The 70,181-nt window shown below is 36.8% G+C and overlaps 6 protein-coding genes and 1 long non-coding RNA gene across 24 annotated transcripts in view; 2 read left to right on the top strand and 5 right to left on the bottom strand.

The window, feature by feature from the left end:
- The window catches only part of LOC125467916 (calcium-transporting ATPase 12, plasma membrane-type-like), a 7,001-nt gene extending 6,072 nt beyond the window's left edge, over positions 1-929 (top strand). Inside the window, exon 3 of the mRNA XM_048585821.1 lies at positions 1-929. This exon is cut by the window's left edge and continues 2,697 nt beyond it. Within this exon, the coding sequence (XP_048441778.1) occupies positions 1-436 (436 nt within the window). The 3' untranslated portion in view covers positions 437-929.
- Positions 1-2,102, bottom strand: part of LOC103960083 — a 4,549-nt gene extending 2,447 nt beyond the window's left edge. Inside the window, exons 1-2 of the long non-coding RNA XR_669194.2 lie at positions 1,880-2,102; positions 1,269-1,460 (exon numbers count right to left, since the gene is read on the bottom strand). This is a non-coding gene — a long non-coding RNA (uncharacterized LOC103960083). The remainder of the gene's footprint in view (positions 1-1,268; positions 1,461-1,879) is intronic.
- A 17,529-nt stretch (positions 2,103-19,631) lies between these two features.
- On the bottom strand, positions 19,632-37,003 carry LOC103960138 (protein SPIRRIG). Of its 2 annotated transcripts, XM_018650595.2 has the most exons (19): positions 36,426-37,003; positions 35,214-35,283; positions 34,678-34,763; positions 33,881-34,016; positions 33,744-33,800; positions 33,443-33,619; positions 32,809-33,000; positions 32,603-32,668; positions 32,213-32,327; positions 30,927-32,083; positions 29,956-30,655; positions 29,771-29,873; positions 28,451-29,556; positions 26,637-28,287; positions 23,477-26,524; positions 22,834-23,142; positions 22,323-22,629; positions 21,878-22,024; positions 19,632-21,393 (listed from the first exon to the last, which is right to left on the bottom strand). In XM_018650595.2, the coding sequence occupies exons 1-19, from the start codon at positions 36,620-36,622 to the stop codon at positions 20,218-20,220; spliced, it is 10,800 nt and encodes a 3,599-aa protein (XP_018506111.2). In that variant the 5' UTR covers positions 36,623-37,003; the 3' UTR covers positions 19,632-20,217. The 2 variants fall into 2 exon arrangements, with proteins under 2 accessions (XP_018506111.2, XP_048441539.1); XM_048585582.1 differs by lacking the exons at positions 33,744-33,800; positions 33,881-34,016; positions 34,678-34,763; positions 35,214-35,283; positions 36,426-37,003 and having other exon boundaries at positions 33,426-33,557.
- Positions 37,004-42,127: 5,124 nt separating this feature from the next.
- On the bottom strand, positions 42,128-43,557 carry LOC103960087 (transmembrane emp24 domain-containing protein p24beta3-like). The gene is made up of 4 exons (XM_009372478.3): positions 43,268-43,557; positions 42,889-43,075; positions 42,578-42,685; positions 42,128-42,423 (listed from the first exon to the last, which is right to left on the bottom strand). Exons 1-4 carry the CDS (start codon positions 43,493-43,495, stop codon positions 42,290-42,292), a joined length of 657 nt encoding a protein of 218 aa, XP_009370753.1. The 5' UTR covers positions 43,496-43,557; the 3' UTR covers positions 42,128-42,289.
- Positions 43,558-44,243: 686 nt separating this feature from the next.
- LOC103960089 lies at positions 44,244-50,160 on the top strand. 7 transcript variants are annotated; one of them, XR_669195.2, is made up of 15 exons: positions 44,244-44,404; positions 44,518-44,595; positions 45,019-45,102; positions 45,205-45,369; positions 45,543-45,611; positions 45,711-45,837; positions 46,182-46,254; positions 46,418-46,534; positions 46,643-46,762; positions 46,874-46,892; positions 47,183-47,267; positions 47,397-47,725; positions 48,045-48,104; positions 48,405-48,520; positions 48,610-48,636. XR_669195.2 is itself a non-coding variant. In XM_009372481.2 (15 exons), the coding sequence occupies exons 1-15, from the start codon at positions 44,315-44,317 to the stop codon at positions 49,760-49,762; spliced, it is 1,617 nt and encodes a 538-aa protein (XP_009370756.1). In that variant the 5' UTR covers positions 44,244-44,314; the 3' UTR covers positions 49,763-50,160. The 7 variants fall into 7 exon arrangements, 6 of the variants coding, with proteins under 6 accessions (XP_009370756.1, XP_018506112.1, XP_009370755.1 ...); XM_009372481.2 differs by lacking the exon at positions 48,045-48,104 and adding an exon at positions 49,685-50,160 and having other exon boundaries at positions 47,183-47,240; positions 48,610-48,703; XM_018650596.2 differs by lacking the exon at positions 48,045-48,104 and adding an exon at positions 49,685-50,160 and having other exon boundaries at positions 47,183-47,263; positions 47,402-47,725; positions 48,610-48,703.
- A 3,628-nt stretch (positions 50,161-53,788) lies between these two features.
- On the bottom strand, positions 53,789-57,470 carry LOC103960088 (protein indeterminate-domain 12). Its single transcript, XM_009372479.3, has 3 exons — positions 57,184-57,470; positions 56,524-56,923; positions 53,789-54,886 (listed from the first exon to the last, which is right to left on the bottom strand). The coding sequence occupies exons 1-3, from the start codon at positions 57,356-57,358 to the stop codon at positions 54,064-54,066; spliced, it is 1,398 nt and encodes a 465-aa protein (XP_009370754.1). The 5' UTR covers positions 57,359-57,470; the 3' UTR covers positions 53,789-54,063.
- Positions 57,471-64,994: 7,524 nt separating this feature from the next.
- On the bottom strand, positions 64,995-68,889 carry LOC103960090 (heat stress transcription factor A-6b). Of its 11 annotated transcripts, none has more exons than XR_007258780.1 (6): positions 68,479-68,889; positions 67,994-68,289; positions 65,822-66,988; positions 65,607-65,715; positions 65,436-65,507; positions 64,995-65,371 (listed from the first exon to the last, which is right to left on the bottom strand). XR_007258780.1 is itself a non-coding variant. In XM_018650597.2 (3 exons), exons 1-3 carry the CDS (start codon positions 68,525-68,527, stop codon positions 66,233-66,235), a joined length of 1,101 nt encoding a protein of 366 aa, XP_018506113.2. In that variant the 5' UTR covers positions 68,528-68,889; the 3' UTR covers positions 65,241-66,232. The 11 variants fall into 11 exon arrangements, 1 of the variants encoding a protein (XP_018506113.2); XR_007258779.1 differs by having other exon boundaries at positions 65,618-65,715; XR_007258774.1 differs by having other exon boundaries at positions 64,995-65,507.
- Between the last annotated feature and the right edge of the window lie 1,292 nt (positions 68,890-70,181).

The raw sequence follows: 70,181 nt of genomic DNA, 5'->3' as shown, positions 1-70,181 counted from the left end.
TATGTGGAGAAACCTTTTATGTCAAGCTCTATATCAAATAGCCATCCTCTTAACCTTGCAGTTCAGTGGCGAGTCCATCTTCAATGTCACTGCTGTGGTGAATGATACTTTGATTTTCAACACGTTCGTACTCTGTCAAATTTTCAACGAGTTCAACTCGAGGAGCATGGAGAAGCAGAATGTATTCAAAGGAATTCACAGGAACAAATTGTTTATTGGAATTGTGGGGATAACTATCGTTCTTCAAGTTGTGATGGTGGAGTTCCTGAAGAAGTTTGCAAGCACAGAGAGGTTGACTTTGAGGCAATGGGCAACTTGTGTCGCAATTGCAGCTGTTTCATGGCCAATTGGTTGGATCGTGAAGTGCATACCAGTTCCAGATGAACCGTTCTTCGAAACTATCAAGAGGTTACTCACAATCAAAAGAAATGTGTGAGCATCTTGGACTCCAAGTCTTGGATTTGGCTCGAGAACCAAGGTCCAGGTTCCAGAGTTCAGGGGCCGGGACAAGATGTCGGATACCTGAGCTCAAAGCTCAAAGGCGTGAGCTCAGGGCTCAAGGTCCAAAGTGGAGCTCTAGGTTTGGGACTCAGCACTCGGGGTTCATTCTCAGGGTTCATGTCCTACATCCCTAGCTTGGGGTCTAGGTTTGAGTATTTGATGCTCGGAGTCAATGCCTACGGCTTGGAGTCTTAGGCTCGAGTGAATTTGTAAATTTGGAATGCTCATTCCCAAACTATATATGCGAACCAAAACAACGGAATGACCATTCCATAAGGATGCATAAACCCTAATAATCCAAACGTTACCTGAGATACGGATTATTATGGTGTAAAATAATAAGTTCCAAGATAAGATTCCTTGTATCTGAACTTGTAAGTGTGATGTTTGAAGGAGATGTACAAGAGTGCGTAAGCCGAATTTAATCATTTTCTAACTTAGATAAGATTAATTCATTGTTTATAAAGCACAGAAGCAAGACGGAGATTAGATAATATCAGTTATACATGTTTACATTCAAGAATAGGCTAAAACAAAAGACTCGAAAGAGCAGAAACCGAAAGGATGTAGTATATGAACTCTAATCCCGACTTCTGCATCATTTCAGTGAATAACATGTAAAACAATCTGAAAGTGACATTTCTTTTGATTATTGTAAGAGCTATTGAAGATTGCTAAACCCTAATCATGGTTTAAGACTCTTTAATTACAAAGACAAACATCAGCAAGTATGAACTGAGCAGGAATAGTAATTGGAGATTACTTACATAAACCAACTACTGGCGGAACATGGCAACAATCCCTTTCACAGGAGAGATTTGACCGTGTGACCGTTGTAATGTCTCTCCCTCCCTCTATCTTTTTCATCACCTCACGATAGAGAGTTGGGGGGACATTACGACGGTTACACCCAAGATCTTGCCCTTTCACAGCCTTCCCCTCACATTATTACCTGCAGGCTGCAGCAAAATTTCCAGTTAATATCTGAGATTAAACAAAATCAAGCCGCTTCCTTTAAGACAACCCATTTAATCATTTTCAACAAACTTTTAGGGAAAAAAAAAAATACCAATTACACACAGAAACTCCAGAAAATTCCAATTGAGAAGATAAATCAATCAATCAATCACCCCCATCACCTGTTACAATTAAGTGAAGGAGTAAAGGAACACCCTTTTAATTTGCATGCTTTCTTCATTTTGCAGATACAGAAAACCCATCATCATCCTCTAAAATCTAATTCTCTCATCGAATTCACATGGAAAAAAGTTCAAATTTACTGATTTTTTGAATCAGATTAATTACCAAACTGAACAGTAAGAAAAGGAAAGGCAAAGGCAAAAACAGAGAGTAAAGTATAAGTTTTTTGAAAACTCACTGGTACTGCACAGTTACATGTTGCTTGCGAACTGCCAAGTATTCTTCTTCGGTACAGCAGAGAGAGAGATTAGGCGCGCCAAATGAACAGATTGTATCTGTAAATTTGCAGGATGCTCTTTGGTCTTGAGAAATTGAGTGATTTGAAAGCAAACAGAACACAAAAGGCCAATAACGTCCTTTCATTTTTAATCATGATGTAGGCAGAAGCGACATTGTCTATTTTGCATTCGTCACAAATTGGCCGCGCAGTTTTTTTCAATTGTTTTTTAAGGGACCATCTTGTGCCAAAGTCACGCCAGTTTAATTTTTTGGAAGTTGAAAAAACTCATAGAAGCGTTTCAACCATTTTTGGGCACTCACATGTGATCACCAACGCAATGAATGGAACCCACAAGTTTCACTTGTATCGTATCGTTCAATTCAGAAGCAAATTTTCACAAATATCGTTCATCTAAATATTTCAACATAATATCGTTCACCTAAATATATCAACATCACAATGGACCTAGTGGTTGAACTTAATTGGACACCTTCTTTAGTTTTTGTAGGGCCTTAACTCCATTAAGATATCAAGGGTATATGAAAAAAAAATTAAAAACTAAATAAAAATAAATAAATAAAACCATCTTAAGAGAGAGAAGAATCGAACTCGTGATCTTATAAGAGAGAAAAATCAAACACAAGATCTTACATACGTAGATAAATTTACAAGTCCTAGAAACTGCAAGCCCTACTATATTATTATGGGTGTAGAGATTTTCGCTACACTTTCAACATTGTAAATGAAACATTGTGATCGAATAATGACTGCCAATATGAAAAATTGCATAAAAACGAATTGACCTTACAATAGTGAACCTCATACTTTACAATAAACTTGATTTCTCAAATTCAATAGCAGAAATTTCACAAGTACTTTCATTAGTTGCAAATCAGTCCACATATGAATGAACAAAAAATGGACGAACAACGTAATATGAAAGTAAAAATATTATTAAAATAAATAAAAATACCGAAACGGTTACAAAATTTATACAAGTACATCGAGATTAACTTGACGAAAATAAACGAATAAAGACTCGTACATATGGCAAACTAGCAAACTCTAAACCTAAACGGACTTAGGCCCAAGAAATCAAACACTAAAAAACTAAATACGACTATTTTTCCAACAATTCCAACGTTTAAACAATGATATCCAAAGAGGTTTAATTAATTAACAATATACAGGATAGAACGGTTAAAAGCTTATATAATACTACTGCAGGCTGTGCAGCCATGCACAAAGATTCAAGTGCTTTCCCCCCTTGTTAATGCATTCTTTTACGACATATGTCACCATTAAATTGTTCTTTAACAAAACCAACATATTAAACAACATCTAAAAGGGATTAGTGCAATATAATCAAAGGCTTAATTTAAGTATAAGGGTTAATTGATAAGATGGAATCTCAAAAGCACCAAACATTTTTGGACTGGAGAAATTCTGTCACTCAAAACCCTAACAGTAGTATGAATATTACCCCAAGCAGCTAAGATTCCGGAATACCATATGAACATTTTTAGCGCAATGTTACTCTCATTGGCCAAGTCATGGCCTTCTTTTGCAAAATAAAGTTCTGCAAATGGACCACCATGTGTATACTGGATTACATATGATAAAAAGGGCAATCCCAAGGCAATAAGGTTCTCTTCTTTGCAAGGGTCGGAGAGGGAGGGGAAACGTAATCGTAAGCAGTCTTACCCTTACTTTGCAAAGAGATTGTTTCACAACTCGAACCCATGACCTTTTGATAAAACATGAGTAACCTTTCTATTGCGCGAAGGCTTGCCCTTATTGAATTAAATATCATAAATCATGAAATTTCATATTAGCACTCTAAAAAAGTCTCCATGCTCTTTTACCTTCTTTATTTCATTAGCTAAGAGTGCAGGATGACCTTTTTTAAAGCGCCAAATGCATCTCCAAACAATGAAATGTCAGACGGCATACGATCAGCTATGTTGTAGTGCTTGATAAAAACCAAATCCATCACAAAGTTAAAGAGACTCCAAAGTTAAATCCTAGAAGTGGAACCACAAAAAGAATTTAGAAACCAAACAAAAACGAGAGGAAAAAAGGACAAGTGTAAGGGAAAAAACGATGAAACAGTACCCTATATGGCACAGAAATGAAAGAAAATTGTAGCCAAATTAATGATTCCCCAAATGAGAAAATCACATAAAGAAGCTATCCAGATGGTGTAGGGCTAGAATCGTGATAGTAGGGAGTGTTCTTTTTCGTGATCCCCATCAACAGGTGAAGCTACCACATGATCTGATCTTTCCTTGACCAAGAGGGAAGTTTAGATCATGCTGGCAGCTTCAACTGCTATTGGTCCACGACATCCAAAGCAAAACCCTAATCCATATGTGAGAGATAGAGAGAGATATCTACTTTTCTTTAGCTGTGGGATGTGTTTGGAGAAGAGGAGAAGAGGGCGATATAAATAGAAGCCAAAGAGTGCCTTCCTATCTCAGACTCTTCTGTGTGTTAGTAGTCCCTGTGGTGGTGAATTTGTTATAATTAAGGGCTAATTAAAGGTTAGAAATAGTATATTAGTGATCAATTAGTTGTGGAGAGAACAGGTGGCAGTGGTCCAAAGTAAGACAAATTGAATATTATCAGGCTCTTATGCCACCACCATGCAGACATGGTAGTGACCTCTTCTATAATTTGCCCTGAGCTTTAATCAACTTTAAGTGGAACTTTCTTCCACACCATACATGAACCAAAAAAGAGTTCAAAACACAATGAGTTTGTTGGGGACCATTGGCACGCTTCTTAGCAAATTTAGGAGAAAAGGAAAGGGGAAGCATCTCAACCAAAACAAATGCATGTGACAATCTTCCTGTTAGAAATATATTCTCATTAAAATGAAACTGGGTTACATTGGATGTATTTATACACAGCAACTAATAACATTAGTTAACTACTAATGTAACTAATTAAGCTTAATCTATGAATTAGTTACAATAGAAAACTTAAGGACTAAGCAATGGATTTTAGCACTGTTGACTGTTAGGTTGACTGAGAAGAATAATGTGTGTCTTTACACCCCCTCAAGCTGAACGGAGGGGAACCAAGTGAAAGCTTGGAACGAAGAAACTGAAATCGACCCTTGGACAGGGACTTGGTGTGAATATCTGCAATTTGATGGAGACTAGGAACAAACTGAACTTTCAGTAGAGAAGCCAAAACCAGTTCCCGAATATAATGGTAGTCGATTTCGACATGCTTCGTTCGAGCATGAAAAACTGGATTGGAAGCAAGAGAAATCGCAGAAACATTATCACACCAGAGAAGAGGAACCCGGGACAGAGGAAAACCAATATCCTTGAAAAGTTTGCAGATCCAGGTTATCTCAGCAGAAGTGTGAGCCAAAGAACGGTATTCAGCTTCAGTGGAGGAGCGAGCAACTGTGGGCTGCTTCTTGGCACACCAACTGATTAAGTTGCAACCAAGATACACACAGTAACCACTGGTAGAGCGGCGATCAAATACACAGCCAGCCCAATCAGCATCTGAGAAGGCAGTAAGAGTGAGAGAGCCTTTTTTGAACCAGATGCCATCATTCACAGTGCCTTTAAGAAAACGTAAGACACGTTTGACAGATTGAAAGTGTGTATCTCTCGGACAATGGAGAAATTGACAGAGTTGATTGACAGCAAAAGAGAGATCAGGACGGGTCCAGGTCAAATACTGTAATGCCCCAACAATAGACCTATATTCATGGGGATTAGAGAGAAGTGTACCACTGTGGTCTAACTTCTGAGTACCAAGAAGAGTGGAACAGGGTTTGCTGCCATCCATGTTAGTCTTGAGAAGAAGATCCATGGCATACTTATGTTGACTGAGAAAGATGCCAGCAGAGGTGCGATGAACTTCTAACCCCAAGAAGTAGTGCAACGGACCTAAGTCTTTGACAGGAAAGAGCTGACTGAGTTTGTGAATAAAATCATTGCAGTCATGAGCACTAGGTCTAGTAACTAGTATATCATCAACATATACGAGGACAATGACAAGAGAGGGCTTGAAATTCACAAACAGTGAGCAATCAGATTGAGAGTTTTGGAACCCCAGAGACAGCAAAGATTGAAACAATTTATCATACCAAGCCCGTGGGGCTTGCTTAAGACCATACAAGGACTTAGAAAGCTTGCAGACATGAGATGGCAGGGAAGGATCAATGAATCCAGGGGGTTGTTGCATAAACACCTCCTCCTTGAGCGTCCCATGTAAGAAAGCATTGCTTATATCCAACTGGTTTAAAAACCAATCAAATTGTACTGCCAATGTCAAGAGAATGCGAATCGTGACAGGTTTGGCAACCGGGCTAAATGTTTCCTGGAAGTCAATGCCTTCCTGTTGATGGAACCCCTTGGCGACTAAACGGGCTTTGTATCTGTCTACACTACCATCAGGGTTTCGTTTGATGCGAAACACCCATTTGCAGCCTACAATATTTTGGTTGGGTGTAGAAGGGACAAGGGACCAAGTTCCAGTGGACTGCAAGGCTTGAAACTCCTCAGTCATGGCTTGCAACCAGTGGTCATGTTTGGAGGCTTGAAGGAAAGTGGTAGGAACAAACTCTAAGGAATTAATAGGATGTTTAGTAGCTGCGAAGGCTTTGGGTTTAAAAATCCCGGCTTTGGATCGAGTAATCATGGAATGAGTGTTGACAGAGAGGGGAGGTGAAGGTGGGAGTGGAGAAGGGGGCACGGGGGAAGAAACCTGCAGTGTGGGAGAAGAGGATAAAGGTTGGATAGGAGAAGTGGAGACAGGGGGAGAATTGGGGACAGGGGGAATAGAGGAGGAAGTGGAAGGAAGTACAGAAGGTGAGGGAGGATGGGAAAAAGGAAAAGGAAGAGTGAAGGTGGGAGATGGGGAAGAGGGATTGGGTGGCACTAGAGAAGACGTGAGGGATGTATGGAAAGGAAAATGAGATTCATTAAAAAGGACATGGCGAGAGATGTAAACTCGAGAGGTAAGAGGATCTAGGCAACGATAGCCTTTGTGGTGCAAACTGTAGCCAAGAAAAACACAGTGAATACTCTTCCCATCAAGCTTAGAAGTGGAATAAGGTTTAAGCCATGGATAGCAACTACTGCCCAAAAACCTTGAGCTTGGAATAATCCGGAGACTTATGAAAAAGTAATTCCCAGGGAGATTTATCAAGGTTAGAGAGGGGTAGCCTGTTGATCAGATACAAGGCAGTAGAAAATGCCTCAACCCAAAACTTATGAGGGACCTTGGATGCAGTGAGAAGAGTTCGAGCAGTCTCAACCAGGTGCCTATGTTTTCGTTCAACACAACCATTCTGTTCCGGTGTATGAGGGCAGGAATATTGATGCAAAATGCCATGTTGCAGAAGAAACGAATGAAAACAAGAACTGGTGAACTCACCCCCAGAATCTGATCGAAGAACTTTGATTTTATTACCAACCAAGTTTTCTACATAAGCCTTGAAATGGACAAATACTGAGAACACCTCAGACTTGAGCTTTAAAGGAAACAACCAACTGTACTTGGTGAATTCATCAACAAACAACACATAGTACTTATAACCAGTAACAGACAAAGTAGGGGCAGGTCCCCAAACATCACAATGAACAAGTTCCAGAGGCACAGAGACAGAACTGAGACTTGCAGTGAAAGGCAATTTGTGATTCTTACCAATTGCACAATCAGAACAGAAGAAAGAAGTGAACTTTTTACCACTGTAAACTATAGAACCATTATGTAAAGCCTTGCGAAAAATAGCAGAGGAGGGGTGGCCGAGTCGATTGTGCCAAACTGGTAAAGAAGCCTTGCTACTGACAAGAGCAAATGAAGAATTAGATGCTGGAGGAAGACCTTGAAAGGGATAGAACCCATCTTTAACGGGCCCTCGGAAAAGCATCCTCCCCGACATACGATCCTTGATTGTAGAACCATCAGAATCAAGAGTTAAGTTGCAGTGATTGTCTCGTAAGAATTGATACGCAGAAAGGAGATTATGTTTCATGGCAGGAACATGTAAAACATTATTCAGACGAAAAGTTGCAGCAGGAGTAGTGAGAAAAGAATTACCAGTATGGTGGATGGGCATACCTTGACCATCACCAATATAAACTTTGTCCTGACCATTATACGACGCTGGAGAATGAAGAGTAGAGATATCATTGGTGATATGAGATGTGGCACCGGAGTCCATGAGCCAAGTGGGAGCAGAAGAGGGGTTATGAGTCTGAGCACACATAGCAGCCAATTTTGCAGGAGGAATTTTACCAGCAAAGGCATGATTCATGCGTTCGAAGCAATCCAGAGCATCATGATCAGGGGAATGACAGATTTGGCAGGAAGCACGATGACCATGAGAGTAACTAGAAGATCGAGGATAACTACCAGAATTGCCAGAATTGCTGCCAGAATTACTGCGATAGTTGTTGCCTCGAAAGTTGTTGCTACGATAGTTATTGCCCCTATAGTTGGTGCCACGAGAAGTATTGACGCGATAAGATCCTTTGCCACGATGAAATTGCCTTGGAGCAGAATAGCCCTGTGGTGTGGGAAGAAGAGGCGGCTGAGATTGGGGAGATTGAGCCGCATAGGCCTGAAAGGGTTTAGAAACAACAGGTTTCTTCTTGCGCTGCATGAACAATTCCTTGTTAATCAGTAGACCATGGAGTTCATCCAAGGAGGTAGAAGAGATGCGAAGCAGAATTGAGTCAACAAATGACTCATAGTCATCAGAAAGGCCATTAAGAGTGACGGCAATTAAATCACTTTCAGAGATCGGAGCACCGGCAGCCATGAGTGCATCAGAAATTGATTTGATGAGCTGAATGTATTCAGAAATCGCAAGATCCCCTTGCTGAACAGTATGCAGGCGAGAACGAAGCTGGTGAATGTGAGCAGCAGAAACGCCGCCGAATCTTTGTTCAAGATTTAACCACAGCTCGCGAGAGGAAGTAACACCAACGGTGAACGGAATGAGATCCTCCGAAAGAGTAGAATTGAGCCAGATAAGGATATTTTGATCCTTTTCATACCATAGATCGAAATTTGGATTTGGAGTAGCAGTGAGCTTGCCAGAATCATCAAGTAAGAAAGGAGAGGGACAAAGTTCAGATCCATCAACAATCCCGGTAAGCTTATAGCGACGAAAAATTGGAGCAAACAACGCCTTCCAAACAAGATAATTGTCCCGTTTAAGCTTGGTAGGAACCATACAGCTGATATTCTGGATCGAAATCGAAGAAATTGAGGGAGAAGACGGAACCGGAGGAAAATTAGGGTTCATCGGGGACGAATTTGGGGCAAGAACATCAGGATTCATGGGAGATGAACTCGACGAAGGCATCGAAAAACAAATCAGAGAGGAGAAAAGAAGGAGATATCGATCAAGATCCACAAGAAAGTGAAGAGAGGGGATCAAAGATCGAAGAAATCAGAGAACACAGGGAGCGACGAAGAAAAAGAGGATCGGAGGAAAAGCGGTGAAGCGAAAAAGGGATGATACCATGTTAGAAATATATTCTCATTAAAATGAAACTGGGTTACATTGGATGTATTTATACACAGCAACTAATAACATTAGTTAACTACTAATGTAACTAATTAAGCTTAATCTATGAATTAGTTACAATAGAAAACTTAAGGACTAAGCAATGGACTTTAGCACTGTTGACTGTTAGGTTGACTGAGAAGAATAATGTGTGTCTTTACTTCCCTCCATCTCCTTCTTGGTTTCCTGCATTATCAATGATCTCTCCCTTTGTTATTTTGTTAGGGAGAAAATAGGCATTCTCAATCCTCACGAATAGTTCGACGATGAAATGTGGACCAGCAATAAACATCAAATTTGGATGCTCTGAGTTCTGAAGTTCATGAGCATTACAAAATCATATATGTATAAATGACACGGTATAGATGATTACATGTAACTTACTGATGATTACATGAATTAATTATTGATGGTAAAGTAGATTGCAAATTTCTCCAATTTAGAGAAAAAAAAAATAGAAAGTGTGTCATTCGTTGAAATGCTTGATCGTAGAGAACCCTATTGTGTTTTATAAGAACAATACACTTTAAAGTTTAAACCCCACAAATTGTTTAATGATAGTTAAAGTGAGCATTAGACCAGCAACAAAAATATGTATTCAGATGTTTAGATTTTAAAGTTCTAGAAGCACAAATTCATTCACCTCATACATGCTGTGACTTTCTAGAAAATTACACGTGAAATATTGCGAGTAGTTAACATGTATTAATTGTGATATTGCCCTCAATACCTAAAAACTAAAAGAAAATGAACCTTCCTTTATGAAACAGAATGTGATTTGTGGAATGCTTGATCCGTGAGAACCTAATTGGTGTCGGCTGCACAATAAAAGCAATCTAAAAACGAATTTTTGGGAGTCCAATGTGTAAAGTGAACAATCTGATACAATCAAATAGGAAAATGATTTGTAATATATTCTGATAAAGTCGATCGGTTTTGATATTGAGATTCTGTTGGCTTTGAATTTGTTTCGATCCCTTTGGTAGGTTAAAGGGCAGATGGAACCAATAGATGGATGCAGAGTCATCCCGGTGAGAAAGCTTCGAAAAGTGGAAAACAAAATATTCTAAATAAAAGTTTCCAAACATATTGGCTTGATTCGGATACAAAACTCATGATTTTTAATTTAACTACCATTTTATTTTATTTTTTTTAATAAAAGTGATTTTTTATATTAAATTATTTAAATTATCAGGATAAAAATTCGAATTTGAGTGCACAGATGCCACAATGTTGCGATAGGCAAAAATTGCTTGTGCGAGCATGAGAAATTGAGGAAAACTTATTTCACCCAAATTCACCAACTTTACTTTCATCTCAACAATTCCTTCTTCAATCATTAAACACCACCAACAAGCTTTTAATCAATTACCCACCAAAGGAAAAATTTATGAATCCACCACTAGGTGCATATGAGAGAACATATGTTCTATTAAATTTGACTAAGCCCAACATATTTTTAACTATATTTTGAAGATGCAGTGGAAAGCAATCATGTTATGCACTATAATGCATGTCCGATCTCCACTAATTTCTTTCCCTCTAGTTGTTTATTTAACTCTCTAAAACTATTGCTCTATTTGAAAACCAACATTTTAAATATAAAAATGTCTCATTTGCTAAGAAGCTGCTTTCATTGGCCTTGAATTTATAAATAAAAAATATTACTTGCTTGTTCAAAAGAGCAACTGGAAATTAATAAACTCTACTGCAAATAAAGCTAAGTTGGACGTTGCAGTCAGTACAAGGATCTTTCTTGTTGTGATAAATTTATACAAGGCACTTTCATTTTATTGTATTTTTCGTTTTATACTAAAAAAACAAGTGTGGACACATGAATAAGACATTGCCAATCTTATATTGCATTATTGCTCACTCTATCTGTCACTCATTGTTTAATAACATGTTTCATCCTTTAATTTTCTTACTCTTTTTTTTTCCAATGGACGAAGATTGATCTGCCTTATGTCATAGATCGTAGAAAGCGGAGAGATACATTGTATTGTGAAAGATACAAAATCTGCCCTATCTTATTGAAGGCTAGAAAAGCAACCAATGCACCAAATTGGCACCCACGTTGTGGCCTGGGGCAAAAACTTAAGTGCAAGTGCATACACTTTTTGCCTCTTTCTCATCTATATATAAAAAGAACGGTGAGTAGTATTTTTGGTGTCACCAAACTTCAACAAAAATATTTGGATAAAAAAACCTCCAAAACAAAAACCTTCAAAAACATCCTAAAATAATGTATCAAATAAAGTATGAATATTTTTTTCATTTTAACAATGTTTTTTTAATAATTAATTTTTTTGCGTTGTTTTTTTATTAGTACATCACAATAGACTAGCAATAATATGATTCAACTTCTTTATTTCTAAACACGTTCAAAACATCTTAAGAATCGTATAATGTCGATTATAAAAAAAATCTTTCACATAATAATGTGAATAAATTAGTTGTCAAATAATTTTTTTTTTTTTAACATACGATATTATTTATACTAAGAAAGAGGAATGTGAACTTAACCTCACAATAGACTAGTAATAATGTAAATCAATCAGTTGTTCATTTAATATTATTTTCTATATTTTTAAACACGATTAAAACATCTTAAAAGATGTTTAACGCCAGTTATAAAAAAAGATCTTTCGCACGCGAATAATAATATAATTAAATTAATTGTCAAATGATTTTTTTTATTTAACAAACGATATTATTTACATTAAAAAAGAAACATTTAGCCTCACAATGAATATACAATAATATAATTCAATCAATTGTTTAGTAAATATTATTTTCTCTATTCTTATTGTTTTATAAAGATCAATTTTATTATGTGAATTCAACTGCTTTAATTGGTTTACGAAGGATTTTTCTAACATGATCTAAAATTATTCATTCACTTCAAATATTTAACTTTCTTTTTGTCAATTTAAGCATATACATTTAAAACGTATAAATCACCCGTAGCACGCAGTGATTCAAAAAAACCTTATGCATGTGGGTAAGCATGTGCATGAAGGCTAATGAGATAATTGAGAAGTTCAATTTAAATGCAACTAGATCATATTTTTGTGATTATTTCTCTACTCAAATAACATTTCATGTGGGTAGAGAAATAAGCAAAAAGTTGTGCCTAAAATAATCACATCATCGCTTAGTCAGTTGTTAATTAATCCTACGGTTAGTTCAGGCTAGAATTGATGCTAAATAGCTCATCCTATCTATCTTAGGCCAGTCAATCAGTTGTTAATTAAGCCTATGTTTAGTTCAGATTAGAATCGGTGTTAAATAACTCATCCAATCTTAGTCCAGACTGTCAAGTCAATCAAACACTCCCCATAAGTTTGTAGTCTCAAACCTTTATAACGAAAATTTAGTCAGCACAAAAACGCTTCTCTTCAAGTTCCAGTTGGTACAAGAGTGGTTTATATGCACTACAAGTTTTTTTTTGGGAATATATACTACAAGCTATTTATATTCATATATTCTGTGGCCTAGCTTCACACCATTTTCTGCATAAATTTATCTGGCTGAGCATTTTTATTTCCATATTAACTTGGTCTTGAATTCTCTAAATCCCAATTCAAAAATACATGTTGAAAATGACAAGCATATGATTTCTAGCTCTTGGTGTAATACCAAACTTTATCAAATCGAAAAACCTACAATCCTCTATAGGACAGTTGTATTGGATCTAAGGGAACTAAGTGACGAAGTATTGTGTATTGGATCCAGGGAACTAGGTGACGAAGTATTGAACTCTCCGAATATTGTAGCTTCAACCGAAAATTTTCAAGTTCGAATCTCCCATTGACACAAATAAAAGTACATGTATAGTAAATACCTGGTAGAGTTGGGATTCTTACTACGCACCAGTTTAATCAAAAGAAAACTAATAAAAAAGAGTTGAAAACTTTAAGTTATAAAAAATTTGTGAAAAATAAAAGGTAAAAGTAAATAGTATTAAGATTGGATGTAAAAATAATATTTTTCATTAAAGTAAACAACATCGAAAGTTTTTTGTTAAAGTTTTCTTTATTAAAATCTTAAACACACCAATTCTGTATAGATACATAATCAGCATCAGGAATATTAAGACAAGAGAAAATTATATTTACATATATATATATATATATATACACACATCACCAAGGTGTGTCAATCTTACATTGTTAGATTAGATCACTGAGCAGCTTATAAATTATTAAAAAGTAAGACCAAAGAAAAGCTGCGAGCAAAAAGAGATAGAATCTAGAACGCATGCTAGGAATGACAAATAAATCTAAGACCAGAGGAATATACTATGATATACTTACAGTGATCTCTCATAACTTTCTGCTGCTTTTCTTGTTCCAAAGGCTGAGAGAACGGTTGGCTTTCTGTGTGTTTTGGGTCCCAAAACAGGAAGGAGTGAGGCTGTCAGAGCATGACCTAGCTAGGGTTAATAGAACTAATACCCACATATGTGTGATTGTATATATCTTTAGCCAAAGCTAGATCATGCTGGCAGCTTCACTTTTTCCCTTGTGAACTTTCTTTCCTTACGCAGAGACTAGGTCTACTAGCTCTCATGATTGTGTGGATGAACAAAAGGAGAACGATGAAATCTACAACAAATTCGGGTTACTGGAGCACAGAATGAAAATACCGTAATAAAAAAAAAGAAGACCAAAGTTTAGGAAAATGACCCGAAGTTAAATATATAAAGCTGAATCATATATACAAGAAAAAATAATAAGTGTATGAAATTATTGCATAAACTTCAATATATAAAGAAAATATAATTTTAAACGAAAGTATTGACCAAGGAAAAACTAAATCTAGAGCAGATCTTTGATAAAAGGTATTCTTTCTCCATTAACTAACTAGAAAAAGAGGGGTTTTTTTCTATCGGAAAGAAAGAAGATGATTTAAAAAGAAAAAGAAAAAAAAAATATATATATATATATGGGAAAGCTCAAGGAGAAATAAGGAAGCTGCGTGTATAAAAGATAATAGACTGGAGAAGAAGAACACCAGAGATACAGAAACCCAAGGGCATGTGTTAACATTTATATAGGGGAAACTGAGACAGATGTTGCATTTGCATTGGCTGAAATGAGACACATGTTAAAGAGGTAGATAAAGAGGTTCATAAAAGCCCTAACCCCCTCCCCTTCACTCTGTGAAGCAGTGAATTAAAGAGGCATCATCGTGTGGACAAGGCCAAGAGTTAAAAGGACTGGACATATATAACAGCTAAGAAAGCAAAGAAATTGCAGCTATAAATCTGTATAGGTAACAGCTAGCTGTGCTAAAACAGTGTTTGGGTGTCACAGGTGGAAGATATATAGGGCGGCTTTGCACTGGCCAAAACCCTGAGTCTCTCTCTTTCTAAAAACCCTAAACAAAATTAAGAAAATTGTTTGACTGTGGACTGGAGAATGGATGAAGATACGATAGGATTTGTTCTAAAACGTACATAACAAAAATTCAGAATCACTGTTGCTACAGAGCAGAAAGGCCACGATACCTAAATTATTGGGTTGTCAAAAAATTTGATTTTAGTAAAAGTAAGGGGGTATTACCGACCATCTCGGATGGATTTTTTTTATTTTACGTTCTTGGCTCTTTCTTCTTGTTTTGTAAGATTTCGTAAAGGTTGAAACGGTATATTTTTTTAGTTTGTTTACTTGTGGATAACTGTTAGATAGCTAACCTTTTCAAATTTGATTGATTTTAACTAAATTGAATTTTAAAGAGTGGCTTAAAAATAGTAGTTTCAGATTTTCTTACAAGAATTGAATAATGAGAAAGAAAGCAAAGAAAATAGAAGAAGAATGTTATACCTATTTGGGATTTTCTTATGGCTGAAAGAGCATCAAAATTATATAAAGATGTCTCTTCGTTCGATCACAGTAAGTAGTCAGTTTTGCTGCATAGCATGATAACTGAGCAGCAAATGCTATGAAAATTACGTTATTACAGAATACTGTTCTGTTTTTGGAGGAGTTTCAAAACTGAAACACATGAATAGAAGCTCAACACCTTAACACTATGATATTGCATCACACACAATGTTGAAAATTGAAATGCACTTCTCTAAAAGTTGAAAATTGAAATGCATGAAACATAAGTTTGTAATGTTGAAAATTGAAATGTATGAGTTTGTTTTTATAGGCACCACCCTTTTGAAATCACTCCTCCTTGAAGAGTCCTTAAACCTTAATTCTTATAAACAAAACGAATCAAGATCGAGTTAACCATGTCAATATTGAAAAGAAAAAAAAAAAAGAGGTTACATTTTGTTGGATTTATCAAGATATACTAACAAAGTAACAAAATTAACAACGGAACGATAACTTTAGCAGTAAAACATTTAACCGTTACGACTCATATCGTGAAGATCATACCTCCATGGTCAGTGAATCGGACGGTGGATAAAAATGAAGCTGTGAGACGAGACTGCCCTAGATTATTAGTAGAGTACAGCTGTGCTGTGACATTGGTCTAATTTTGGTGGAGGGAGGTGGTGGAAGTGAGGAGGGCAGAAAATAAATGGGGAGAATTAAAGGCATGGGATCTGATCTGATGGATGAGTGCGTGTTTCGATGGAGATGAAGATCACAGTTGATCCTCTTTGCTTCCATCCATGCCCTGCGTCTGCGAGCCTTCTCATTGCAGACGGTTCGTTTTTTTACGCCCTAGCTAGCTAGCTAGCTACCTGTGAAAGTCTATCAAGGCCATATGGCCCTTCAAAGTATAATTTGGGAAGAAAATTGTAGCAATAATCTTTATTTTAAATTGAATTTAAGCAATAGCTTTTTAACTAAAAATTTGTAATTATTGATCTTCTAACTCTTTAAAACATGCAATTATGGTTTTTTTCTTCAACATCGTCAGAACATTTGTCAAACTAAGTCATGTTTCAAGGACCATTGCTACAAATAAGTTGAAGTTAAGGGACCATTGCTCGAATTGAGTTAAAATTGAGGGACAATTTCTCCAATTAGGTTAAAGTTGAGAGAGCATTGTTACAATTTTTCTCATTTGGCTTTCCAGATTTGCTCTTTATTCAGCCTCACGTGAGTGACACATGACTCATTTTGAAGAAAATTCTAATGAAGTTGATGAAAAGGTTTACAGTTGCATATTTTGATGAGTTAAGGGACCAATAATCACAAATTTTTAATTAAGAGACTATTGCTTCAATTGGGTTAAAATTAAAAGATAATTACTACAATTTCCTCTCATTTGGAATTCTCTAATGGAGAAGTTTATGCTTTAAATTGAAAAGTTTGAAATGGACTAGATTTTTCTTTCTATTCACTAATAAACTTAAAATTTGGTTGAAATAATTAATCTACAAATTTTAATTATCGGAAGAGTTTTTATCACATATAATCTAGAAATCGACTCATCCTATTAAAATAGTTTTTGAAATAAGAAGTAAATGCATGAGTTGGCCTGTAAAAGGGTGCAGTCTCTGATCTGTTGCTAATGCTATAGGGGGAAGAGGATCCTCTCTTATTCACTTCTTAGAGATCGTAGAAATCTTCATATCCTAACTGCTCTTTTATTCAGCCTCACGTGAGTGACACATGACTCATTTTGACGAAAATTTTAACGAAGTTGATGAAAAGGTTTATAGTTGCATATTTAGATGAGTTAAGGAACCAATAATCACAAATTTTTAATTAAGAGACTATTACTTCAATTAAGTTAAAATTAAAAGATCATTACTACAATTTCCTCTCATTTGGATTTCTCTAATGGAGAAGTTTATGCTTTAAATTGAAAAGTTTGAAATGGACTAGATTTTTCTTTCCATTCACTAATAAACTTAAAAATTGGTTGAAATAATTAATCTACAAATTTTAATTATCGAAAGAGTTTTTATCACATATAATCTTGAAATTGACTCATCATATTAAAATAGTTTTTGAAATAAGAAGTAAATGCATGAGTTGGGCTGTAAAAGGGTGCAGTCTCTGATCTGTTTCTATAGGGGGAAGAGGATCCTCTCTTATTCACTTCTTAGGGATCGTAGAAATCTTCATATCCTAATTGCTCTTTTATTCAACTTCACGTGAGTGACACATGACTCATTTTGACGAAAATTCTAACGAAGTTGATGAAAAGGTTTACAGTTGCATATTTTGATGAGTTAAGGAACCAATAATTACAAATTTTTAACTTAGAGACTATTTCTTCAATTAAGTTAAAATTAAAAGATCATTACTACAATTTCCTCTCATTTGGATTTCTCTAATGGAGAAGTTTATGCTTTAAATTGAAAAGTTTGAAATGGACTAGATTTTTCTTTCCATTCACTAATAAACTTAAAAATTGGTTGAAATAATTAATCTACAAATTTTAATTATCGAAAGAGTTTTTATCACATATAATCTAGAAATCGACTCATCCTATTAAAATAGTTTTTGAAATAAGAAGTAAATGCATGAGTTGGGCTGTAAAAGGGTGCAGTCTCTGATCTGTTGCTATAGGGGGAAGAGGTCCTCTCTTATTCACTTCCTAGGGATAGTAGAAATCTTCATATCATAACTGTTCATTGTATATAGTTTTCGTCAAGTACTATTTGTGTTTAATTTTAAATTAAAAAAAAGTTAAATAATTTTTTATTACACAATGCACGATAAATGATTAAAATGTGAGGATCCTTAAAATCTTCATAATTTGAATCCGAATAAGATCCAAATCCGCTATAGAGTAGGGCGGTCCCATATATTTCCCTGTTAACCTGCAGCATATTTACTAACCTTTTCATTTCTCTAGGTATGCTAACATTACATTTATTTGACTGCACAAGATATATGCCGTCATTTAGCCACAGCCAATCGGGTTAGTTAGGAAATTGGTTTCTCATCTCTCTCTTTTTTATTATGCAACTTGTCACATGATAACAGATACAAATATATCGTACTGGAGGCTTTATACAACCGATAGTACACTAAGGAGTGCTATGGCATCAGGCTCAACATTTGTTTCTTTCATAAAGTGGCATAGTTCAAGAACCTAGTTTGCAAACCCATTGCGAACACAACAAGAGATCATGCTCGTCCAAGACACAATATCCTTCGAGTCAATCAATTCGAACATCCGCTTTGCATATTTCACGTATCCACGCTCACAATAAAGGTTAACAACTGCATTTTGTAACACCAGATTGAATATTCAAATATTTCTTCTTAGAACGTATTGATTTGACCTCAGAAGTGGGACCATTACCCCATAGTATGTTGCTGCCAAAAGCTCGTATTTATTCAAGAGAATCTTCTAAGTGTTCTTGAACAACTAAAAAGAGATTCTTTAATCATAATAATTTAGTTCAAATGTAAGATACTTATTCAAAAGTTTTCGTAACTCAGTCGTATATAATAGAACCATCAAAGAATTGACCCTTTCGAACTTTGTCCAAAGAAACGCATGTCAACGCACCAAAAGCCGCTAAAATGCTTTCTACCATCATTGCAAGCTGCAAATCAGAATCGAATCCATTTGGATGTGTGAGCAAAGTGCCCAGTGAGTGAAAAGCTTCCGAGTCTTCCTCTGTCGCAAACCTCCTCCAGGTAAGGGAATTTAATGGCGTTTTGAGGGTGTTTAGAGAAGTGGAGAGACGGGTTTGGCAGAGTTTTCTTCGACATTGGTTGCAGTGCACGGCGGAGGAAGTGGAGGAGCGGTAGTGTCGGGCTGGAGTAGCCATTACATTAGCAGAGTACGTGAGCGCTGCGCGGGATTATATCGTTAGCACATATTACAAGTGGAATGCATGCATTTTTATATCGTAAGCTAATAGACGGGGGATGGAGATTCGAACTCAAACACTATACTATTGGACAACTTGACCTAACCAATATCAGCTTAAATTTTGTTTCCAAAGATGTAAACTGCTTATATTTTGTTTTGTTGTTATGATTCCATAAAATGATATGTTTAATTAAAACGAGAAAAGTACTATCAAGCTTTTGATTTATTATTCAACACTAAACACAACGAAGTAAAGAACCAAAATAATTCTAATACGAGTTTTAGTAAATGCTCGAGAAGTTATGAATAATCGACCAAGTTATGAATTAGAGTAATTCAACTACCCAATTGTGTGTAAGAAAACATACACAACCTTTTGTTAGAGAGAGAGAGAGAGAGAGAGAGAGAGTCTTACAAAATGAAATGGGCAATAATAAGTGCCCAAATGCACTATTTCAAAAAGAATCGTAGCCAAAAAATGCCCACAATTGACCAAATTAAGCGTTCCACCATCACACTGGAACCATCATTTTTTCACCCAAACGTCTCCATTCCTGGCACACTACTCTGCTATACAACTTCCATCACACTGTTAGTCCAACTATTTACATAAAAAATAACAAACAAAAAAAACTGTAAGACTTGGATGCTCCTCGTCCGAAATGGAGAGCATCCTCCTATCCATCCCAAAAGCATTGAGTATCGCCTTCCCAATCAGATGCTCAACCCAGATTAGCAAAGATCCCGGTGGGCAGCACGCTTGCGTGGGTTTCAACATTTAACAATTGGTTTATGAGTGGATTCATCTTTCCTGTCAATCCTGTATAGTTTTGCCTTGTTCCGGTCCAGGCCAGCCCTGCTGTTGGAATTGTCCCTGCTTTTACCATGTAGTACTAGCACCACGTCCGTTCTTTTCATGATGAGGGTCCAGGTCTTAGAACCGAAAGCTACCACCATTTGCTGAAGTTATTATACCTGAATCAAAACTTTAGGATCATCACCCCTGATTCATTGAAGCTCTCAAGCTCTCATCTGGCACTGTCCATGACAGCAAATGCCCGCCAGAATCCCCGCTTAGTAACTGCTTGAGGTCATTTGTAAGGAGAAGGGCAGTAATGGGATGCTTATGAAACTTGAGCACCTTGTGAAGGACCAACCCGTACTCTGGTGCTTTATCATTGAGATTTAAACCCCCCAATCCATTGCTCGTTGACTTCTGTTGGGAACTCTCGAGGTTGGTGTGGTGAACCATTTGCCAAACCTTAACAGCCCCACTCTGATGACCGGTTACAAACCAGTTCGTATCCAGCCAATCAGAAAATGAACTACTTGTCACAGAAAGAATTGAATCAGAAGGCAGTTGAGACGTGTTAACCATTGCAAGACAGTCCCCATTAACGCTCCAAACTGCAAGTAAAATTCCAGCTGCCGTCACAATTTCCCCTGTCAAGTCATTCACATAAATTGCAGAAATCGGCGCTGGAAACTCAGGGAGCTGCCTAACAAAAACCAAGGAGCTGAGATCCCATACAACAACAGTGCAGTCATCTGATCCACTCACAATCAGCATGTAAGGCTGGCTTACATGAAGACATGTAATTTTGGATGTGTGGGCACAAAGTGCCTTCTCCAACTGCAATCGTCTCAAAACACGAGGACTGTAATTACTGATTCTCCAAACAGAAACTAAGCCATCATCAGCCCCAGTGACCAGAATCTGACCATCATGGCTAACGCCAGTACACTGAATCTGGTTGCCCCCATGAAGATTCTCGTGTGTGGATAGGAGTCGATCTTGATCATAGTTCATAAATCTTAAGCTACGATCTGGAAAACCCCATGCAACATACTTGGTATACGTTCTTGGCTTAAGCAAACAATTTGTTCCTGCCACTAGGATTTTCTCGTTGACAGTAACAATCTGAGTTATAGAAGACGATGTCTTGCGTATCTCATGCTGAACAAGATGGTTTGAGTACTTGAGTGGATGAGGAACCCTTCTGTTGACCTGCCTTTCCACATGGGGTTTGAGAAATAACTGTTTGGGTGTCTGCCCAAAATGATTAATTTGTGCTAGAATTGAGGCTTTCATTGCAGGATCTGTCACTGAGTCTATGTCTACACTCCCCTCGTACGTGTAGTGATAGAAAACATTCACAGCTTCCTCAGCTGCCTGTCAATTTCAAGGAAATTTATAATGAAAAGCAGATCAAAATGGACAGAGTAAAGTAGAACACAAAGTCAGGACTAGAAGTAAGTGCAATTAACACAAGTGTTTGGCCCAATGAGATCCAGAATAAAAAATAGTCGGGTAGTATTATATCTCAGCAAATTTTCAACCAACAATTTCTTTATTAAATTGAGCATGTAGTACGGTACCGAGAAAAATTGAGCATGTAATATCTGTTTGGTTGCAAAAATAAGCACACGCAAAGATGACTTCACTATTCACCAGTTCAAGTTAGGTTTGGGTATATCTCATGCAATCACATATGCGTGGGCAATGTGTCTCTAGATGAGTAAATATTGAGCTGAAAGATGAAACTAAAATGATGCCACAAATTTCATTGAAGAACTTCCAGGTGCACAACTTTATGAGGCCTATTAAAAGCTTATGAATGAGTTGCAGTGTGCCAAAAATGAATCTCAATACGAACCTTTCCTCTCTGTTTATATCCAAAAATGAGATCTATCCAATGTTGCAAATTTTTTGAAACGTAATCAGATTCCAGGGCCTCCCTGTGCTTCCTGATGAATTCTCTAGCACTGCCTTTAGCCCATGGTGGTAAGCCAACATCACCAACCTAATGATAGAAATTAAAGAGAGAATGTTTCAGTTCTCAAATAGTAGGAAAAAATAAAATAAAAAAATAAGGAAGATTCAAATAGCATTGGACCAGAGCACAGAACGCATTTCCTCTAACTAAACTATTACAACAGAAGAAAACCTTTGTTTGCATATCTAATTTCTTTTATTAGAAAGCAAAATTAAAAGCTGTACACGTCTACGAGAATGGTATATGCACTTTGGGCCCTCAAGAATGGTTAATGGCTTGAACGTCAAATTTTTTTTTTCTTAGGAAAGGGATTAAGATGTTTCACCTTCTCTCCTGATTGTTTCTCACCCAAATCAAGATTGAAACGATTTTCCAGGAATTCTGGCATGTAGAAAAATTCGGGAATCAACTCCTTCACATCTGATGTGTTGCCCTTTCCAGCTGCACTGAACCAAGTATCTCTAATACTATTAAAAAGACGATCAGCATGGTCAAATTGCCCTCCTTGTAGCTTTTGATTCTCTGCACTGAAAGGTGGTAGGCGTAGAAGATAGAAGAGGACAATCCCAGCACTGGAATAATGAGAACCATAATGGAATTTTGGGACCTCTGGATCATCCCAGCTCTCGTACCTGAGTAGAGAATGAAAGATAAGATGAATAAAGAAACAGTACTGATAACATACATCCAAAAATGTATTTCTGCATATAGAAAACCATGATAGAGAAAGTGCTTCATGTGGTTAAAACAACTATATAGAACTGAAACAAGAAAAACTTCAATCAAAGACACAACTTAAAAGTGAAATAACAATAAAACAGTGGAATTCATATTACCTTTTCCTGAATTCTTCTTCGCCCTCTAACATTTGACAACCCATCGGCTTGTCAAGTCCACGAAATGTTTTTGGATCTAACAAGTCCAGGTTTTCACTCTCGTAATCTGCAAGAACCCATGGAAAAACTGGATATTGGGTAAGATCACTGTACCCCCGTCCTGCCAACGTGTTGAGATGCATGAGGTACTGGAAATTGCTTATTTCTCCATTTTGCCATCTCTTTGAAAAGGACTTGGCCATTGACTTAAATAGTCGGCTACCCTCATTGACTTCTTGTTTTGCTGATCCTGATATGGTTGTGTCCAACCTAATATGAATAGAATTATGAATTAAATAATTACTAGCAAAAATCGGAAAGGTGATGCAAAAGATATTAGGCAGGAAACCATCAATACACAAGTAAAACAATAATATCGGTAAATCTGCAGTTCATATCTTAGATGCTATGTTCCCCGATATACACTTGCATAGTTTCAACATCCTGAGTCCCTAACAAAGGCACACAAACACGGAAACACACACACACACACACACACTCTGGCAGTCCAAAAAAATCACGCATAAATATATAAATACAACAATTATAACGCAAAAAGGACTACTGGAAAAAAAATTGAGGAAATTGGGAATTGATTGCTTACATGCTATTTCTAGGAAGATTCATGGCTACTAGATTTCTGAAAACTTCTTCCCTTTCTTTTTTGTGGAACACCAGGAGATCATTACATCCATCCATGCTAAAAATTTCAACAGCAACAGGACGCAGCTGGTAATCACGCTTCAAAAGCTCATGAACACTGTTAAGTTTCCACATGTTCCAAGGGTGAGGTAGACTTCCACTAGTACAGACTTTCTCCTTTCCCCATGCACCACCATTATAGGCCCACGCTCTTCCCCCAACTCCTGACTTTTCTGTTGCTCCCCAAGATGAAGTTGACTTTGACTGGAAATCCAAATTAACATCCTTCTTTACACCAAGAGCCTGATCAATGATAGAGAGTTCATCTTCGCATTCCTTTTCACAAATACACCCAGAGTCATCGATATAGAAATTTTCAATCACATACAGAGAAAGCTCGCCGATTAAAAATATACCATCATGCTTGTCCAGACCCATAACTCGTTCACAATTGTACCGAAATCGTATCTTTTCAAAAGGTTCCAGATAAGGTCTGATCAGGTATTCACCATTATCATGAAGTTCCTTATCTGATTTATCATCTGTGACTTTGATGTCATCAATTCTTGCAGAAGAAGATTGCCATGGAGACCCTAGGTCAGATCTTTCTTGTAGACTGTCATCTATGGGGACAGATGCTGAACTAGATTTGCCACCAAACTCAAGTGCAGAGTGCAAACTTGCTTTATTGAGACTACTAGCTCTATCATCATTCCATTCAGTCCTAACAGAAGCAACATCTTTGGCATTATCTGGTTTTTTAAAAAATGATCCATCATACAGCTCACCATCAAGGCCATTCTGTTTGGCACTATCAGTCAAAAGTTGAAAGAATGGTTCAGAATCGTTATCAGAAGCATTCAGATCATTCTCATTTTTCTCTTTGGACAGCTCTGCTTTCCCTACTTCAAATTGTCCATCAAGAACATTTTGGATGGTATCAAGTTTCAATCTGCAGCGCTCAAGTTTTTTGCGCATCCTGTATGGACCTTCAATTGGCCAAAGCTGCCAATCAGGATCCTGTTTAACAGAGGATTTTCGCATTGGGAATATTCCCCGCTCATGGACAAGTTGTTGAAGATGGGTTTGCCACTTGCTCTCAGCATGCAGAACCCATCCATACTTGTCTTGACGCACAACTCTTAGCTCAGTGGACATTGCATCGCGCACCAATTCTAGTGCATATCTCCGTTCATTCACCTGCTCCCAGTGCTTTAGATCTAACTTTGATGTATCCCTTGATTTTCTCCCCATTTCTCTCTTGCGACGACCCTCCATAGCTTTAATTCTCACTCCTGGGAATTTTGCTGATCCAGTAATATACTGTACCCACATAATGGAAGCACACTGCTCTAGTACTTTATTCACCATCACTTCAGAACTTTGAAGCCATTCAAAGAAAGCAGATAAATTTTCAGTCAATAACTTGTCAAATCCCCCATGTAGCACATCCAGTTGGTGTCCTTGGTTTGGCTTTGAGACCAGCAGATCTTCTAGAGCCACCCGACGATGCACCAGGAGATACTTGACAATATCAACAGCCAAGTTCTGCACATTCTGTCGTTGGTCACGGAGCAGAGAGATTAAATTGACACAAAGACAACAATTTATATCTGTATCCATATTGCTGGGACAGAATATAATTCGCCTGTGAGCAACTAATAACTGTAAGACTGTGCAGATATCAATTCCTGAATTATCAAGTGAAGAGTTGGAGGAAACTCTCTTCTTTGATTCAACTAGCAAACCTAAGCACAAAAGCAGATCATCTTCTCCTACTGAAGACAAGAATGATGGCAGAAAACAATACAGTATCATACGATTTGTATTTTTAAGAATTGAATGTATATAAGCATCAAGTTGTCTGCTCCCTCTTCCAATAGATAATAGGCTCTTCCCACTAGGAGTAGCTTCTTCAATTTGACCATCTTTATTTGCCAATTGTAGCATAGATAATAAGAACTCGAGTGTCTTTAGTATTCCAGAGGGTTGAGGAAAAGCACCCATATATGCACGATCCACTATCATCCAGCATAATGAATCTAAATTTGAGGACCAACGATATTTATCTAGCTTTTTCTCATTTTCTTCATCATCGCGCAAGAGACGCCTTTCCAGAAAGTTCATCAGTCTACTAAGGCACAATCCCTGGAATACCAACATGGAATCTGCATCAACATATAATGGAACACTTTCTAAGATTCCCTCTATAATTTGTGATACTTTAATTTGCTCAGTCACAAACTCAGACAGAACTTCTGCAATAAAATCTAAAACAGCAGTGGCTCCAGCAGAACAAGGACCACCTCCATAGCCACATTCATCCATTTCAAGAAGTAGCTTTGGACTAGCTGAAAAAAAGGTACTTGCAGTAGAAGGCTCAGGAGACTTCAGGTCTGAGGATGGATCAAATTCAGTTGTAGTCACAGAAGAATCAATGGAAGGAGTGGCAACTGAGGGAGATTTGGATTCATTATAGCCTGTACTTCCCAGCCAAGATGTCAATGCTAAAACAGGAGAAGGAGAGAGTGTAAGTGGGAGTCTAGAATTAGACTTCTCTGATAAATTGGGAGAATCAAGCATGGTAAACGATGTGGAACTTTGAGAATCCACTGGTTTAATGGGCTCCAGGGTGACCTTCTTATGGAAATTATAATCATTTGTGCTGGAGGTGGCAGAAACCTGGTCAACATTAACACTTTCTAAGCTCTGAACAGCTTGTTCATCGTCTTGCACTGATTTGTGTAATTCCTGCTGGGCTGTAGTAGCCTTGGTCTCTGCTTTATCATCAGTCCCCGAATTTGGGGGAACAGCCGTGTCTTCAGAACTTGAACTCACCTGACCAGGAGGGAAGCTTCCAACACTAATGGAGGTTTTGGCAGACTGATCCTGTTCATGAGGTAGGCTAGAAAATGTGTTATGGGAACTACAGGAATCGTCACAATCATTCAAGTTCTTCTCTTCTGCCTTTACAGATAGCTCCTTTGCCATCTTCACAGCATGGGCCGCTCTGTAAGAAACCAGATAGTGAGTTGAGTAAAAAGAAAAGTTCCAAAATAAAACCAGTAAAATTTAGATCAAGTAAATAGTATCAACGTCAGAAATACTGTCCCATGACAAACCTGACACAAGAAAAATATAGGTCAATGCAGCTTTCAAGAAACTCTGCTCTTTTGCAGACACCAGTGAAAGGGGAACACATTTTTGCCAAATCAACCATAAATCTCAAAACCGAAGTAGCAGCAAAAGGGGCCGATGCCTCCCCACCCATTAAGCGTGCCGCATATGTTTTATGCATCAATGCTTCACCTTGCAGCTCCCCAGCCATATCTGCATTTCCATTCACAAGTTCTGCCACAAGGCCAGCACCAACCTGGGAAAGATTACCAGATTGGTAAGCAAGCACTGACTGAACGCTCAGCCTATCAAATGTAGATTTTGCCATGGCAATAACAGCTTCCAACAATTCTACGAATTTCAGTTCCACAAAGCTTCCATCATTTGGCATAAGCGCATGAAAGTCTAGCATACGAACTTCCGGCAATCTAGGATAGGCAGACTTTCCAAATATCAGACAGAACAAAATGTAATATATGTCTGGGGAATCATAGAAGCTTGGAAGCACCCGGGTCAAGCCTTGATAACCTCCACTGGTGCGAAATTTTAGTGCAAATGTAGGGGATGAAGTAAGACAAACTCCAAGAAGAGTCATGATCCATCTCATACTTGTTGGGTGAACAGATTCATCTAGAAAATATGTAATCAATTTAGAAGACACAATCTTATGCCACTGCTCAAGCACCTCTTCGGATTTAATGGTTACTTGCAGATCAATAAGCATCTCCAGCAGCATGTTTCTCACGATTACATGCTTTCCCATGGCCTCACGCATTATTGGATGTCGGGGTGTCAAGTCAGGTGGATCAAATGTCATAATCACAAACCTAACCACATGTTCCAGTTCAGAAGAGAGAAACCCATCTTCCAAAATGACACCAAGCAATACAACCAATTTCTCCAAAACGGGAACTTCAACATCACCCCTCTGAAGCGTAACTAATAAATGTTGAACAAGGTTTATTCGGCGCAGAACAGTAAGGTTATGATTTCTGTACCAGTGCATGGACACTAGATGCTCTAGAAAACCAAGAAGTGCAATTTGAATTGCAACTGGAGCAGTTACCCACAATGTCCAATCCAACAAGACATGTTCAACCATGTCTTCATTTGACAAGACAATGCAATTTGAGGTTTCAGCCGGAATATCAGCACTTTCAAGCTCTGAAATATGACTAAATGAATCTTTTTGGGCAGAAAAATCATCCATGTCTCCTTGAGATCCGACTGAAGAAAATTCATCGCGAAACCTTGACAAGTTAAGTTCCTCAAAACTGGTTTCTTGCATAGTTGTAGCTGGTGACAAATTAGTTCGATTATATTTCAACTTCCTTGGTTCTGAAAATGAAGCTTCACAGGCAGCAATCTGGAAAAATATCTCAAGACATTGCATGTCGAACAATGACATTCGACGACGCAAAAAGACAGCCAGCAAATGGTATCCCCGGCATTTCTGCATGTCTCTCACATTCTGAGGATTCTGATGAAGAGCAGAGGCCAGTAAGGTAAGGGCCATGTGTAGCATGTCCCTAGTCTCAGCAGCCTCAACTAAAGCCAGGATAACAGTCATCCCACCGACCGGGCAGACAGTATCACCAATTACACATTGCCTACATACGTAAATATCCCCATGAAGACGCCCAAATCGTGGTATACCTGCACAAAACTAAAAATGAGAACAAGGGAAATAGAGAAGAATTCAAAAATCTAGATCCACCAGTTTTTCGCATACATGCATGCATATATATACATATAATCGTATATATCATATAAATGTCAAAATTTGGATGCAATATGTGAACCTTTGTCTTAAACATACCCCCAATAGGAGAAGCAGCTGCTGACAATGGATCAACTAGATTGAGCATGGAGACCTCCCCTGATGCTCGAATAGCTTCTGCACAGGTTCCATCAAATGCAAATATAAGCTTCTTCCCAGAGAGCTGTAAAGAGAGAGAACCTAGTCTCTCCAAATCCCAAACAATTCCACTGCCATCTGCCTTGGAGTCTCCTTGCTTATTAGATATGTCAAGCTTCTGTGTACTAGAAGCCAAGGTCAAGTCAGCATCTAATGTATCTAAGATAGCCATGCTACCGCCACCACATGCCTGGTTAGGGACAAAACGAAGAAGATCTGTGTCCTGGAAGAGCCCTCTATATCCTCTACCAAGAATGTACATGAAACAAATACAACCTGAGGTGAGCACCTCCTCAAAAAGGTAGCAAGAACGGACCTTCCAGGTCAAGTCACTAACTCTTGCACAAGTAACTGGAGTCCCAACGGTTACCTGCAAAGGTTTTCCAATCGGAGATGGAGAATATCCTAGTTTCCCTGTGTGTCTAAGCTTTCCATCAAGATACACATAAGCAACACTGGCTTGGAACAATCCAGCAAGAGCATTTGGCTTGCTATGTACAACTGCAAGGTGATGCCACCTGCCTTCCTCAAGTTCCAATCCTGAAAACGATAAGGAGCAAGAATTGCTAGTTGCAAGGGTAAGAACACCATCCTCGTCAAGATATAATTCTGCATAGAATGCATTTTCATTATTTGCTGCACCAACAGAAAATATCCGGAGAATATGCCTTTCATGATGTTTCCCGGCAGAACTGCTCCACTTCTTAGAAGGACCAGCTTTGGACTCTGTTTCTTTTGCTTGCAACTTCAAGAGATTTTGAAACTGAAACCAACAGACAAATGAATAACCAGCTGCTGGAGGCCATGATCTTTCTCCCAGAGAAACCTGAATGGAAGCATGACCAATCTTGCTCATGTCCATCTCTACAAATGGCGCAAGGGAAATATTTTCTGAATCCTCCATGAGAATTAACCTTTCCATCATGTGCACAAGTATACGACCTGACTTCATTGACCTCATTTGCAACACATATCTAATAAGCACTCGAAGTTCTGATGCAGATAGCCTGCCACCACATACATATAAAAAAAAAAAATAAACCTTGTTATTCAAATTGAATAAAGTCAAACCACCACTCTTAGTTGCTGAGAGACATCTCAATTCCCAGAAATCCATACATAATTGCACAGGAAAAGAATTTAGATACAAATAAAGTGAAACAACAATGAGAACCTAACAGAGAAAACAAATAAATTCAAATAGATGTATGCAAGTCCCACCTGTATGCCCCAAGTACTTCAACAATCTCCAGAGCACACTTAAGTAATGGAGATGACCCCAAAAGGAAGGGGTGAATGGTTTCCAGCAGAAGTTCAATGCAACCTAAATACATTAGACAAAGTAGAAAGTGAGAATACTGGTTAGAAATTTAGATACTTAAGCAAATAATTATTGTTTTTCACACCTATAGAGGTGAGGTTTTCCTGATTGAAGGGACCAGCACGAGCAAGCCTTTCAATAAGGTTAAGAACTTCAAGCTGCATCTTTGGAGTAAAGAGCAGTAACGACCGAATAAGAACTCTGACAGCACCAGCGTTAAACACCCGTTCCTTATCAGGATGAAATGAACCTGATGTGGTCATTATTGAAAAATTTGATGACTCATTATCAAGCACATCCAAGGATGTAACACTTTCTGATGTTAAGAAGGGTGGAAGCACAATTTCAAGAGCTAGTTCAAACAATAATTGTATGACTTGCTTTTCACAGTCCACACTAAGCAAGCCTGACTCAGACAGAAGATCATAGAAAGTTTGGGATGATATAACTGTGTGCAATTTTGTCCTATTAACAGCATTATCACACACTCCAGCAGTCACTAGACGCAACAAATACGTAAACACCTTAATGTAAACCTCTAAAGAAGATTGATCTGAATGCTCTCCGTCACTTTGGAAACTATGGAGTGTGGTAAGCAGAAGAGAAAAACCAGTGGCTTCACCAAAAACCCTCTGAGCTGAGTTGTTAACTCCCAGAATGCGCCATAAAGCCCCCATAGTGTCACATTTTGCATCATTTTCAAGCCTGTATTGAGATCCCAAAACACTGGTAACCATTCCACTTTTTAGAATTTCAACAATCACACCTAATTCTTCAGGATGTGCCTGGTCAAAAATGAGAAGCAAAGTTATTTTGACAATCAACAATGGCAAAGCTCGATGACTCAAATACTATTGCAGTCTGCACAAAAGCTTCTAATAACTGCTAAAACATCCACGGATTCTATGTTAAGAAAGATCTGGATTTGTCACTCATTTTTATTTCAGAAATATATGAATGAAAAATTAAAGAGGAATATAAAGGGACAAGAATTGAATGCAAAACCATCAAAATTCAAAAATTTACAGAGTTACAAGACTAATAAAGCTAACAAACCTGGGTACTATCTTCAATGATCAAACATGACAAAAGCCTAAGCACCCCTGCACGGTGTGTGTCAGACACAAGAAATGGGAGAACAGCAGTTACACCATTAGCCACACGGAAAGATGATTGATTGGTTTCGGTTTTCTTTAATAAAGAGACCATACAATCCCATGCAATAGTAATTGTACGGTCAACTTCAAACATAGGAAGCTTCACTGAACCAGATTCCATTAACCTGGGTGATGAAATAATTACATCCTTGCTGTCCAAGTGCTTTTTAAAGCTGCTTGAGCTGGACTTTCTCTCCAACTGATTACTATTGCCACTTTGATGTTCTGAACCCAAAAGTAACTTGTGCTGCTTCAGGTCATCCAACAATACCTCCAGGACGCCAACTTCTCGGAGGACCTTTTTGTACTGCTGGTCAAAAGATAGAAGTTTTACGAAAAAAGAAAGTACAGTGTGCTTTAACTCTGATGATATTGGTTGCTGCAATAAGCAACAAAGTGACAGTAACTCTTGCTCAGGGACGCAATTCACAACAGTCACAGCATACTCAAGAATTTTTAGAAGTATCTCTTGGGAAGATGGAGAAAAACCAGCCATATTTAGGATGAAAAGTGGAACAGTCCGTAACTGCTGGCACAACTTATAATTTTCAAGATGACTTGAAAATATTTTGAACATTCTATTCAAAACTTCTGCTTGCAACTCCCTGCTATTTGCTTTGAGGAAAATATCCTGCAACATCTGAACTGCTTCAAGGTCTTTGACTTTATTATTGTCCTTTTCCCAAACTTCATCAGCCAATCTGTCTGAAGATGGTGTACAACTTCTGCTATGGCCACTGGACCTGGTATGAGAAGACTTGGAACCTTTCGATTCAGTTGGGCCAGTTTGAGCTAGATTAACAAGAACATCAAGCAACCTAGACAGTGTGGGAGAAAGTTGTTCAGCTAAGGGTCCTTCTCCCCTGGAATCCTGCATGTCTACAACGTCCTGTGCATGGGAACCGCTTGAAGCAGAATTTTGGTCTGAAGATTTAAAATGAACAGAATGGAACCCCTGATTTTTTGGCATTGAGGAAAGTGTTAAAGCAAACTGTACAAGAAACTGATAACCATGGGCATTATGTATATCCTCCCTAAGCCTGACACCACCAGCATCTACATGACAAAAATGTAACATATCAGAACCAACACATACTTAAGCTGTAGAAAATCATATTAGAAGAATACACCACAAGGAAGAGATGTTTAGCTCAACCAAAGAAGGAAAACTGACGAGCCAATTACCAGGTCTATATGACAATTCCACACATTCAAGCAGCAAATCCACAATGCCCATGGTATATGTAGGATCACCACAATCAGGATTGAAATCTTTGACGGCCATTAAAAGAACTTTGATCTGCACAGGGGGGAACAGAAAATCATAATGTGAGAATAATTTTAAAACGATAACAAAAAACCCATGGATCAAGCCATGATTTGAAAATAATACATATTAAAAAAGTCAGCACAGCCTGTGTAGTCATCATTGGCTAGCTTATGTTCCTGATAAAACTATATGCTTATACAACATTAAAGAGTATGCAGGGGAGGTATGATGGTGAGTTGAGCACGCATATTCAGTGTAGTTAGGATTTAACCATTACAGTGCACGCATATAATATATCACCATACCAGATGATGTTTACGAAGATATTGTGCTGTGCTCCCATTGTCATTGACCAAAAGAAGACCAAGAATCTGGAAAAAACCACAAGTTAGCACAAAAAAAAAATCCAAATTACGGGTTCTAAAACTGATTTAATATTATGATTGTGGAAAATGTTGCTATCCAATTATGTCTCTACAAATAGGGCAGGCAATACGTGCAATGTATCTACCTGCATAGCATGTCTGTGAAGCTGGATGCTGTGCAGCAGAACCAGGCCCTCCTTATATCGAGAGAAGACTGTCAAAGAGCCATTCGCAACCATCTGAAAGAGCAATTGAAGAGAATCATCCTCAATCAAACTTTGTGCTGCCAAGGGATGGTTTGCCATTGCTTTCATAATATGCACAACACCCCCCTCTACCTGCAATTTAAAGGTTACAAACCAAAAGAAAGTTTAAAACGTGCCATGAACCAATAACATAGCAATTACAACAGGCTTGAAAATCAATATCAAAAATAAATAAAAAATTTCTGATAAAGTAATAATGAGAGGTTTGGCCTAATGGGGCAAGTGATAATGAACAGCACAATAACGTACAAGCAAAGACTAAGTTCAGAATGAGAAAAATGTCACACACTACTGGCTGTAGTTCAAATATGTCAACTATACACCTCAAACAAGGAAAATAAAGATGTTAGAATACCCACAAATCATGGCAATGTTAAAAAAATGTCACACTTCATCTTCTTCTACCAAACACAACATAACAGCAATTAAGCCTATTGTGTTTTCAAATCAATCTTTGCATACATCTTTGTGTAACAAACATGTATGGTTTTGTATACCATTAAGCAAAAGCTACCTCAAGCCGACGGACTTGACCAGCATCACCGTCATAATCTTTCTCAGTTGAAAATAGTTCATCACGATCAGTAGCCTTTTGCTTTTGATTGGCTTCATCAGGATCCAGAAGGGCATTGAGAATATGAATGAGACAGCAAAATATACCCGAATCAAGGAGTGATTGTTTATCAATAGGCTGCAAACAGCATAAGGATACAAGCATGAACAGGGTGCGAATGAAGAAGATAAAATCATTCAAGTCCGTCACAACCAAAGAGGTATCCTAATCTAGTGAAAATGTGAAATTAACAAAATTTTACCCCAGAAGCTAGAACTTGTAAAGCAGTTAACAAATTTGAACCAGGAGTGATGCCATCCTGCACAGAAGTAAATAAGATTATGACTTCAGGAAACAGATAGGAAAACAATGATGACACCCATTAAAATAAAAGCCAACCTTTGTGAGTTCTGAAAAAAAATTCAGTACTTTTTCCACATCCAAATGTCTTTTTCTGCTGCTGATTTTTAGCTTCTCAATATCTGTTACAAATGCCCTTCCCAGGACAAATGAGAATATATGTGTTTCAACTAACCTGTGTTCATCAAAACTTGTTAGTCAACAAACTGGAATTTTTCCCTCTTTCCAGGATATAAGCTCAACAAACTCAAGGTAAGATAAATTGCAACCAACAGTTGTACAAGTGGCAGAGTTTAACTTATACAAAAAGTTCCAAACCAAGCGAAAGTCATTTTTCAGGATTCATTTTCTAACGTTAAAAAAAATAAAAATTTAAAAAATTAAAATTAAAACTGCTTTAAAAATTAAAACAAAACTATGCATCTGTACATACTCAAATTTAAAATCAAATAAACGTCTCCAACTCGACATGACAACAGATTTTGGTACTTGGATCCAACAAAAATAATATGAGGAAAAACATGTTTTCAATGACACTAGTGACAGAAGAAATAAGGTGGAGTTAACAACCACTACTTGTCCAACCCAGCTTTAGCAACACAAAGTTGGCTGGTTATGCTGGGAACTGATCTATTTTGATTTGCAGTGGCACCACAAAACCAATTTGGTACACACATAAGCGTCAAATGAATAATGAATTGTTCTTAAAGGAAATATTGTATGCATAACTTGCATCTATATTACAAGGTAAAATTAAAACAACATCTTTTTCCCATTTTTCGAAGAAATTATGTACTAATCAATGCAGAAGACCAGAAAAGGGGAAGCGTTCATACATGGTAACTAATTGAGCTACATTGGCATGCTGCTTTACTAATCTACAAAAGACATCTACAGTTAAATTCAAGGCCGCTTCTTTCTCCTGCAGTATAATTTAAAAAAAAAATTAGAACCCATGATTTCCAGTTACAAAAAATAACTGCATACATGTATAAAAGAAAAATACACTGTGATGAAGATCCTGCCTAAAAATAAAAGTTAATGATTTGAAATGTTTTACCCTAATTTAGAGAGGTTATTGGGGAATTCACTGGTGATTTCAGTTTATTAGAAAGTTAATTGCAGATCTGATTTCTAGAAAGGCTTTTAAATAGGTCATGATGTTACTATTTGAGGAATTTTTTTTCAAAACCTATTTGAGGATTGACTATCATATATTTGAAACTCCGGACTCCCTATTGCTCTTCATCTCTGTCTCATTCCCCCCCCCCCTTCCTCTATTTCATCCAGACACTCTCTCCTCTTTTTTCGTTATTTATTCTGCATCACAATACTAAAAAAGATGATATATCAAATAAGTAATGAAAACAACCTTTTCAGAGCTGGATGACCGGAACTCTTCCCAAAATCTCTTGAAGTCCAATTCCAATTCATGTTTGTCTCTGCTTTCACGGGCATTGGATGTTAATGATCTTGTAATGCTCCAGTATCAAATTGAAATATAGAATCTACAAACAACTAATACCATGCTTCCTTGTGGAAGATTTATATGAGAACGCAAATCATAAATTTAGATGTTGACACTTACAAAACTTATGTTATGACTCCGCTAAAAGAGACAGCATGAACTCTTTACTTTGGTACCAGAAGATTGCATTAACTTTTTGCTACTTCTTATGCTAATCCAAACACATTTTGAGTCGCCAGCAGAAATTAACAGCAACATCCTTCACCTCTATTGTTTTGTACAAACTATTTGCATGCATAAATATAATATATATATATATATAGAGAGAGAGAGAGAGAGAGAGAGAGAGAGAGAGAGATTATACATGCATGAATAGGATAGCCTCTCTATCCACCAGACATAGACTATTGCATTTTCCTTTCTGAAACCATTCAGGCATTACAATGTTTGGAATGCAAAGGTATCAATCAAAGACAAACGAGCTAAAGCCACTAGGTTTAATGACTAAAATCTAACCCAAACCAGGATATGCTAAAACAGGAACCCATTCAAAGACGGGTGCGTTAGCTGATCACATATAACCTATAATGACTCGGGACTTGCCAACATAGTGCCATGACTGAGATGTCAATGAAATCAGTGCCAAGGCAATGCAACCATCATGCTACACTCTAAAGTCTAAAACACTCCAACACAATAGAATTAAAAGCCGTATGTATCCATTTTGACACCATCAGTTGCCGCAAAATTTGTATGGACAGAGGCAACAGACCATCCACTGGGTGAGACTAGACGAGCCAAATCTAACAATCTCGCATTTGATCATACACCAAGCTGCAAAGCTAGTCAACAAATCCCCATCACAGCTCATTCACTAAAAAAAGAAATTAAAAACTAAAAGCTTCCTTAGAGTGCATAACAACATTGAAGTATTACCAAAACACTCAATCCACCGCCCACCTAAAACCCATTAAACCCCAAATTAACAAGAAATTACTAAACAGATTAAACCCAATGCCGCACTGAAACTTACTACTTTATCAATATTAACCTCCAGAATCGAAAACCCAACAATTTAAACAAGCGAAAAAAAGAAAAAGAAAAGGAATGGAGTACCTTGAAGGAGAATACGAGCCGTGAAGAGCTGAATTAGCATTGTTATTGGCAGAGAGAGACGAGGACGAAGAAGCGGCGGCGGCGGAGGGTGAAGCAGATAAAGAAGACGACGGCGAATGAGTGAGACCGACCTTCTCCCTTAAGTCCTTAAGCAATGTTCCCCATTTCATCGTTTTCCTTTTCGATCCCTGAAACATACACCTCCTCTCTCATCCGCCGCACCAGATCCAAGTTCCTCCAGAAGGATCTGATCCAGCCACAGAAACCTCGCAATCAATTTTTCCCAAACCGCAAAAAAAGTTCCAGGAAAATATATTTTTCCCGGAAAAATCAAACAACCACGGAGCTAATAAACCAATGCGCCCGAACGGAGAGCGATCGGATTCGGAGTCGGGTCGCGTACTGGAGCAGCAAGATCCGGCGTTTCGAGCTCGATGGATCTCGGCGTTTCGCTGCTCGTTTCTTGCGCGTTTCTTTCTTCTCTGCGACGGATTTTCTTTTCCGGATTTCGGTCAATTTTTTTTCCGATTTTTTCTTTTTTAAATTTTGTGTGCGAAAAACGCGGAGTCGCGGACTTTGGAGGACAAAAGCGAAAAAGCGACAAATTGAAATGAAATATAAAATGTTGGCTGTGCCTGTTCTCGGACGGCCTTGTTCGTACTCTCTCTCTCTCTCTCTCTAGAATAAAATATTCAAAAAATAATTAAAAATAATATAATGTTGCTTTTCTAGAAAGAGAATTCTCATCCGATCTTCTTTGTAAGGATTTTGGAATCTCCTAATTAAATCTGTTCATTTTACATTGTGCGGTTATTTTTTATCAGTTACTATTTATATTCAATTTTAAATATAAAAAAATTACAATAATTTTAAACTACCCAATGAACAATAAATAGATGTGATTGCAAGATCCGACGATACTCCTCCTGAATTTTTCTATGCAATCATCGGCCACGTCAACATGGGATCCACATCTCCCAGGCTACCACGTAGCGTAATGAGATGAACGTGCCAGACGTGACTGCCTCTCTCTCTTCCGGCTAAAGCAAATCAAAGGTTCAAATGGGAGCTTTTGGAAAAGGAGGATCGATTATACTTTTGTTTATGGTAGAAAGCATTTAACTATTGATGTAACACTATTGTTTGTGCCTTAATGGCAAAGGCATATATCATGGATGGGTCCGGTTCGTTTTCGTACGATTCATCTTTTAAATTGAGAATTAAATCAAATAATATCAATCAATTTGGTTCGTTTTTTGTTTCATTCCGTTAATTGTGTTTGCTGTTTGTTGGTTCAAATACCCACCCATATATGGTACTTTGTTATCGAAAGAAAAAGAATAATCAAATCACAAAATGAAAACAATTAGCTATTACTAGTCTACTAGTACTTCTCTTTTCAATGTTGAAAGAGGTTACAATATCAATCCCCCACTGCTATTGTTAACTTGTATTACTAATTGTCTAAGAAGGGGTGAACTAGCACGTAAGGGAGGGCGCATATCTAGAGCGGGCCTTGAGGGTAGCCGGAGTAGGCGCCTGCCTAGGGCTCCCAATTTTTAGGCAAAATTAGGCACGTCTGGATGGAGATAGACGGGAGCTATGCGGGCTTATATGCAAACGCCAGAATCTATAAATCTTTTGTTGGAGAGTCAGCATCGCACGAGGAAGAAGACAACTATGTTCCCAACATCATTTTAATTCCACAATTTTACTTAAGATGGTCCCACCATCTTTTTTTTATAGCTGCACGTATTCTCCCTTTTAAATAGTTTCCACCATCTTATTTTTACTTTTTGCTTCTCTCTTAAATATCACTTTTATGTTTATTTTTATGAGGTTTTTTACCCTATTTTAAGATCACACCGCATATATCTTTATTATGTACCTAAAAGGTTAAAACTCCCACCTTTTTGAAAAATGACATTATTTAATTTTCAAATTAGTTTATATAATATATAATAAATTATTCAAATCCATCTCATCCTCCTAGGTTCGTACATGAAAATTACTATCCTCTTCACTCTAGTATTTTTCCTAGTTGTAAGATGTTGTCTCTCTAATCCACTATACATTCATTTATTGAATATAATAAGTAACATTGTAACAATAGAAAAATGATTGGAATTTGGCGTATTGGGTAGGGACTTCTATTTCGGTTTGAATTGGTTGAAAAATTAAATTATGTAAACTTAATAAGTGCATTTGCATCTAAAAACGCGAGACGGATAATATTTGTGTAATTTTTGTATATCTTTCTATTTTTTATATTAATTTTTAATGATATTTGATGTAGAAATAGACTTTTCATGTATTTAGTGAATTTTTTTTACACATGTCTATATACAAGGGTTGGGAGTCAGAGAACTTTAGGACCCCACTTTGAAGGCTTGCCTAGGACCCATTTTCAGGGCCGGCCTTGCACATAACAGGCAAGGGCATTGGTGAGGGCAAAAGCCCTAACTAATAAAATGCTCAAATTGTTTGTTCATCATTTGGTCATAAGGAGAGTTGTTCTTATTAGGTTAGGGGGTTGGCCTATGTGTTAGGCACGACCAGTAATTGTAATAACCAAAAGAGGGATAGGAGACAAGTTTACACGCTAGATAGCGCAACAAAACTTTGTTGTGTACAAAGGCAATAATAGGTGCTAACTCGGTCACCCAACCCTATGAGCAAGGGGCGAGCCGGGCATAGGTTTGAAATTTCATAGAAGATGTTATAAAAATTATAAAGATAAATTTTTTTTTTTTTAACAAACAATATTATCTACACTAAGTGAGAGGCGGTGGGCTTAGCCTCACAATGAGCTAGCAATAATGTGATTCAAATTCGTCTTTGGCGATAATCGAACCTAAGTCCTTCGTCTTTGGCAAGAATCGAACCTAAGTCCTTCATCTTTGGCAAGAATCGAATCTAAGTCATCTTAAGAATTTAAAAATAATATCAATTTATTTGTGGATGATAAATTACTTGTTTGGATCAATTACATAAGATATCCCATCATATAACCAACCGTGTTTTAAGTGTTCAATGAAAATCATTCACACAAAACTGTACTTACAACAAAACTCATTTACTTGTCTGACTGTGACCACATTAATTGAAGAACACATTATTATTATTTTTTTATAAAAAAAAATATTCACAATAATGATCAAATTGCTTCTTTTTCGAGTCGATTACACTACATTGGGGAGTAAGTTGACATTAAAATTTAACATTATGCATTATGCATTAACTTACTAATTTTAATTAGTACTCGAGATATGCTATGTAAAACCATTCTGATCGATGTATGATTATATTGTAACAACTTATGATATGGTTGGAAAGTAGATCGATCCAACATGTTTCATGCTCACATCTGCATGGAACTTAATATGGCCATTACAATATGCTTGTATATTTTTCTTTTTCTTGTTTTTTTTGTCGAAATATATACTTTATTAAATTCTAACAACAATATTTACATTTTCACTAAGAATATTAAATAGAAAAGCAGGATCAATAGCGTCCTATAAATAAAAGTCACCATACAAAGCAACAAATAAAGCAACCGAGTAAGCAACAAACGAAGCAACCAAATGAGCAGCAAGATTATCACTCCGCATAACAAACAAGAACTTCACCTCGCCAATTTGTGAAGCAATAAGATCAATGCTTGTATATTTCGGGAAGACTAATGCTTTTGCCAAATTAATACTGAAGTGGACCCCACCACCATAGCAACGTGCTAAAGAGTTGCCACTTTTAAATTGTGCGTGACTAAATATATATATGTCGGTTCATGTCAAATGTTTACGTCTCCAACTTAATAAATCGGATTTAAAGTGTTAATTAAGGAAGGCATGATGTCCTACGGCTCCTACTACCATGTTGACAGAGAGTAGGTGGAAGCTTTATATTTACATCAAAACCTTAAGCTTTGAAAGGGTAGCGGTAATAATTTAGTTGAACGATGTTACACACAACATTCTACATTGATTATGCAAATATTACGTTCGCAACATAAAAATCTATTTTGTTATAATAATAATAAAATGTTAATATCTGTTGTCAACTATAAGCTAACAATAAAAATCAACATTTATAATGACATTGGTACAACAAAATCTATTTATTATACCATTGAAAAAACTAAATTGAGTTTTTTTCTTTCTGGTTCTCAGTGTTTGGAGCCAGCAGATCTAGAGGATCACTCATTTGAAGTCCCATGGACACCATGAACCCATGTCACTTGCTCACTTCACACAAATCAAGAGTCCATGTATTTCTCTTCCTTGAACGGTCTGAATCTTTGTGTTCACTGACTCCAAATCTCGATCTGGAGAAACTATCACTTCTTCTTGCATTTACCTAAATATATGTATTTAGATTTTGCATACATAAAAGTGGGAAATCAGAGACAATAGACTAAATTCAAATAATGCGTAATAATTTCCAAACTAGAGCGATGCATAATATTAGAAGTACGTGAGAATCACATGTCTTACAAGTGCAATATGCATTGTGTGAGATTTTTATGATCAATATTATTTTTGGCAAGCGCACTAAAAGGAATTTGATGCTAACCAACATGATCAGGTCGATTTGCAACATTGTAGTTAACATTTTTTTTCTTTCATTCTTTCTTTCAAACATGTTATTTTGGTTAGGCGAAACTAGCTAGAATATGTCTACTTTTTAATATGTATGATGTCATTTTATAGGTCAAAATAAGACCACTCCAAGTGAAACTAAACCTCATATTTTTGTAATTTTAATTTTAACATGTTCGAGAAATTGTTATATAGTTAATATTTAGGACTATTTGATAATAATTTCGCTTTTAATTTTGTGTTTTTAAATTGGAAATTCGTATGGTATGATATTGGAATATCAAATATTTGGACTCCAAAAAAATCTTAAATTGATAAGGTTTCAGTCCTTGGAATTTTGCCTGCACAATACAATATCACTAAACTAAAAATATTTGCTTGATGAAACAAATCTGGGCCGTTGACTGACTGGTAAGAAATAAAGTGGAGAGTGGTTAGAATTGGGCTTAAATTTTTCAGCTGTTGGGTGGGGCCTCCCCCCTTTGGTGTTCTAAAATTCTCCCATCGCAATGGAAACAAAGAGAAAATGGCATAAAACCACCACTAATCCATGCCTAATGGAAATGCTTGGATCTTAATTTGCTAATAGATGACAAGTACACAGGACAATGCAGTTGGTTTAGCATCCATAATATAAATATTTGAGGCATCGTTATCTTGTATCTAAGATAGGAGAAAAACTTGCATGCACTCGTTGCACGCAACATCTCTGTTTCACATTTACAAGGTTCTCTTATCGTAATACTTGACCATCTACAATATATAGATTGTTGCATCCACTTCTAAATCCGACCTAGCATATTATTCGTAGGCTCGATACACCTATTTGAGTGTGGAAGAATCTGATTTCAAAATATCTCGGTGCCATTAGTAATGAACCGCCTAGTTTTTGTATTATGAGTTATTGTACTTCTCTAAATGAAAACTCGTTCATAGAACTTTGACACGCAATATATGGTTCGATTATAATTGGTATCACATATTCTATCAGTTAAGTATGAAAACAAAAGGAAAATTGCAGAGAGAAGTGTTCGAAGGGCTAGTAATGTTGCCTTGTTTAATTAAAGTTACCAATAAAAAAAGATAAATAATGTTGCCTTATTTAAGTAGATAACTGTGTAAGTTTGTAGTACGTTGTCACTCCCAAGCATGGATAAACAAGAAGGAGGGGGCATCATGTAGTAGATAGTCGGCACTCAGTTTTTCACGTTGAATCACTATGATAAATTTATAAGAAGAAAATTAAGGAAAATGGAAACCTAATCAAACTCTGTTATAGGCAACAGACTTGCTAAACAGGTTGCGGATGTACAACACTTGAAGAGCACTTGCACCAGCAAACACAAGGTACTCTGCAAGTGTGAAGTAGATCACTCGTTTATTGGTGCTAACATTTGCTGCAACCACACAAAAACGTCGTCAGAAGATAACACGATCAATTACAAGCGTTGTTAGAAAATGTTGCGTTCAATTTCATGTGATGTATGCTATATAAACATGTGTATATATATATCCCGGGATAGGCAAATTTTTCGCGCAAATGACACTTACTATATCGATGCCTAGCATCGCGTGCTTTAAGGTACTTTTGCTCTGTTGTGACAGCTTCCAGTGCTTCTCTCAGCTCAGCAATCTTAATATTCAAAGGGTCCATATGTTCTGCACCAAGATTACAAGCATTGAAAATATAACCTCGGTTTTTTCCCGTTACATATGGGGTAAAAACCGAAAACAACCAAGTAACGATCAATTTGGGTTAAATGTGACCCATTTTATCAACATGAATAATCGGGCGTAAACAAACAAGGAACTCATACTGTATATATTTCGTTATAACGGAACAAAAAACACGACGAACTAACCGTCTTTGGCTAAGCCATGCTCATTTGGGATGTGGCCAACATGAATGTAGAACGAAACAGTCTCAGGAGTTGAAACAGGATTGCGAAAACAAAACTTGTACAATCCGCTTTTCGGTGCCTTGAATGCGAACTTATCCCCGGACGTTCCTTTCAACGAAAACACAGTAGTGCCTCCTGGAGCTGTGGCCTGCATAAACCACACATAAGTCCCATTTGCTTGCTCCTCCCATTCGAACACAAATCAAATCTTAAAAGTTAATCATTTTCGCCAATGGAAATGCAAAGATCTTTTGTGAATTATTCGACATATTTTGATTTACAGTTTGACAACATAACATGTTATATTATTTGACACAAAAGTTCTGCATTAGAAGCTTACAGTGAAATCGATACCAGGGTGGTCGGAGCTCCAGAAGATGTCGTGGTCGATTGCAACAAAGTTTCCGGAGACCGTGTCTCCCTCGTACAGAACTTGCTCCAAGACGCATTCCAACTCCATCACGGTGATTGAAAGAGCAGTAGCAACATTGCCATTGCCGATGAAGCTCATAAGAACACTGTACGCCACGCAAATCTTGGCGGTCTCAAATCGCTTTTGTTTCTCCATGTTTGATCTGCACTGAATCGAGAGAGAGAGAGAGAGAGTGTTCCTGAAGTGGGAAAATAAGGAGGCTTGAAATTCGGTTAATTCGTTATGAAGTCCGTTGGTTCCTTCCATGACTTTGATCACCACATGTTTGGGCTTAGCTTCGCTATCTGCAACAAGGCTTGACGTTTTCGTTGTTAATTGTAACGGATTTTGGTTTATGGGGTATTTGCCCAAAAGTGGAAACATTGAGCGCCACCGTGCAATCTTTCCCGACTTAAATTCAAGAGAAAATTATCGCTCTTCAATTTTAATCCAATTAGGGCGTTGATCTATCAATTAAAAATCTATGATTATTAGTTATTTAACTCATCAAAACGTGAAATTATAATCATTTTTATCACCTTCGTCAGAACTTTCGTCAAAATAAGTCATGGTGGAAGGACCATCCTTATAGTTGGGTTAAAATTGGAAGACAATTTCTCTGATTTGGTTAAAAGTTTAGAAACTATTGCTCCAATAACGTTAAAATTGAGTGAACATTGCACAATTTTTTTCATTTTGTTTCCATATTTGCCCCTTGATTCAGCCTCACATGCGTGACACGTGACTTATTTTAACGAAACTTTTGACGGAATTGTTGAAAATGACTATAGATGCACGTTTTGATGAATTAAGGGACTAATTGTTGTGAATTTTTACTTTAGGAATCATTGCTCTAATTTCGGTAAAGTTAAGGACCTTGCTACAATTTACCTAAAAATTCATTCTCTCTCCCTGTCCTGCTATGTTGTACTAGTTCACCTAGCTCAGTGAGTCGGAGAGCGAATCAGCACAGCTATGGAGTCGTCTCTGCGAGTTCGAAGCTTGAAAGAAGTTCCTTCGGCCAGAGACTTCGCGTCTGGGATCGAATCCACGAACGTTCCCGCCGTACGTTCGTTACAGTTTCACGTAATTTGCTGCAATTTTCTTCCCGCCTTAATTCACAAGCAATTGCTCACTCTCGCTTGCTCTGCGTGTTCTTGCTCTCTTCTTCTCATTAGGTTTTTAGCGGCTGCGTCAAAGATTGGAAAGCTTTCTCCAATTGGAATCCATGTAATGGCGGTCTCGATTATTTGCAGGTATTTTTCCCTTTATTTTTTCCTTTTTGTTCTCGTCAATTCCGCTTCGTTCTGTGTAGTGATTGGTTGTAAATTTGAGAAAATTAGGGATTATTTGGTCAAAATTAAATTGCTTTCTTTCGAGTTCTTAATAATTTACCACAGCAGCAACACTATGTGAGTAGGATCAACCTCAAATGCTTGCTTAATGATGTCCTTATGCATAATGTATTCTAGTTTTGTTTCGAATTCCGAGCCTTTGGTGTGCTAATCCGTTCCTGCTACTGAATTAGGCCTCAGGGAGGTGACTGTGTAGTTTTTCAGGGATTAACAAGTAGTTTGTTTCATTCTTTACTTATTTGATTGTTGCGTAGATCGTCGATTTCTTTGCTTTCATTGAATTGAAGTTTGTGCTTGATATGGTTTCTGTGAATGGAAAATTAGGAACGAGTCGGATTGTGTGTTGTGGAGGCTATGCTATCTGATTCGGCACCTGTCTTCTATGGTGATATTAGAAGCCATGAGAGGGTAGTCATTTGTATGGCCATTGTGAATGGTCTGGAACTTTGAATTTTACTCTCTTCTGGATCTCATTAGCCCTAACTAGTTTACTCCCCCTTCTGTCTGTAGGTACCGCTGCCATTTTCTGCATTTATTGGTCTATGTAAGAAACGCATGCATCATTCGGAGGATGGTTCCTGTGTTAAATCAGATCGGCATGGGCTACCGGACGCTTCATCTGAGTATGACAGTAAGCCCTATGAGGATGCTCCTCACCAAATCTATTTAGCACAGGTTTAACCTTCAAGGGCTTTAAGATAATGGATATAATATATTGTATTCTCTTTAATGTTGTTAATGGCTTGATTAGTCATTATTCGGATATACTTTATTTAATATGTTAGACTTATTAGTTTTCTTTGAAGGGTCACATGTTTGGGAAGTAACTTTTATTATGTGTAATTCAGGTCCCAATAATCAATACTGAAACTGAAGAGAGGGTTCAACTGGGATCTTTGAGGGAGGACATCCAAACGGTTCGTGAATTTCTTGTTGCAGTTGTTGTTTATCGTACAACATTCCACTCCCTTTTTTCTCATCCTTGATTTCCAATAATCACTTCTTGTTTTTTGTAGCCTGCATTTTTGGAGGATAAAGTACTAGTTGCTATCAACCTGTGGATGAACAATGCTCAAGCTAGATCAAGCACTCACTATGATCCACACCATAACCTTCTCTGTGTAGTCTCTGGCTGCAAACAAGGTCGAATCATTTTCTCTGGCCCTCTGAGTGCATAATGCTTTGTCCAACTACAGAGTGGTTAGATAGGTTTCATGTTACCGGTCCTCAATATCACTGAATGATTAGCTGCCAAGAAAGTGAAATGGTTTTATCTTTTATTGTTAACTTGCATTCCTGCAAAGGTGAATTTTTTAGTTTTATTCTTGGAGGGCCACCAATTTAAGGGTGATTTGATTTGTATAACAACTTGGAGTGAAGTTAGAACTGAACTTTGTTCAGTGGTCCCAACTATGTTTGTATGTAAAATATGTCTAAATAGAGTTTTTCTTTCTGATTTGTCTGATAGAAGCTTGCATCTTTCACAGTGGTTTTATGGCCTCCTTCAGCAAGTCCTATGTTATACCCTATGCCAATATATGGGGAGGCATCAAATCATAGGTACAGTACTTGTATTAATAATATGAATTCAAATTAAATTAACTTTTATAATTATTTAATTATGAAAATTTTATGCTTGTATTAGTTATTTGTATCTATTGTGCTATCGACAAAGATAATGAATTGCAGTCTTTCAATCTTATAATTTACGCCCACTTGGCAGTTCTGTTCCCTTAGAGAACCCAAACTTTTCAAATTATCCAAGAGCACAATGTTTAATGGAGCACTCTCAGAAGGTTATTCTTCAGGCAGGCGACGCACTTTTCATTCCTGAAGGCTGGTAAGATTTAATATCCATTAGTGTTCATTAGGAGTCTTTTTGTCTTCTGATAATATATGATTTTAGCGCAACCTTTTTATTTATAGTGGTTATTGATTTTTGCTACAGGTTCCACCAGGTGGACAGTGATGATCTGACCATTGCCGTGAACTTTTGGTGGCGGTCCAATGTAACGTTAAACATGTCAGAACACATGGATGCATATTATCTGCGCATAATATTAAGAAGGTTTGTGGTATTGTTTCCTTTTTAGTTAGTAAGCAAAGCATTTCCGGAACAAACTAACCTGATTTTGTTTCTCTCTCATGCACCATTTACTTATCCAATCTGTATTAAAAGACTGACAGATAGAGAAATGGTACGTACCTCTCTCTCTCTCTCACACACACACACACACACACACACACACACGCAAACACACAGAGGTAGACATCCTTATATTTGTGCGTATATTTTCATAATAACAAGTTATAATATGGAAACATATAAGTAAACATATGGTTCTATATTGTTTTATGTTTATCTTATTTGAAAACTTGGTGGTCAAATCTACTGCGTTTTCTTCCACCCTTTTATATATTTGAATCAGAAGTTTTCAATTGAGCACTATGAGTATTTTTATTTTTTCAATTTTTTACTTTAGGACAGGACCAAGTGCTGCCTATAGCTTCTTTAGCTCAAATGGAGAACATGAACAGGCATACTGGTATAGTGCTTAAAAAAGGACAGATAAGTCAGTTTCTATGAGCTCAGTGCTGATCATCATGTATTAAGATTACTTGGTGAAAGAAACTTGTAGTGAATCTTTATGGCCCTGTAAATTCTCTGTTTACTGACATCCCTAACTTGATATGATTCCCAGATCACAATGACAACGGTTTGGATCAGGCATGTGAGGGAAACGATCTTAAAGGGAAGGAAGTAGAACAAAGATTTATGTCACATGCACTGGAACCCCTTGCCATCCTTGCTCTTCATGAACTTGTTTCTTTAGTTCATGGTCATATTAATGCTGCTGAGCAAAGACAACCAGTGCAATCTGCTTCAACAACTGCTCCTGCAGCTAGTGTGAAAGATGAATGCATCAAAGTCGTGAGACCGAGTTTGTTTGGCTTGGAAGATGATCCAGTTGCTAAAATTTTTTGGACTCTTCATCCCATCACTTTGAAAAATGTATTTCTTGCCATGGTGGTGAGTTTGAACATTTTTACTTTCACTATAAAACTTAAACTCGTAGACTATTATAGGTGACTCTACTCTTGGCTCATGAGAGTTGTTCGTTACTAGGAAAGGAAAGTGATAAATCAGTCTTTCTGTTAATGTTTGGTGCGTCTTCCATGCCAGCCAGTAACAGCTTAATTGCAAGCAGGTTATCTTACTTGTATAGAGGAAATTTGTCATCTAGAGGAGCTTCATTTCTTTTAGATTCAAAGGACCATCTTTATTCCCTGTTTTTGCCTACTATTCTGGTTCCTTGTAGTTTATAATTGTGTTTCTATGCTTTTACCAGTGAAAATTGCCCCATCTAAGGAAAAGTGATCCTTGATAGTTTCTCCTTTCATTAAATCCGGTATGTTTGAAGGCTTGACTGCTTTTATCTTGTTTCTGTATTTCTTTACGAGAATGCAGCTGGGCAGGATACTCCCCTCTTCGTGTTTGTCTTTTAATCCTCTTACGCTCTATAATTTTAGTGAGTCTCATACCATTTAGTAATCCCATTTAGTAATGCCTTCATGGCAAGGTGGTGAGGGGAGCCACTTTGGGATAACTATATATTAGTAAATCAAATGACCGACCACTATTATTTTGTTTTTTTTTTTTTAAATAAAAATCTCATCCTTTTGTGCAACTGCTATATAATCTTTTGCAGGAAAATTTCCCAAGAACTTTGGAGGCTTTAATACTGCACTTGCTTTCACCAGTGGGAGCCGAAGTACTTACTCGTAAATTTGATAGAATGGATCAACAGATCACTAAGGAAGAACGGTAAATGCTAATTTGTCATTAATTCTTTAGTAAAAAAAGGTAAGGACCTGTATTCACCTACAACCTTCTATCCTTATTTATCATTTCAGGGACAGATTTTACCAGGCTTTCTATGGGGCATTTGACGACCAATTTGCAGCAATGGATGCAATTTTGAAGGGGAAAGAATTGTTTGCACTCCAGGTAATGCTGTGCTCTTGTTGAAACGTGTCTTCTGGCACTCATGATAACATATATTTCTGGTGTCAAATTGTGGTGTAAATGTGCAAGGAGATTATTCTTGATTTGTTCCCATATCTTCATGTTAGGTAGATGGGTACTCAATAATGTTCGTAAGAATAAATTGGGTCTGGGACAATTCCGGAAATAAGATGTTCATGGGCTCATCTACCATATGAAGTACTAAGAAAAATATCTCTTTGGTATGACGGTATGAACTACCATGAAAAAATGATTAACCTAGAGGTTTGCTGTTAAAGATCATAATAATAGCCAGGCATGTATGAGTTGCAAAAGACGGTACAAATTTGTGATTGGTAAAAAAATTAGTTAGTCTTGATCTCATAGACTGCTACAGTCAATTCACGTGGTTCCCGGTGGAGACGGCCACTGTGCTGTTACCCTATATTTGTTAAGATTATCTAGTCTTGACTAGAGCTGGGCAGGGAACAAGGATCATAAGTTCGTAACGAGTTCTTTGCTTTGTTTGCATGCACGACCTTAGCATTTCTAGTTTGCAATTTTACCATAAATTTTTCGATGGGCAGTGAACCTTATCACGCTAATATATTGGCACTTCATATCATGCTAATATTATTGCCATGTAAGTTTGCTTATGTATGCAATTCTTCTGGATTGTTTTGGATGTATAAATTTTCCCTTTAATTAGAGTTGTACAGCCAGAATCCCGCTTCATTTGAGAAATTTAGGTTCTACTCATGAATTATTCGATCTGTTCACCTTGACAACCATATTTCCCCCTATTAAACAACCTTCGTAGACTTTTCGTTGAGGTGCAGCTTTATTCTTGTCCAACTTGTATGTACGGTGTAAAATGTTACTAGCTGCTCATTAACAAATTAACGCACTTTTACACGATTCAGAATCCTCAATGGATACTGAACTCATTGATCCAAACTCTTACTACTGTATTCTTCGTTGCAGGCATACAAGAATGTATTGGATAAGTATTTGGGAGTGGATTGGAGGGGGCCAAAACCGGGGTCTGGTGAAACTTCGTAAAGAAATTGGTCCCCGGCAGTATCTTGAGGGGAGCAAATCGATGCATATTTCATCACCAGAACTTTTCTTTTACAAGTGTTCATTTGGAGGCTCCTAGAACTCAAGTCATCACTAACTTTAAGCGTAAGAGAGTATGATTGGTGGTACACTCTGTGTAGTTAGATACGCTCTACAACTTTGTGCTTTGTTGCCTCATTTGAAAAACGACGGCGTCTAGCAAGACGAAGCTTAATTTGGAAAATTATTGGGTGGTACTGGAACTCCACAACTTGGTATAATCCGTACAAGTGTTGGAATATTGGTGGATGGCGAGTTGTAAGCTAAGGGTATAATCTTCATAAATATTCACTCGTCTTGTGACATGTGGATTGATTATATACAGTAACAGTGTTTCGCTATCTCGCAATAATTCTCCTAATATTGTTGTTGAAAAAGAACACCTACTAGTTAAGGACCACAAGCGTGCTGAAAACATGAATAAACTGGTCATCCAAACCGTAAAGTGCAGAGAAGCAAATATATAGAGGCCGGTTAACAAAATTCTAAGGGACAGTCTTTTGAGGCCTTTTTTTTATTTTTTATTTTATTTTTTTTATAATATCCCTCAACTTACATGGCATTCTCTTATTCAGACAAGAAGCAATTGGCAGGGGTATCTATTTGATGCCATATTGACACTAGTGATAATTTTTTGCACTTGTAAGTGAGAGATTTTATTGACAATCATAAACGGCGAGTTCAAATCTAATTATGACGGCCTTATTGATTGGTTTAGCACAAATCCTATCTCCCGATACTGTTGTATAAAGAAAAGAAAGAAAATTAGCTACAATGATCAAAAATCAAATTTTAATTGCTGAAATGATCTTGATTATCATTATTGACATAACGACCACAAATTGATGACAACATGTCAATGACCGATACTGATAACATACTAAAAACTAATCATTTTAACAATTAAAATTTAAAAAGCAACCATTTGGGCCAGGTTTCTAAAATAAAAGTACCAATGTGTGATTCCTATATCATTTATTTTTGAACGAGCGAAACTTACCTGAAACAAGAGTGTACTCATTCTCTTCATTCTTCACACGTTACGTATTATACTCATTCTCTTCCTTTTTTTTTACCTTCTGTATGAATCACGTGATTTATGAAAAATTAAAGAAGAGAATGGATATATCCCCATTGCAAAGAAGTTATTATTCTCTTGCACAAGCAAAAAACATGGAAGTTAAAGATTAGAGAAGTCATGGAAATTATGCAAGTCTTAATTTCATTTGTATATAAATTTGCACTACAAGGGGGAAAACTAAAAGGATGGAAAAGCATGGAAAAGGGGTTTTGGTAATTATTAGGGTTGGAAGGACAAATTAAAGGGGGAAAAGGAGGGGTTTTTGTTGTGGTGAGATTCCCTGGTGGACTATGACAAATGCAAGGATGCTGAGAAAGAAAGAAAGAAAGAAAGAAAGAGAGAGGGAGAGAGGGAATAGAAGAGAAGAGAGAAGCTTTTAGTTTGTCTGGTTGTGGAAGCTGAGGAAGAGATAAAAAAGTTGCAATCCCTTTTACAAGACAAATGGTATATATTGTACCTTAACCCTGCAACTTATTTATAAAACTTTCTAAAAGCTTGGATATACCATAACCACCCAAACCTTCCTTTCATTAATCCCTAGGACTTTCTCTCTCTCTTGATGGATATACTGAGTTGTAACAAGGATATATTCATTCCTTATCTGGTCAAAAATGTTCGAAAGAATGTTTATGTGAGAGAAAACCAGTGACCCACTGTTAATCACACATACAGGTTTTAGAGATAGTTTAGTGACCTACTACTAATTATACCGATAATGTCTCTAACTTAATTATTGTGAAATTCAATATGTACAGAATTTATACAAAATACTTTGGTGTAATTAATAATAGAATCACTCCATATAAGAACAGATTAACTTCATGAGGTTTCCGATATAGGACATATGCTTCAATATACGTCATGAAACTCTTATCGAATCAGCGTAGGGCTTCCGAACTTGATCAAACAATGTCCTAATCCGATGTGATTATTTGGTCTTTATTCAAACTGTGTTCATCATTTTAAGCAAATCAAACCAATTAGCTAGTGACACCTCTTTTAGGATTAATTAAGACCTTATCATTCAAAGCCCTAAACCCTATAGTTCATGTACAAAATACATGACTGCGATTATACATATATGATAGGATGAATGGTCAAGATGTGACGATAAGCAAACGGGTCCATGAACAAAAAACATGACTAGTGCAATTATATATACTGTAGCTAGGGTTTGCTGCAAGTTTGAGCTGCCAAAATCAAAGGCTGTGGGGATGTTGCACAGAAATTAATAAAGAGCAAGTCCGTCACCTAAAAAAGAAGACTCAGAATTATTTTCAAAGTTCTATCGAGCTTAGCATCTTTTTCATAACCGTTGACATTTTACAAACTTTCATTTCTTTTTGTTCATCTGCTGCTAATTAGTGTCTCTTTTCTTTTCTCTTTAGCTGGGTTTATTGTACCACTAGCTATAGCTAGTATATATTCATGTCCCCGGACCACCACCACACCCAGCACAGATTCACACACACCGTCACACCCAGCTTGCCTTTCTCTACTCACGCTTACAACAGGTTATACAGTCTAGGGCTCACTTATCTCTCTTTAGAAAAGGCTATGTTTCTTTGCAATGCCCCAATTTTTCACTAATCCAAAACCCCAAAAAAAAAGTGTCTTTAAAAAGCTCTTCAAATTCTCCATTAGGCTTTTTCAAAAAGAAAAGAAAATCTCAATTATTTATATGGAAATGGTAAACACATACTCTTTTTTGCCTCTCACATACTCATGTTTAATCACATTCGTTGTTTTCGTTTGATTTATTCAACCCAACGATCAAAACAAAAAGAAATGTGTGAAAAATTAAAAAAGATACATGAAATTCATCTCCCAATTGTTCCCATTGGTCCAAAATCCACACTCCATAAATCATGATAAAATTCATCACATATATGGAATGGATCAAATGATTTGACGTCTTAAAATTATCTTCATGGAATATTATTTATTTGTTTAATTGTTTTGAACAACTTCCACTTGTTTATGCATTTGTCGGACGATAATTATTAGTTCTAGATTTCTCTAGAGATTCACGGATCTACGTACTTTACCAACTTGTTAAATTCAATAATTCATTGCTTGACTAATTGGCCTATTGAAGCTATATATTATTCAAGCCAGTTCACGATATTAATATACAAGGCTATATGCAGTGGGGGCAGTCACAGACTCACAAGAAAAGCCATGAATAAACTCCGACCGACAAGCTTCCCAGAACAATGAACAATGTATAGTCGCTCTTACTTCAGTAGAATTTCTCTTATATGTTTAAAGAAGTTTAAAGTTTGAATTTCCATCTCTGTCTATGGTTAATCAAATGGGACTAGGATTCTCTCTTCTCCTCTTTCCATCTCCTCTTCTCACATTTTCTATTTTGTCTTTCTCTTTCTATAAAAAATTAATATAAGCGTTTGACGTGGCTTAACAGTAACCATTCAAATAGGAGGGGAGGGAAGAGGAGGGAAAAAAAAGAGGGGAGAGAACCCTACTCCAATCAAATGATATATGCATGCATACGGGACTACCACTGTCGAAGTGTCAACGTTGTTGTGGGTCGACTTGAAGTGTCGAAGGGTACATACGTCAATTTCTATGGCCCTCTATCGACATGTATACTTCATTTCTTCCTTACATTTCGTCTCTTCTTAATTTTGCACTCGTTTATTGTCTTTTATTTTTATTTTGGTCATTTACTTGTAGTGAGTGGGTAAATATTACAAGGGCTCAATGGGAATTTCAGTGCATGCAATGATGCACGTAGTACTGGCACACTGCATGCATTCTTTGTCCCCCATGTAATTTTCTCAAAACTTATGGGCACGTACTTTTCATATTTAGGGTTTTTTGCTTTTTTGTTTTTATCATCGAAGGTCCCCACGAAAATAAGAAAATAAAGAAAACCATTAATTAAGTCATCTATAACAAACAAATTTTAAGAAATATAAAGTAACAAAATGCAGAAATTATAAGTCTCCAAGAAGATAGAACTAAGTGTGATAATCTAGAGGGAAAGTAGTGCAATTACACAATGAAGGTATTCTCAAGAGGCCTTCATTTTAATTTCGACATTTTTCGGTTTCCGGGACAGAGAATGCAGGGCTATTTCCGTCATAATAGAACTCCAAATTACCTTCTTACCCTTGCGGTCAAATTTCTGCCCGAACGGTCAACAGTCTCCCCACGTTTCCGAAGCAGTAGTAGTCTCAGCGAACCCGAAACCCTGGGGCTTCAGCAGCGAATCATGGCCACGAAGACGCTCGTACGGCGGCTGATGGAACCCTACGCCACCGGCGTACGTTAGCATGTCCTTGACGTGAACACCGCGAACGTTATTATTATCATGCCCCGTGCCATCCCCGTTCAGACCTAGAAAGTCTCTTGTCAGACTGTCAGTCTTGCGCCATGTCGCGAGCTCTCCGGACCCGAACCCGCCTAGATACTCTGTGGATATCATGTGGCTCGCGGTCCCAAACTCTCCCACGGTCAAGCCCGCTGACTGTCCCTGTTGGGCTCCAGAGGCTACTGCTGCACCAACGGTTGCAGCCTTCTGGAGGAGTGCAGTAGCTGAAAGGTGGGTAGATGACGTAGTGGGGTTGGAGTTGGGTTGTGTGCTGACATGGAGGTTTTGGAAGGGTGAGATGATTAAACCCTTGTAGAGTTGTTGTGGTGGTGGTGGGAAATGGTGATGAGATTCGGGCTTGATGAGGTGATGGAGTGGGGAGTTTTGGGTGGGATTCGGGCTAGGGTTAGGGTTTTGATGAGGTTGTGGGGGGTCCCATTGGGTGAGGGAGATGGTAGTGAAGGGTGGCAATGGTGGGTTTGGGTTTGTGAAGTGTTGTTGTCCGTGGGTTGGAAAAGGGAAGAGGGAGATTTGAGGTGTAATTGTGGCGGTGGTGATGGCGGCTGTAGCAAATTGGTTTGCTGAGAGTCTCGCACTTTCTTCAGCCAAAGCATCACAGAACGCCCTGTGAGTTATGAAGCTATCCTTCCTATAAAATGTTTGATCACAAGCCAAAGGAGCAAGTTTCAATTGTTATGAGAGTTTAAAAAACTATATAACATAATGTATTAGGATAAAATGTATATGATACGCTGGTCTAATCAAAGACGATTGAACTCAAAACCTGTTAACTTTTAGTTGTATCACAAAGTTCATAAGTTATAACAGATCATCAGAAACTAATGTACTTTAATTGAACTATAAATTCGTTTTGAATTAAAAAGTGAAATGATGAGAGTCAAAATATATGGAGGGATTTAATAAAACAAAAGGAAGATCAAAGCCACACATGCAAAGAATAGAAGCACATTGTTCATAGATGGTGCAAATATGTCTTTACATTTGTTTAATGTCACTCCTGTGCATAGGTGGAAGACAACGAAAAGGTTGTTGGGACATGTATACTACACTTGCATGTGGAATTGTGAATAAGATTATCACAGGGACTAAAACTAGAAGAAGGATTCTCTCCCCTTTTCTTTTTTTCTATTTGAACGGTTACGATTTAGCTACATCAACATCTAATATTAATTTTCTTTTATACAGACAATAAGACAAAAAACAATATATGAGAGGAGAAAAGAGAAGGAGATGGAAATTGGAGGATAGATAATCCTACATCCTAAAACTAAAACGTCAAAAATCCAAAGAAAAATATAATTATACATGCCATACTTCGATGATGGGTTTAGTATTGCATGCAAACATAATTAAGCATGGATAAATGGAAATCTGGATAGAATTACGAAGACCCAAAAAAAATAGTTGAAAAAAGGGACTCGTGCATGAAACTAAGACACAAAACTCAGGATATCAGATATCACATTGATGAGGAAAAAGAAAGCTACTGAGGAAGGAGGACAGCAGCAGATATTCTTTGCAGATTCATCAGTTTTCATGATGACTCTCGGCCTTCTGCAAGTAATTGATATATACCACACGCTTGATGCTTAAATGGAAAAAACAATGAAAAATAAAAATAAAACAAAAGGTCACGGGTTTTCCCCAACCATGAAATATATCCCAAAAGTAATTGAACTTCTTTAACTTTTTCTTAGGTTCTCCATCATTGTTTTCAAGACCATATGCAGACACTCCATTGCAAAAATGCCAGAAGGGAAAGAAAGGAAGAATACACGAACTCCATCTCAAAAAACTAGCGGGATTATTTTCATCTAAGAACTTGAGGACACAACATATATAAACCAAAAAGGTTACATATTTTTTGTTCTTTTTATAAAAAAGTTTACATATTTAAATTTTCAAGCACGAGCACTATCTACAGAAGGCAGGTTTCAGGAAACAGTCGCTTATATTAATGGTGTACATTTTGGTGCAACCTGCCACACTGCATTCAAACCTTCAGATATATATATTCCAGGCATAATTTATTACTATTCTTGTGTAAAAACAACCTTCAAAAAAAAAAAAAAAAAAAAAGCCCATGGAAAAACAATTATACGATGTCTTAGTAATTAATTATCACACGAGACTTCCCAATTTAAACAAAAGGCCAATGTTTTGTATGAATCACATTGGGTTCCAAACTCATGAAAATTCAAGAAAAAACACAATTTATAATTACTTTGAAGGTTTAAAGAAAAGAAAGGGAAATTAATCAATCACCTGGAGAAAAGGGTTCCACAGTCACATCTATATTCTCTTGTACCACAGGTTTTGGAGTGAGCCTTCCAATCAGATTGAACAGCATAGATCTTGGAGCACTTGTCACACTTCCACTTCTTCTCCCCATGCTTCCTGCAAAAGTGCTTTTTGATCCCCGTGAGGTCACCAAGTGCTCTTGAAGGGTGGTGATGAACACATGAGGGCTCAGGGCATACATAGGCTCTCTTTCTGATCTGATCCTGGCTGTTCCTTTGCTTCAGCTTCCATGGAAGGTTGTGGCCTCTCCTATGAAGCTGAAGGTTCTGATCTCTCTGAAAACCCTTGTTGCAAATCTCACACACAAATCTGTTTGTGGCAAGTAGGGTTTTGGGGGATAATGCAATCACTTCAGCATCTGGGTCTGGAACACATGAAACAAAGATATTAGTTTAATCTAAAAGTAGTCAAGTTGGCTAGAGCTCTGCTTTCCTCTGCAATTTCGAGTCTCTCTCCCCATAGTCATATGAATGAATTTAGTGGATAATATCGTTTGTATTAAAAAATGAAAATAATTAAAGAGTCTCTAAGTTACTGTGGCACGACTGAAAACACCGGTAAAATGATCGACAAAAGTCAAATCCTAGAATTCCTGGAATCAATCAACCAGAGATTATTACATACCTGGGTTTCCGGGGAGGCTTCTTTTCTTTTTTATTTTGTTAGGTGGCTGATCATACTGATGAGGAGAAATATTGGTGGACAGGAGAAGAGGGTTTAAGGCAGCAGCAAAGTCTGAAGAAACACTATTACCTTCCTCAGACAAAGAAGTTGAATTGGACATGGAGATAGGAAACATGGTTAGCGTCCAAGCTTCTTTGGACTAAGGAAAACTCCAAAGAGAGAAAAAAACAAATTAAAGCTAGCTGGATAAGCTGAGAGATGAGACTGAGAGAGAGAGAGAGAGAGAGAGAGAGAGAGAGATCTTTAGATATAAGAGAATCTGAGAGAACTTCTTCTGTTACACTTTAGCATTCACTTTTGAGTAATCCTATTCATATCATATTTTTATAGAGACAGATTTTTTGCCCTCCTACTTTTCGTACCCTTTTGTTTGTGTGGTCACGATTAAGTCACGTTAATATTTTATATTACAATTCATTTTTCTCTTATTATCTCTATAAAAAAAACAATATAAAATGTTGACGTGGCTTAATCGTGACTACACAAAACAAGAGGGCACGAGAAATGGGAGGGCAGAGAATCTGCCTCCTATTTTTATACCACATTTCTATATCATCTTAGGTGACATTTGATGTAGACATCTATATCATTTGAAAATTTTTCAAAACCCAAGGAAATGAAAGAGAAAGACTTTTTGTATATCACAATCATTATTTAATTAACTAGTTTTTCTTAATTATTAATTTATTAAATAATGAACTAAATTTAAAAATCTGATTAATTCAAATGATGTGGCTATCCACATCAAATACCATCTAAAATGTTATGAAAATTTGGTACAAAAATATCATATAAATAGCATTACTCTTCACTTTTTATTTGCGTCTTTGAACACACAATTAGCAGGGAAATGAATAAAAAATATTCATTTTTTAGGAGGCAAAAAGCAAAAAGAAAATTATAAATATTTTCAATCTCGTGAAGTAGTGATGATGCTGATTCTGATGATGATGGGTTATTCGATCTCCCCTCCAAGTCACTATCTTAGCTAGGAGAACTAGGCCATGGCATGGATTGCTTCGCTGAGCAACTCTGCAACACCACCAATACAAACCTCTCTCTTTCTCTCTCTCTCTCTCTCTCTCTCAGAGATCATCATCAAGAGCTGTTGTCCATGCAAATCCAACATGGAAAGAATACAGACAATTCTCTCTCTCTCTCTCTCTCTCTCTCTCTCTAGCAACGACCTCCTTTTTTTTTTCTTTATATGATTCTATAAATTTGAAGTTAGAGAGTGACGGGAAATTATGAAGAGGATATTTCAGTACCACTCAGAAGCAGCTGGTTGTTGTAGGCTTATAGTGTACAGTACTACTTCTGCAGTAGTGTGATGATTATAGTGGGAGACTAAGGAAAACAAGGGTCGGGGTAGGAAAATTTGGAAATTTCTAATTTTTTTTTTTTTGTCAAACTAAATTTTCTTGGAATAAAATAAAATTTTAAAAAAGATGAAAAAGAAAGGATGGTGTTATTTTAAAGTATAATGTTAGGGAGATTAAATTTTTAAATTAAAATTTCAAACTAAACGATGTGTCACTAATAGAAAATAAGTATGTTAATCAACACTTAAGTAATAATTAAATCATTAACAATCATATCATTTGTTTTATAAAAATTTGATTTAAAAATTTGATCTTTCTAGCGTTACCCTATTTTAAAATAGAGGAGGGCCCAAAGGGTGGTAGACTCTGAGAGAGTGTAGGTTTCTTCGTTTATAGTTGGTTTGAGAGGAGACACTCTGTGTTTTATATTGTTTTACTCCGAAGAACTAATATTGCTTATCTTTTCATTTTTTGTATTAGATAAAAAAAAAGAATAGTATTATTAAACATGCAGAACCGACACAAATGATATATAAAAGGAAAAACTAATGAAAAGTCTTTAAAAATTTTAGTTTTAATCAAAATGACAAAATAAAGGTGTAAGTGAATATTATCAGGAATGACTTTTAAAGGTAAAAATGTTTTTAACATTAAAAGTGAACAATACTAATAATGTTTCGTTAAAATTCCTTATATAAAATCCACTTGCATATTGAATATTGATGTGTAATAAGCAAATATATTAATTTTACGTGTCTAATTTATTGAAAAAGAAATAACACACAAGTAGAGGAAAAACTCTATAGCTAGCTAGGGAAAAAGCTAGAAATTCTGCAAAGGAAGTCAGCCAAGGCAAAGACGAGGAAGAACCACAAATCCACTCAAAATATTTTGGGTAATTTTTTTTATCTGTTTCTCACTATCTTTTTTATGAGTTAATTTTTTAGTAATGCTAGTTTTTCTTTTGGAAGTATGACGCTGGCACTTTCTGTCTTTTCCTTTGTTGCTGTAATAAAACACCCAAACCCCGAAAGGACCTTGATTTGAATATTGAAAGGAGGGATATATTTGTTTACAGGAAGACTTATAGGAGAATAAGAAGCAGCTTAAAAAGCTTTGTCAAAGCAAGGGACAAGGGTGGTGAAAAGGCAAAGAGATGTATAGAGATGCATGGACCGACCTTTCTCAACTTTATTTTTTGTATTTTATAATACCCCACTACTACCATGATTGATCCACTGACTGACTACAACTATATCTACAGTATATACAATGCCACATTATATATATTATTATTATGCACATTACAAAGCATTAAAACTAGACTTAATTAATGTATCATCTATTGAATAGTTGATTACCTTTATTTTACCTTTATTCAATCATTCCTCCCAATTTCCCAAATCGATCCCTTTCCTAATATTATAAGTGCTAATAAGAATAGTTTGGTTAAGAAGAGTCTAAACATTGGTTATGGGTTGCCATTTTAGTTCTCTTTAGGGTATCTGCTCTTTAATTGAATACTTTACACATTATTGTGCTTGTTTGTTATTGGGACAACTAGCTCAATCAGTATATATGCAAAGAAGGTGGTTATCGTCCCAAACTGATGTTTAGGCCAAGGCCAAGAGAATTATTTTGATATTATAAAATGCATTTTACAATATGAAGAGATGAAGACTGGTAGTGCAGAGCATGCATGAAGTGACAAACTTGATTGACAATATTTAGCAAATGCCAGATCTGATTATTAAATTGAGATATTAGAAAGCGCCAATACTATTGTTTATTATTGAAACCACATATAATTATTTAGAAATATAATGATTTTTGTTGATTTAAACACACTACCTTTTCTACATGCAATTACTCGATCAAAGTTGTGATTGAATTATTTGGGGGGTTCAGAATTTGATTCAACTCAATTGTTGGTGGTCATTATATAGTTGAGGAATTTTCTTGCCCATTTGTGTGTCTTTCTTTTGTTAATATTCTCTCAGATCCTAGTGTATATAAAAGTGCCCAAGCAAACCCCACCAGAGGGGAATTTAGAAGGCCCTCTCTACCTTCTTTTCTCTTTTTCTCTTATAACTTTCTTTATTCCAAACCCAAATCTAAAGCCACAAGCAAATTGCCCATTCTGTCCCCTTCATTTTACCAAAATCAGCAAACCCTTTGCCTGTACATTTACAATACACATGGTTAAAAGTGTCCTTGGCAAGGGATTCTCTTCCTTTTGAAGCCATGCGTGTCTTAAATAACATGGGCAGCAACCATGCAAAACCAATCCCTTAAGCCCCAGGCGTGTAGGGCATAGGACCCATTTGTGAACTGCACGTTGTTCTAATTTTTTTTTGCACATATAAATCCTTTGGAAATTGGAATCCTATGTGGGTTTTCTTTTGATCTTTAAATCTTTTGAATATGCAGGGCCTTTTTAGTGAGATTCATGTTCTTTTCTTTTGGGATAAGATGAGATTTATGCTTCACTGATTAACACCTTTAGGAAAAAACAGTGCGATGTACAATTGGCTGAAAAAAAAACAAACAAACATAAAGATAAAAAAATTTAATAAATCATAACCAAAGTTGGGGAAAAAAGAAGAAGCCATTTCAGTATAGCACTGTAACATCATCATAACCTAAGAAGGCAAAATTCTTAACCTAGATAAAAAGAAGGCACTATTCTCTGTAAACACATTGCCCAAAATTATTTTCCCTACCAGTTTCCCTCCTCACCAAGTTAACCAAAGTTTGTGTAAAACTATAGGGGGTGGGGGAAATAGGAACTGATCTAATCGTTTTGGTGCTAACTGAAGATCCTTGCCTTTGGCTGTGTTCTGGCTTTTGAGGTCTCCTTGTTGTTGTTTAGTGTTTGGGTTGATTGTGATCTTACTGTTTCTGAACTTGGTTTTAACAGAAAATTAAAATTGGACATTTGACAAATAGGGGAGATCGACAAATACAGGTCAAATTTTTTTCCTTAGGGTCAGCTAGGCTTCTGGAAGTTGGTGGCAATTTATCAATTAACAAATTAAAATGTTTCATGGGGTTTAGTCTTAGTCTCTGATAATATACTGTTAAAGTTTGAAACACTTTTTATTTTACTTTTCATATATACAATTAAGAATATCTCTTTTTGTATACAGCTCTCGTCTTATAAACTCATTATATAATGAGACCTTGAGTCTCCCCTAGTTGAGAGAAGTAAGAGAAACATAACTCAGTAATTGTCATGTCAAGGTAATTACCAACATAGGAAAAATTAATTATTTATTTCATCTAAAGAGTATATGGACAACCCTTCAATTAAAATTGGGATTTTGCTAATTAAGCATAAAACTACTATTGATTGATATGGAACTTATAACAAGCAATGAGCCAAGTTTGAGAAATCAGAAACCCTAGAAGCGTGGAGACGTAAAAAAACTACCCTTTCAAGTAATTGAATTAAACATAAAATTCTGATAGATAGCAATCTCAATATCTTGTGAAGAAGAACTTACATAAAATAAGTTTACTGCTATGGTGATCTTACGTTCAAATAAAACAACGTTATATATAAGTTTCTTATCACTTGACATTGTATTGTTAAATTAAGTCGAACATAACTGTAAATTCATAACTCATTTTATATGAGTTGCTCATCATATATCATCTTGCTGATTCTAATTTGAATTTATTTTATATAACTTTGTTCTGTTCTGCATTGCATGCAGAGAGAAGGCAAATTTTGATGAATGGGGAAGAAAGGAAACACCGTGGGGGCCATTCCTTGCTCACGGGTTCTTTCTGTTACCAGATTCTCACTCTCACATGCAAGTTTTGGCAGGAACGCCTTATATATCTCTATCTTATTCTTATTCAATATAATATAAATGTTTGTGTGTGTATTTGACATGACACTTTACTTTCTCTGCTAAGCAATCCAATCTTAATTAGACGAACTAATTTATCAGTGATTCACTAAACCCTAATTTTTCGGTGTAATTGTTAGACAGTGTTATCGATTTATTCATGTTATAAAACATGCATTTATTTAATATATATATATATATATATATATTTTTTTATATTGTATCTATTTAGTTACTCCATATCCATCAATGTTATAGCATGTGAATTCTTTTCTTTTCTTTTCTCTTTTTTTTTTTAAGAAAACTTCAACGGTATGAAGAAATTTTTATTGATAACGAAAAAAGAAGTTACACCTAGTTGGTGGGGGTTGGGGGACATGAAACCTAACCCTCTACATATCCAAACCTAAGGGTCTAAACCTGCAAATAGATCAAGCAACATCACATGATTAAAAAACAAAGTGAGACAAACTTATATGCCGAGATGCACATTAATTTGAAGCAGAAACCAGGAAAGTCAACATAGTCTGAATACAAAGTAGCACGAGCCGCTAACAGAGGGGAATCATGCCATACCAAAGTTGGAGAAGACAAACCCATATTAGTAAAATTATTCGTAACATCATTTTCTTCGTGATATATGTGGGAGGAGTCATCTTCCAAATGTGGTCTAAGCAAGTAGACCATTGCATAGGAAGAGGCCAATGATAATCATAATCAGGCGATTGAAGAGCAGAAATAACACTAGAAGAGCCACTTTCCAATCAAAGGTAAAGCCAACTCCATTGATATGCAAACTCTACACCAATAATAATTGCCAATAATTATTTGTGATGACCAATCCCGTGGTAGAAACCACCAAGAAGTTGACCATGGCAATCCCTAAAAACTTCTCCACAAGCAGCAGAACCAGGACTTCCTTTAGACAAACCATTGGTAGTAAGTTTAATCCAAGGAAACCAAGTATATATGAGACCAATGCACAGGAAGAATAGTACGCATCTTGCTAGGGATTGGTCGATCCCATAGCAGAAATGATAGAGTGTCAAAACCCTGAGAGTAACCAGGAACAAACTTCCCAGCATGAACGATCCCAAAATTGAAAGACATGTAAGACAATAAAAATATATTAGGCAACCCTAAAAAATAAACTTATAACACATAAATTAATAATTTATGAGTCGGTCTAACAGACTAACAAGTAAATTAACCCTAAAGTACTCATTCATGTTTTGGAGTGAACATGAAATGACTTATTATATTTAACAATGTATTATATTGGATTTAATCCTCTAACACTCTTTTTTCTGTTGAGAAGAAATCCATAAATTTACATGCTTGCATTTCACTAATCTTCTCCAGACTTGCAAGTATCTCATATTTTTGACTTCTGACTTGCTCATATAACAGCTAATGCCGTGCCCTACATGATTTGCCTCCAACAGAATATGGGATATGCCTAAAATTCCAGACACACTGAAATCTGACAATTGATGACCTCAAGCCCCAAGAACGCTAAGAATTTCTGGGCCTAACAGTATGGGCTGAAACTTCACTGAATTACAGGCCCAAACGATCATTCATGGGCTTGAGTGATGGACATCCTTTGTGAAATTAATGGTTGGCCCCTCAACAATGAAAGGAGAGAAAAAAAAAATGGAGAAACCAAGGTGAAGTGACAATAATACCATTGGAGTTGTATCTTATGGAAGGCTTTACACTATATTTGGATGAAGGAAATAAGCTTAGAATTCGGGTAAAAGTCAGAATTTATAAATTGACCATAAAAATTTAGAATTTTCGCGTGGAAAAAAAAAACTTGGAATTTGGGACCTCCAATTCCCAAGTTTAAATTTCATGTAAATAGGCATCATTTATCAATTTTTGTGATTGAGCATTTAAATATAACAAATTATGTATTCAATTCCATAGTTAGGTTAACCAAACAAGAAAATTCACAAATTTTAGAAAATAAAATCCCGTCATTTCAATTTTTGTTATTTTGAAAATTCATTACTGATCTTCAATTTCTTCATCCAAACATAGTGTTAGAGTAAGTGCTTGAGGAATGGAAAATGATTTTTGCACACTTTTGGTTATTAGATTGTAACATATTAAAACTAAGAGAGTATGTAGAAGGTGAAAAAGACTGCATCTTACGGGGAAGAAGGACGTTGGGTTTAGTATTTATGGGTTGAGGATGGTCTAATTGCTCAATTTTGTAAGTTTTTCGTTTAAGATTGTGTTTGCTCACTTTTCACGTGTAGTCCACACTTAATGTATTTCACCAAACTTGAAAATAGAACAAAGCACCCACAGCTTTACCGCTTTTTATAAAATACACTTGACTCACTCTCACTCAAAGTGTTATCAAGACCAAAAAAATACCTCTTTAAGTTTTTATGTACAACGTAGTCAGAAATGTCTTTGATCATCAAAAGACACTTTTAGCATTTCTAAGAAGTCTTAGACATGCACTAGAGAAAGCATGTAGATCTCATGAATTGGTGATGGCCTCGGAATTTCAAGAGCAGGAAAATACTTTATTTCTCCTTCCAGCAAAAATAAAAATCGAGCGCAAAAGCTTTTATTTTCGTGCTTTAAGGGTGATCAGTCCACGAGACATGCCTAGTGGACTAACATAGGAACACAGAGGAGAAGTTAGAAACTTCAAACTTCCCATCTTGTTCCATAGAAACTTTCAAGTACAAGTTATGGAACTTAACTTTCTATCCTTCTTAAGCAATCCAAACTTCAGATTCCCTGTCAAAATGTTAGTCTGGTATTTATGTGTTAGAGTCAGGATGTTACAAGAATATACTTGAACTGTTGAGATGACACTGCCATCTACATTACAAAATCTTTCAGATCAAAGTTGCATTAGTCTTACAAACTGATCAAATTCGTGCTTTTCGTAGAAGTACTTTCGTACTTGTATCCTGTCTTCATCTGTAAGACACCAATGGGGTAAGGAACACATTTTAAAGGTGATGTTTTAAAGAGCATAATGTACCAGTTTTTGAGAGTCCACAGCTGATGAAGTGACTGAGAAGAGAACCGTATCCGACATGAACCAATCTACAATCTACACGGTACAAACGTAACATTATGAAGTTCATTGCTACCTAGCTCTCTTTACATCTAACTAATTAAAACAACATTTCAGTAACAGAAAATATCATACTGACAAACTACCAATGCAGTCACTTGGACCCAAAAACAACATGTGTTAGGGTTTCTTGGAGCTTTTGCAGCAACTCCTTTTCAAGTTCAACAGTTTCTCAACAATCTACCTTCATTTAAGAGAGGCCATAAATAGATTACAACAGGCAAGAGATAGATAATTATTTTATTTATGGTACATAGAACAGTGGTTTTCATAGATTAATAAACAACAACCTTGCGATAAATAACGATCATAGTTACCGAATTCTGTCCGACCAATGCCTGCAACCTAAACCAGGATAAAGAAAGAAGAGAGGAAATTATTAGAAGATGAAAAGGAGGCAATCAATTATCATGTGCTGGGTTAGAAACACCAGAAACAAAGATGGTTTCTTTTCCACAAATAACCGCTGCTAGTCCCCCTATCCTGTCAATACCAAGAAATTCAGAAGAAAGTTATGGCCTAATGGCACATGAAGAGAGACCCAAGAGACAAAATGCGAGACTATGAAAACAACTGTTGAAGGTTTTAGCCTTGTTTTGAAAGTAATGGTCAATGAGGCAGTGAAAACTGAAGAGGGGAGGAGAGAGAGAGAGAGAGAGAGAGAGAGAGAGAGCAATGCAAAAGAAGTGCAGCTAGCTAGTCTACTTTGGCCATGAACCAAAGTAACCTAAGCGATCAGCCAAGATAATAACATCTTCATCTTCGCCTATGTCAGCACTCGGAATGGTTGAGTCTCCCTCAAACCTCTCACTCAATAGTTCTTCCCAAAATCCTTCATCAAGCTCTTTATCCCCGCTATCTAGTGGCTCTACCACTTCCTCCTGTTCCTTTCCCACCTTACCTAATCCTTGCATTTCCATCGCAAGTGCTTCAAGCTCCGACATTTCATACTCACAATCTCCAAATTCAGGAGGCTCCCTCTTAACCTGGTTTGATTCGCCACCACCAACACCACTAAGTCCTTGATCAATTGGCCTCCTCCTTTTCTTAGTCATTGCCTCTTCAAGCTCCTTTTTTTTCTCCTTCTGTTGGACTAGCTGCTGTATAAAAGCCGGGTTCTGCATTGCCCTTGCCAAGAAAGACATCATCTGCTGCTGCTTTAGTTCTGTCCCCTGTAACCTTTGCTCCATGGCCTGAAGGTAGGCTCTAGTACTCTGCTGCTGCTGCCTAAGCTTCACTAGTTCCATCATTAGAACCTGCTTGTCATGCCGCAAACGATCAACTTCTCCATCTATCCCAAAGTGGCCTAATTCCATGCAAGGTCCAACAGCTTGCTGTGCCGGAAAAGGCTGAGAAGGTGCTTTCCTTCTTTTAATGTTCTTCAAAAGATGCTTCTGACCCCTTACAAATCCTTCATTGGCAAACTCCCATCTGTTAGGATCAACCTTTCTAAAACCCTGCAGAAGTTAAATTACATTAGGACGAAAATTACCAAAACCAATGACATTACAAACCCTAATTGCCGAATCAGATTCATAACTCTACTAAATCTTCTCCCTTAACCCTTTCAACCAATGCCCATCAAATATTTGATACACACCAAATATATATTATATATATGCGCTGCACAAGGAGCTTAGATAGTGCTGAGTATTGTATTACTAACTTTTTGAAATTTGACACCAGTAGAAATCAAGATGGGCGACTAATGAGAATACAGAACATAGAAACCTTAGAAAAAAAGGTAGCGATTTTCATACTCCTGCCGTCTCCTCATGCACTCCTTCTCCTTGTTTTCGTCACTTGATTCTTCTTTGATTTATTCAATACCAAGGCTGAAAAACGAGAGAGGAGTGCAGAAAGAGAAAAAGGACAGAGAAAATCACCACCCAAAAGGACAGCACAGAGGAAAGGAGCACAAATTGAAAAAGTAAAGAGAGGGATGGGGAAAAAGCAACAAGTAACATCCATGACCATACGAAAATTGAAGAAATGAAAACAACCAGTACAGTGAAACTTCAATAACACCCAAATGAAGTAGCTCTTCTTCTAAGCAGATTCAAAAGGAAAAACTTTTTACTTTTTTCCAAGAATAAATAATCAAATAAAAATAATAAAAAACTCAGATGATCAAGAACATTTAGGATTAGGGGAGAATTTTCTTAATTGGGTTGAAAAATATGGGAAAGAAAATTACAGGGGACTCGGATGAACGACGTTCAGTAGAACAATGATCATCCACACACGATTTTCACATTTACTTCTTAGCCGTCTGCGCCCTAAATTGAATATTTTACAATTTTTTGCACGAGGCTAAAAGAGGAGTGTTAAAAATCATCGCATTTGGATTATTTCCACACACATTTAAACTTTGAAGGTCTGCAAAACTTGATGGAAAAAGGATCGAAATTTTCACTAACCAATTTGTAAAGATTTCAGCTTGGGGGTGAAAACACACTTACGTAAGTGTTGAGCTGCCTCACAAAGCTTGAGAAATTATTGTGCTTGAAGTACTTGGGTAGGAGGCTCATCACAAAAGTATGTGGGTCCCAAACAACAAAGCTAGCCCCTCCTCTGCTCCACGAGACGACCCCGTTCGACCCCGAGTCGTCCACCATGTCGTACGTCTTGTTCAGAAACGGCGGAGGGCCCATGTCGTTCAGGCCCTCCATCGGCTGCGGCGGCGGGATCGTCATCACCATCTGGTCGAAACCCGGACCTGGTTGCGACGAACTCGATCCCGGGTACTCTTCCTTCACTGGGTACAAATAATTCATGGCTAAAAATCGCAGAAATACGAACAAAATCTTGGTGGGTTTTGAATGTCGCACCAATTTCCACTACTTTTTTTCGAAATCGAATTCTGGGTCGGATCCAAAATCCGATTTTGATAATTAATTAAGCAAGAAAGAAGATTAATTCAGAGATTAAGAGTCTAAAAACTGACATGGGTTGCTGTTGAAATGCAAGAAAAAAGGCAGAGCTGCAGTTGTCATGAAATTCCTGCTTCCGAGTAGGAGGAGCTCAAAGGCGGACACTTTTCGAGATTTCTGATCAGGGAAAGGAAGATTTGAGCTGAATCAGGGCAAGAATCAGTTATGAAAGTGGAAGGAAGAGAGAAAGAGGGGGGGGAGAGAGAGAGAGAGAGGGAGGAGATAGGGGGGTAGAGAGAGAGAGCTGGCAAAGTTTGAGACTTTGGATTTCTTCTTTCTTCTTCGGGAAAGCGGTTTAAAGCCATTATATATAGTTGGCAGGTTTTGTCACAGAAGATGCTGCTGCGAAACTGATGGGGTTAAATAGTGATCTAATCAAATCTTAAAATGTTTCGGGAAAGTTCTGGAATTTCTAATGGATGTGTTCTATTTATATTTTTTTACTTTTTATCCTTGTTAATTTTCGTCTTTTAATTTCTTTTACTTCAATCAATTTGACAACCGTAAATTAAAAATGCAGATGAATAATAAATTAAAAATATTTGTAAATAGCACACTATTTTCTGATTTGCACATTAACTCTTTCTCCATTTGGGCAAGAAGTTTTTAGAGAGAGAGAGAGAGAGAGAGAGAGTGGTCCTTAGGAAAGTTCTGGAATGAAAGTTCCATGGAGTATGGTGGAGGCATGGCCCGCATGGGCGAGCGATAAGCTATTCGTTTTGTACATTTCTAAAGTCTCATTGGTTGAATCATGGACCCCACCCATAATTGGGTGACATCACATGGAAAAACATTATTGAATGGAGGATAAACGATTCATAGATTAAGGGAATTGTTATTAATACTTTAAAAATTTCATTATATACTTCAAAATTTCTATATTAAAAAAGAAAACTACACTTATAAAGAGTATAAAATGAAATTTTTATAGTGCCAATTCCCTAGATTAAATGTAAACCATATGATATGTCAAATAAAACTGCTACTATTTTATTATGAATTCACAATGAATAAAATCACTTTCATTTATCTTCAAAAAGTAAAATATAAAAGATAAGAAAAACCTGAATTCATCATGAATAAAACCACTATGGTTTATCTTCAAAAAAAAAAAATATATATATATATATATACACATACACACACAAAATAAGAAAAACTAGTATAAATTATAATAAATGTTTTTAAAACAAAAACAATAATAAAATTAATAAAATGCATTTAATAACTAATTATTTTTTTTGACGTTGCTGTCAATTTTGAGAGTAGGAGTAAGGGATGCCAATCCATATCAAGTTTGGTTTTTAGGTTGGAAAACATCATATTTGACTTTTTGGTTGAATAACATTAATGTTGCTACATTTTTTTACTACTAGTGCTGATTTTAATATTTTGACATCTTATTTGAAAATGCTCTTATCTCTCTATCGTTCTCTCCCTCTCTCCCATGACAGTTCACCTTCGAGCCGACATCGTCGAAGATAATGATTTCAAGTGCCATCACCAAAGAAGAGAGTTTGGGGTGGCCTCGCTGGATAAGAGTGGGGTTGGGTTCATCAGTGGAAAAAGTGATTAATAGTCGGTGGGCTGACAGAAGAAGAAAGGGATTGAAGGTTGGGTCGCTGGAGAAAATAGGGATTTGGGGTGGGGACAATGGACAAGACAGGGATTGGAGAGGAAGCAAAGGAGGCAAGAGGCTGGAGAGGGGATGAGGATA

This window comes from the organism of the source record quoted next, unplaced genomic scaffold (assembly GCF_019419815.1).
Source record: "Pyrus x bretschneideri cultivar Hongxiangsu unplaced genomic scaffold, Pyrus_bretschneideri_v1 Contig23, whole genome shotgun sequence".
NCBI lineage: Eukaryota > Viridiplantae > Streptophyta > Magnoliopsida > Rosales > Rosaceae > Pyrus > Pyrus x bretschneideri.
This window is presented reverse-complemented; position numbering and strand designations above follow the sequence as displayed.

Excerpts from the sequence above, each read along its gene's own strand:
- LOC103960138 (XM_018650595.2), bottom strand. The coding sequence starts at position 36,622 with ATGTTTCAGGGATCGAAAAGGAAAACGATGAAATGGGGAACATTGCTT. Across the intron at positions 32,328-32,602 it reads ATCTTCGTAAACATCATCTG|ATCAAAGTTCTTTTAATGGC; the intron begins GTATGGTGATAT and ends CCCCCTGTGCAG. Across the intron at positions 26,525-26,636 it reads CTATATTTTTCTTGTGTCAG|AGCGGCCCATGCTGTGAAGA; the intron begins GTTTGTCATGGG and ends GGTTTCTTACAG.
- LOC103960087 (XM_009372478.3), bottom strand. The coding sequence starts at position 43,495 with ATGGAGAAACAAAAGCGATTTGAGACCGCCAAGATTTGCGTGGCGTAC. Across the intron at positions 42,686-42,888 it reads GCATGGCTTAGCCAAAGACG|AACATATGGACCCTTTGAAT; the intron begins GTTAGTTCGTCG and ends ATCTTGGTGCAG. Across the intron at positions 42,424-42,577 it reads CGATGCTAGGCATCGATATA|CAAATGTTAGCACCAATAAA; the intron begins GTAAGTGTCATT and ends GTGTGGTTGCAG.
- LOC103960089 (XM_009372480.2), top strand. The coding sequence starts at position 44,315 with ATGGAGTCGTCTCTGCGAGTTCGAAGCTTGAAAGAAGTTCCTTCGGCC. Across the intron at positions 44,596-45,018 it reads GCGGTCTCGATTATTTGCAG|GAACGAGTCGGATTGTGTGT; the intron begins GTATTTTTCCCT and ends ATGGAAAATTAG. Across the intron at positions 46,535-46,642 it reads CTTTTCATTCCTGAAGGCTG|GTTCCACCAGGTGGACAGTG; the intron begins GTAAGATTTAAT and ends TTTTTGCTACAG.
- LOC103960088 (XM_009372479.3), bottom strand. The coding sequence starts at position 57,358 with ATGTTTCCTATCTCCATGTCCAATTCAACTTCTTTGTCTGAGGAAGGT. Across the intron at positions 56,924-57,183 it reads AAGCCTCCCCGGAAACCCAG|ACCCAGATGCTGAAGTGATT; the intron begins GTATGTAATAAT and ends CATGTGTTCCAG. Across the intron at positions 54,887-56,523 it reads TGTGGAACCCTTTTCTCCAG|GAAGGATAGCTTCATAACTC; the intron begins GTGATTGATTAA and ends AACATTTTATAG.
- LOC103960090 (XM_018650597.2), bottom strand. The coding sequence starts at position 68,527 with ATGACAACTGCAGCTCTGCCTTTTTTCTTGCATTTCAACAGCAACCCA. Across the intron at positions 68,290-68,478 it reads GCATTTCAACAGCAACCCAT|TGAAGGAAGAGTACCCGGGA; the intron begins GTCAGTTTTTAG and ends ATTTGTACCCAG. Across the intron at positions 66,989-67,993 it reads TGAGGCAGCTCAACACTTAC|GGTTTTAGAAAGGTTGATCC; the intron begins GTAAGTGTGTTT and ends TAACTTCTGCAG.